At 38.1% G+C, this 72,089-nt stretch overlaps 1 long non-coding RNA gene across 1 annotated transcript; it reads right to left on the reverse strand.

Moving 5' to 3' along the window:
* Positions 1-6,348: 6,348 nt before the first annotated feature.
* Positions 6,349-59,779, reverse strand: LOC132772711 (uncharacterized). The gene is made up of 3 exons (XR_009631254.2): positions 59,711-59,779; positions 55,930-55,985; positions 6,349-6,610 (listed from the first exon to the last, which is right to left on the reverse strand). It is a non-coding gene; the product is annotated as an uncharacterized lncRNA (long non-coding RNA).
* Between the last annotated feature and the right edge of the window lie 12,310 nt (positions 59,780-72,089).

A 72,089-nucleotide genomic window follows, 5' to 3' on the forward strand; every position in this document is an offset into this window, starting at 1 on the left:
AGGGTTACTGCTTTTCTGTCTTATTTCCTTTCAAATTTACTCCCTGGTTCACCTGAGCAAGAAGTGTCTGTAGCTGATAAGTAGCCACTAGTGAGACAAAACAAAAGACATGGTATGCAAAGACCACAGGCTCAAACCAAATGCCTATCATTCCAGCTATCAAATCTATTGCTAAAGGTGGGTCACTGTAACATACCCTGTCCAGTGCTGCTCCGGGGTTGTTGAAGAGATCGTTATACATATAGAATGTGAAAAAAAACCACCTTCATGCTGACTCCATTATTTCCTTATTATTCTTTTCTGATACCTTGTCCACCCAAGAGCTGATTTTTCAGATACTTGGTCTACCCAAAATAGTTTGTTGACTGGAACAGAGCAGCAAATTGTGCCCCCCACCTCAGCGAAACTGAATAATGCACAATATTTTGAACTATGAGGCAGAAATATTTCTTCTTCTCCCTTATAGTGTGTGCGCACATACATGCATGGGCACCTTTTTCCAAACACTTGAAATCAGTGGCTTGACATGGGTATCTTGTTCTATCTGTCCATAAGGATATATAGCTTTAAAGTTCATCAGTAACATCTTGAATTCAAATGAGAGGTATATATGTAGACCATGTCATTATTTTAAAACTGGTTTTATTTGGTTTACACATTATGTTCCTGTCAGTTGCTGTAGCATTTTTCTTGTCTTCAAGGATGGTTCAATGTGTACAGGAAATTATGATTTAATGTGGCAGCATCCCTATCCAGAAAGGCTGCTAATGGACTAGTAGAAGCTAGCAAAAGGCACTCTGATGCATGGAATCCATATCCAGTGAAAGAAATGGATCTAAGGACCTCTCACATGGCCCTTTCGAGTCATGTCATTTCACCAGCAGGCATGGGGCAGATTGTGGCACCCTGCACCTTCCCCATCAGATGGGGAAAAGGGTGTCTATGCGCCCTTTTCCCAATCCGAGTCACAAATAAAAGCAGCAAAATGGGGCTAACATGTCCCATATGAAGAGGTCCTAAGAATACTCCCAGTTTATGCATTGATTCCCTCAAGGTGGGTGCAAGTCCATGCAGGACAAGTAACATAATCAGTTATCTAGAGCCATCAACGCACAAGTCAGAGTCCAGATAGTATTCATATAACTCTACTATCTCTGTTTATAAGATCTACCATATTTATCCACACCCACACTCTCAAACTTTTTCTAATCAAATCAAAATATAAAAAAATAAATAGAAATAGAATTCTCATTTCTTTCCAACCAAATGTATTCCTACTGTGAAATGCAGAAAATTATTATCACCCTTTTTAAAACTATTTTTTCTTATTCAGCTTCTTTTATTCTTTCCTCTGGTAACTGTCTGCTTTGCAAATTAAAAAAAAACCCTTGATTCTTTTAAGAAAGTCATTTCCAACCAAAGGCCTGTAACTATCTTAGCTTGTGATGGCTGGGTATAATGGAAATGGTAGTCCAACGTAAGAATCAGGTTGCAAAAGACTTCTCTTCAGAAACAACACTGTTCAAATTATCAGTTTGCTATTGAAATATTACAGATCTCCTAATATTTTTATCTTGCTTCCCATAAAAGCAGAACTAAATGACACCCATCCCAGCATGTGTTTCAGATGTATTCCCTTTAAAAGACCAGTAGACACAGTAATGGCAAAGTGGAGAGTTAGTATAGACATATTGCAACATATAAAAATGAAAAATAAATCACTTCTTACAGACAGATGTACTTTGCAACTAATTGTAAACCGCAGCATGCCCTTGAAAGGCAATTCAGTGCACTTTCTCCAGTTCAAACATATGTCTTTTATGCATTATCCAGATAAGAGTTGTATTTAGGTCAGCGGCAAAAGCCAGAATTTTTCAAAAGTAACTAGCTTTGGATTGGATATTGAGTGCAGAGTGTGAGAACTGTTAAAAGCAACTGATTTTTCAGAAAGTGCTAACAGCTGTCTTTTAAACAGGCTGTGATTTTTTCACAAGAAAAGTGCCAGAAAACAAGTCAACCCTTCCCACTCCCACCCAAAAAACCAACAACCACAAGTTGTAGATGGAAAAATGTCTTAGATGTGAAATATCACAGTCCATATCATTAACATTCCAGGGCACATTGCAGAAATTGCTTGATATTCAAGCACAAACTGAATTTTGGCCACAGTGATATTGGAGGAAGAGGATAGGAAGGAAATTTCCATTATTTCTTCTTCCCCCACATTGTCATCTTGACAAAAAATGCTTCCAAGGAGCAGCTTGGAAGGCAATACAAGAGACAACAAAGGAAGGGAGTATGACCGCTCTGCACCTTTTTTTCCAGCAATAAATCTACTAACCACAGACTGGCCAATCTGCATCCAACCCATTTTATTAGGACTTGGTGGTTCCAGTTCTGTGGAGAACCTCAGAAGCAGAACTCAATCTCTTTAATCTACATTCTCTTTTCTACAAAACTGAAATAGTGTCTTAATTTATACAATAAAAACAAAGACAGGTAAATGGCCAATTCGCAGAATTAAAAAATTAAAAAAATCCCTGTTAATAATAGCTACAGAAGGCATTGCATCAATCTTCTCTACAAATCAAAGCTAGATACTTCCAGTGTGTTTACAATATTATACCTGTCAACTCTGATAGAATCTTAGAATTATTGCTCCCACTTCCTTCCTAAGCACAATTATTAATACACACAATGCTACATGCCCCTAAATTTCAATCTGTCTTTTTAAAAATGTAATTAAATATTCAGAGGATAAGGACAAAACAAAAAGGTTGAAGTACGTTTTGGAACACCTCTATTTGTAAGACTACTCTATCTATATTATTTACAATATGTATTATAAAAGAGAAGTACCTCTTATACCTGGAGGCATATACTACAGGAAACATGTTCTCCATCTGGTTTTACCACTTAGCATCAAATACAATTTTGCCAGTCGTTTTGTGGTTATACTTAGCATAATGAAATATGTAAAAGAAGATCAATTGTTTTATGTATTAGCAGATTAGACTAGTGTTGGGGAGACACTCAATGATATAGTTGAGTGGTTGACCTTGGGGCAACTGCTATCTCTCAGTCTGATTAAACAGATTGTGCTGAATATAGGAAATTGCCAACACTTCTGTCCTTATGTTAGATTTGGTGGGAAAACATTCAGAACAAGTAATGCACATCTTTTCTTACTCCATTCTCACATGAAAGAATAAGAAATTGGAATGCTTTCTCTCTGTTGGCTGAGAACTTACATGAACACTGAACTTTAAAAATAAATTTCACACTTTCAGATTTGTGAACATAAATATTGTATTTTTCATAAATATATATATTTTCCACAAAAAATGCTTTCCAAAAAAAGCAACAGCCAAAAGAAAAATGTAGTAATAAAAAGAGTAGCAGTCTTTTTGTTCTTGCTCAAAGCTCAAAAAATCTTACATCAGACAGATTTTTAAAATTAAAAAACATAAAAGATAGTATCTCAATGTGCTGAGATTCACTTTCTTGCCAAGGATGAGAAAATGTCTGAATAATATTTACACCTCTGTTCTGAATATATCTTGGAATTTAAGAATCATTCCAGATCAGTGACAAAAGGTTGGAAGAACTCCTAGTCATTCAGAGCCATTGCTTCAAAGGATGAACTATAATATACAGTGTCAAGTGTTTTATATGGCACTAAGTGAACCACATTCAACACCTTGTATTACAGAAGAGACCCTTCTTCTGAGATTCTCTCTTTAGCTGTTACCATACACCTTTAATAACCATTTTAAAAAACAGATGGACAATGCCATGTACCTAAGTAAACCTTGGGTAGAAATCCAGAGCCTTAAAGGAAATGAAAATAAGGCCTTGGTCACCTCTAGATTGGACTACTGTGATGCACTCTACGTGGGGCTGCCCTTGAAAACGGCTCGGAAATTTCAACTGGTCCAACGGGCAGCGGCCAGGATGTTAATGGGTGCTCCTTACAGAGAGGTCAACCCTCCTGTTCAAGGAGCTCCATTGGCTGTCGTTTATTTTCCGAGCCCAATTCAAGATGCAGGTGCCCTAAACGGTTTGGGACCATCCTACCTGCGTGACCACATCTCCGTTTATGAACCCATGCGTTCTCTTTGTTCATCCGGAGAGGCCCTGCTCGCGATTCCACCAGCATCGCAGGCGCGTCTGGTGGGACGCGAGACAGGGCCTTTTCTGTGGTGGCCCCCGACTCTGGAACACCCTCCTCAAAGACATTAGACAGGCCCCTAGGTTGGCAGTCTTTAGGAAGAACTTGAAGACCTGGCTGTTCCGATGTGCCTTTCCAGAAAAGGAAAACTCCAACATGTCCCAGAAGCACTTTATTAGAGTTTAAGATTGCTCACACACTGCACTTTCCCTAAAATCCGACATACCACCTGTCACATCAGCACTTTTAATCTGTACCCATTATATTTGGCCCGACCAAGTTTTATTGTGGTTTTAGTGTATTGCTTTTATTGCTTTTGTGTTTTGATATTGCTTTAATTGTTTTTGATTTGCTTTGAGTTGTGTATTTGTTATGCTATGTTTTGAGGCCTTGGCCTTTGTAAGCGGCATCAAGTCCTTCGGGAGATGCTAGGGGGGTACAAATAAAGTTAATTAATAACAACAATAATAATAGCCCTTTCCTGATGATCATTGAGCTCTAGTGGCCTCATAAAAGAAAATCAAGTTCTTAAAATAAACTGGACCCAAGCTGTGTAGAATTTTTAAGAGTTAAAATTAGCACTTTGAATTGCTCCCTGAAATGAGCCTGTGTCATGGCTGAAGACTGGCACTGCAGAAAGGGTGGTGAGGGAAGGAGACCGCCACCCATATAATGACAGTGAGGACAATTGCATCCAATTTCATTTGGGAGCTGGCCCAGCTGTTCTTATTGACTCTAAATCAGGGGAAAGCTCAAATCTTTGGTCAGAATTCAGACTTTATCTTGACTTTCAGTAATGAGGGGTAAGTCTGAGTGAAGGTGATCTTGTCCCACATTGCCACTGATCCCAATCTACACAAGTCTACATGGTTAGAGTATACGGGGTCCAAAGCTAAATTCTATTTAAAAATATGCAAAAGAGTGGAAATGGCAAAAGTAGAATTACAAGAGTATATAAAGCTGTGATAGTGGTGAATTAGCACAATTGTGCTAATGAGGCCAGATACAATACAAACTGGAATGTATCAACTATCAATGATGGTGAAATCGCAGTTGAATAACAGCTTGAGGCAATAAAGTCCTAAGATGGACATGTTTGAGATGACTATACACTTGTTAAGAGATTCATTTCATACCGGTTATCAGGCTGTTCTACCCTAAATGATGTCATTTCTCTAAAGGAGGTTTAATGCACTCAATGCTCATCATAAACACATCACAAATAAATTGAATTGCCATTATATCTTTGTTGAAATGCATCTGGATTGTATTACCGTAGTGCATTGTTCTCAGTGCTGTACAAAACAGTGGCATCATTAACATTTATAGTTCTTACTGGTAAAGAGGCTGATGACATACAGACTACTCAACGATCTTGTAATTCAATTGCTCACACATTAGGAATTTTAACATATTAAGGCTTGTGATATAACTTTCAATCCTGTAGTCTGTCAGTAACTAACAAATGCTGAATTATCTCCTTCCTTAGGCATACACCATTGGAATCCATTTAAAGTGCTTAATGATGTATTAATAAACCATGCTTTTCCAGCAGAATTTTCTGAACTTCATTCAGTGGCGCCAGCACCAGGGCTGCCAATCAAATTAGAATGTCATCATTCCCTCAGTAAATAAAGGTTAATTGGATGTACAGCCAAAAGGATCATGAACATAAGAAAAACCTATGATAGGCCTGGCCTGATTTAAGGGACTATGAATTATACTTACAGCTTGTTTTACATGCTTTATGCACAATTTTCTTTCATCATTAGTCTAAGGATAAATTATTTTTTTGCAAATCTTTTATTTAAAACATGTATTTACTAAGTAGTTTCTGTGTCATATTACAACCATTTGTATAACTACTGTCTGATAGAATTACGCTACCTCTTCATAGATTTTATTTTAGAAGAAAGCTTGGGTTTATTTATGTAGGGGAGTGGATCACACTATAACAAACACCTCATGATATAGTATATAAGGGTCTTCTTGACTATATTTTTCTGACAGTTTTATGTTTGTCTACTTTTGAAAATTGCTTAACTTATTTATTTTATCATTCCTCACTAAAGACCAATGTCTATATACAAGGGTTATCCAGAAAGTAAGATTACAAGATTTTTTTAAAAAAACAAAAAACAAAGAGTGAATATATTTTAATAAAACTTACATGGATTATAGCATAGGCGTTACATTATTTTTCCATATAATCACCATTCAGTTCAGTTTATTTTGTCATCTGTGAGACAAGTTTTTGATGCCTGTGTCATAGAAGTTTCCCTCTGCCTTTTTCAGCCAGTTCCAATTTTCACCTCATCAACATCATCAGAAAAGTGTTTTCCACCAAGATGTTCTTTCAATTTAGTGAAAAGATGATAGTCACTGAGTGCGAGATCAGGGTTGTGAGAGGGGTGTAATAGTGAAACTGTTCTGGACTATCTGGAAAGGAAGACAAACATAGATTTGAAAGTAGCCACAAAGGGAATGTATTAAGATATGAAATAAGGTAGATGCTTGTTAGATATGAGATCCATACTGAGTGGTGTCAGAGGACTTGGGTGATGGGTTCACGGGTATGGGGTAAAAGGGTAGAGGTTTGATAAAATGTGATAAGTGTACAGCAATTAATATTGTGTATATGTTTTGCATTAGATGGTTTAACATATTGCTAATATTTTCTCTAATTTTTTGTATGTTATTCTTTTCTATCTGTTTTCCTTTTTTCGTCTCTTTTTGTTTTTGCATTATATATATAAGAAATATCCATGAAACCCATGTTGCACTTGATGGGGGAGTGTCTCACAACTTAATAGTGAAATGGAAGTGGATTAGAAAGAAGTGCAACAGTGTACTGAGAAATGCAACAAAAGGAGACAGCTTTTTATATCTCTATTTTTGCTACATATTCCTATTTTCAGGTTTTTTTCCCCTCATACCATCTATCAAAATTTGGAGAGTATGCCACTGCAGGCTCAAGGGTTGGAGACATAATTTATTATGTTAAATGAGTAAATAATATCCTAATAAAACATTTTGCATTTGCAAATTTGGAAACTCAGCCTGCCATTTAAAAACATTTGGAACCAGAATTTTCTGTTTCCTATTCTTTTGGTTTATCTAGAATATCAATGTTTCAGTTTTTCTCATCTCTGTACAAGTCACAATTGGCTTTGGGGAAAGCTGAACTTCTGTCTCTGACTGAGGAGTTATAGCTGATCAAATTGATTTTCTGTCTCTGCCTTACACAGTTTCACTTCTACACTTATTCTGTTTTAATACTTTTAATACCCTCTGGAGTGTATTGCTTTTGATAGTCATTTTTTTCTGTTTCTGCTTTCCATTTTTGTCTCTTTAGTTTATTATTCTGTGCCTCACCTTCTTGCTTCCTAATGTCACTTTGACCTTTACTACCTCTCAGTCTCTACCACTTTCTATCAACTATTTGTTCATCATTATCCAAAATTCACAAGCAAGTGATACCTCTATTAGACCTCTCCAAAGCATAAAATACACGATGAAAGCTTTTGAAGAACCAGGGACTAAAATTTTAACTCCATTAGCATTGGACTTGGCCCAATGAAGGTTGCTAATGGAGTTGAAATTGTATTACCTGCCTTTTATTGCTCATTGTCTGTAGTCCTCACATGGACAAAAAGTAGCTTCTATTTACATTGAGAATCGACCCCTTTAGACCTGGGGTCTTCAAACTTTCTAAGTAGAGGTTCCAAAAAGCCTAAATACACTGCAGATATCTTATTTGTAGTGCCAAAAATATAAAAAAAAATACTATATTTAAAAATGAAGAAATTTTTTTAGTTAACTTACCAGCATTTCAATGGGAAGTGTGGGCTTGTTTTGACTGATAATCAAGTTAATTCGGATTGTTGTTGTCGTGTGCCTTCAAGTAATTTCAGACAGAATAATAATAATAATAATAATAATAATAATAATAATAATAATCCTTATTTATATTCTGCCCTTCTAGGGGACTCAGAGTGGATTACACCTTTTACATACATGGCAGACATTCAGTGCATTTACAATTATATACAATGAGACAGACGAACACAAAGGCAGAGAAATCTCCTTTCATTTCTGGCTTCTAGAGGCGGTGCTCATCCCTGGCTCTGGGGAGGTGCTTTTTCTCCATTTTCAAGCTGAGGAGCCTGCATTGTTACCTCCTGGTTGTGTGGCCGGCAAGATTGCTTGGAGAGTCTTTTTACCCTTTCCCATCAAAATGGTACCTATTTATCTACTCACATTTGCATGTTTTCAAACTGCTAGGTTGGCAGGACCTGGAGCTTATAGATGGGAGCTCACCCCATCTCATGGATTCAAACTACCAACTTTCAGCAGCAGTTCAGCAGCACAAGGGTTAAACCCATTGCACCCTACATTTTATGCCAGGGGCTGTGTAAATTACCTTGGAGGCCTGCATCCGGCCTATGGAACTTCATTTGGGGGCACCTGCTTTAGATAATCAGGATTCACAAACATTTCAAATAGAATGTAGATCCATAGCTTTAACCTTATCACCATTTTTGCCCTGGCCTGATGAAGAATCCTGCAAAGTTTCAAAAATGTGCATTACATATTTTGTATTTTTAAATTGGCCCAATCATGCTTTGTAGTACGGCCAACATGGTCACCCCTGAATATATTTTCCCCTGTTAATTATTTTTCTGTTATTGGATATTACAGCTTTGTGTCAAGGCTGTAATATCTAAGGCACTTTTCTCACAGAAAGCACAATCAGCAGGGAGAAATAAACAGCTGCATTATACATCTTCTAATCCCTTTAATTTCTGTTATAAAATTTCAGCTTTTTGGTATGTAACTCAGCCTAGTCACCCATTCAGTCATTTTAAAAAGTGACAGAGGATTTATTAGTAAGGTGAGTTATTTGCTAGATTCCAGTAGAAAACATTTGGGACAATATATGAGAGCATGCTGTCCCCATGGGATGAGCCATAACCATGCAAGATAATATTTCTTGCAAACTTTTGACATAGTTTAAGATTACTTCTAATAATTATGAATTCTTACATTTGGTAATGAAGGCTCACTGTTATTGTTACTGTTTTGTGTATTGTAAGATAGATTCTGTACACTTTAAAGGCGATAATCTAATATAGGTTAAACACATCTACACTTTTATATATTTGTATGGATAAGTGTTTCCTTGCTCAATTCTTTAAGTGTTCATTCAGTTTACTTTGACTTGCATTTGCTATCTTCTGAATTCTGGTTTAAATGCAAGAAATGGAGCATGTATGCTGCACTTTTCAGTATTTTTCATAGATGTGTTTCTTTTTCTCCTTTTAATACCAAGTAGCTTATGCACATGTATGCATTGAAAAGGGTTTTCAGAAATCTAGCTTTGACACAATAATTTATCAGTTAAACACTCCACAGATCATATATCAGATAAACACTTCACAAAAATAATCATAACATTTTCATGTGTTACAAATATTTTTCTAAGGGTGTTTAACTGACATTGGATCTTGTATATTTGGGGGCAGGATGGGACAAAATGAACTTGAGAGAATCACAACTATGACAGAATCCCACTTATGCATCAATACAGCTTTTTTCAGCAGGGTTTTCATCAATGTGCACATAAACTGATGGCACAAGTGTGGATAAACATCAATGGATTTCAAGTAGTTAATCTTATACCTCATTCCAATATTCAGACACTGGAAAAATCGAGAGTATTTGTTATTTTAGAAGTGAAATCTCCTAATTTGGAAATCAAAGAGGACAAATAAAAACCCTCACAAAAGTGAAAAATAGTATTTGGATTTTAAGAAAAAGAATCATTTTAAGATACTCAGAAGTTCTACAAGAATTCTCCAACTTAAGCAGTTCTCCATAATGCATAGCTCTGCTCTTCTGTCTCTAATTTGGATGTAGGATTTCTAAGTGCATTTAACTAGACAATATAAGGTTCAACACCACTGAAATTTAGATCTGGTCAAAAGTTTTAAAAGGGAAATGCAGAATATGTGATATATGTTGCTTGCTTCTTATTCTTTTGCTCTTCCCACTCTATATTTTCAACTTTATTTGGCTTTCCTATCTCTATTGGAGATGAGGCCCTAAAGGCATGAACTGCTCTCCCTAGCGCTTTGCTAGAATTCCCTTAACTCGCTGTAATTGTTTCAAGCATCTATCAAGGCACATTCACTCCTGCCAGGAGAACAAAAATGCATAGGGTCACCTTGAAGCTTGACCTCAATACTAGGCAAACAAAAAAGACAATTGTGGCACACAGCAAGGACAAGACTTGGTTCCTCTGTTTATCTCATTCACCTTCTACATTTATTATCTTTCTTTCTTTCATCTTCAACAGAGTTGTTCTTTCTTTCCGTAGCTATAAAAACAAATAAAAATTGCCAGTGGTAGGTGCATACGTAGCTGTGAACAGTCACACTATGCCTGCTTTGTAGCGAGGGTTTAAGTGAGGGTTTTGCAATTTGACCTAAAACTTAAAAGTAACTACACACACACACAACACATATTACTTGTAATTAACTCCTTGTTGGTCTAACTCAAGTATATTACAATTATAACTCAGCAAGAGGGAAGTTCTTACATGCTACAGTGTGTTGGTGACTTTTAGGTTACTTTTATGGGTGAGTGGCTATACAAAATGTGAAGGAAGCATGTGACACAATTTAAGTGATGCACCAGGCCAAGCCTTATGTGTGTGTGTGGTTGTTTGTTTTGTTGTGTTTTATTTTTTGCTGTGGAGATAATGTCAAAGTGAACAGGAGGACCACTGACATCTGGTGGCTACTATTTTATTTCTTTTTGAAATGAAAAAGTAACATAGAATTTTAGTTTTATGTTGTTTCATACTTTTGTATATTTTGATCATTTATTTACATTCTTTATTTTTATCCCATCTTTCTTCCCACAAAGACAGCCCCCGAGTTATAAACATCCAACTTACATATGACTCATAGTTAAGAATGGGGCTGGAAGTGAAATCTACTCATCGGAAGGGAAATTCACTCCTGAAAGAGTTATCATGGGGTAAAGGTGTCTCAACCAAAGCTGTGTCACCAATCCTTGTTTCCACAGCAAGCCAATTTTTTCAAAATCCAATTATCACAGAGACAGAAAGTGAAGTGAAATTTTCTGAACAGGGATACAGACAGTAAAACAAACACCTCAGAGCTGTTAATCCTGTCCTATCCTTACCAAAGCTAAGAAATATATGTATATATATATATATTGGCTGGAGTTACACTTAAAAATGTACCTGTTCTGACTTACATACAAATTCACATTTAAGAACAAACCTACAGAATCTATCTTGTTCATAACTTGGGGACTGCCTGTATATGGACTCAAGATGGCCAATACATGCATTCATCAGTTGGTTTATATTATATTGTGGGGTTTTTTTTAGCTGGATATTTTTTTATTTGCATTGTATAGTTTTATGTTTTATTACTTTTTCCTTCCCTCTGTACATGAATGTGTACAGATGCACATATAATATATATTGTATGGCTTTGGCAGGACATGCTGGTTTTGGCGTCTTACTTGTGGAAATAATGTATATTGATGGTATTTACTATATAGATAAATGATGGTTAATGATAACATAGAGAGTATTTTTATTAGAACATTAAATAACTAAGATGTTGACTTGGAAATATAGTAGTAAAGTTTTCTATTATTATTTTGTTTTTTTTCTGAGTCTCAGTTTTACCCATTCATGACCAGGCTCCTGTTTCTATTTGGAAACTAAAAGTTTTTCCCGACACAACTGTTTTCACCGCACAGTTTGAAACTTCACATTTAAAGAACTTGCATCTGGGCCATTCATATTTAACATCTGCAACTTTCACATTTCAAAATTGATGTATCTCTCTTTTTTGTTTAGCTTCATTAAAAGTGGAGCTGAAAGTCCTTCAGTGCTAAATACTAAGCACTTAGCAGCAGGAACTGGAGGAAGTGGGCAGAAAATTGGGATGAGTCTTGGATGAGAGCCGAGCTCAGTTGAATGAGTGGTTGGATTTATGCTTGTTCAGAAGGAGGATTTTTGACTTTAAGAAGCAGTGTCTGTATAGTCTTGAGACAGTGTCCCCTTCATGCATTGGATTCACCCAGAAATTTTAGTGATTACAATTTGTGAGACATGAGAATATCTTACCCCTTATTCTTTAGATTTTTCAAAGATTGCATTTTTGCCAAATGTAATTTTCAAGGGTATAGCATGTCATAGTCTGATGCCCAAGGTTCATGCTACTCTCCCCACTCTACATTCTTCTGATGACTTTGTTCCTCCACGGAGATCTAAAATCAAAATTGGGAGGCTTTTTTAAATCTCTTAATATGCTGAAGAACTCAAGATATTGTCTATTCAGAATCATACTTTGAGCAATTAGGAAAGCATATGCTACAGTTTTACATGAAGCAGTAAAGAAATCTTCATGCTACACTTGTGATTTCTCCTATTTTTTTTTAGATTCAACTTTTCAACCAACATCAGATCTAAAAAGGCTTACAATATCAGTGAAAACAAAACAAAGCAATATCTAGTACAAATGTTTTAAAGAATTGAGAGTTCAATCCAACCAAAACAAATAAAAACACATTGCTTTAATACAACCAGTATCTGTAACATCCTGTTCTATGTTATATTTAATAATCCAGGGATATCCCTGATTAGCTCCAGAACTTGTTCAGATATCTCTTTGGATATTTTTTAAATGATAGATCTGGAACAGTCACCACCTTCAATATACTTTTGCACTACTACTCCCATCAACTTTATCCATTGACTCAATTGGCTGGGAATGATGAGAGAATCAATCTAGTGACTCTGGAGGGTCACAAATTCCCCATTTCTAATGTACTTAAAACAAGCATCTGATCTGTCCTGACCACAGTTCTCATCACCCACACATTTATCTCCCGAACTATAATATTGTTTGCAGGAAACCATTGTACTCATATCTAAGATGAATTTGAACAAAAAAACAACAACATCTGAACATTGGTAAGATTAAAGAGGGATTTCCATCTTGCTTTGGAACACTGAATTCAAACTCACATAATGATTGGCTTTTTCTTAAATAAAACATGATAAACATGTCGAGGTTCCTTCCAAATGTTCTGTTAATGCTGAAGGACATTCTTTTACACCTATTCAATATGTTGGATTTGAGTATTTTTAGCTCCACTTTCATTCATCTAAACTGTGTTCATATTCACCTAACCTTAGGAAGAGAAAAAAAGGTAAGTTTTGTCAATGTGCTCTCTTTGGCAGCACATATACTAAAATTGTCAATGTGTTGATGCAGTAGTAGAGTTTTTGTGAAAGTGTATTGAAATATCTTCTGAACAAAGATACTTGATATTTGTAAAAGGAAGACTTCTACCATTTTCTCCTTGCTTTGCCTCTTTTCATCATTAATATTTCCTTTTGCATGTGTTTGCGCACTTATTTATCTAGTAGAGCAACATTATTAGATTGTTTCATCAAGCATGTGACTCTGCTAAGAAGTTTTTTAAAAATTACTACCCATCCCATTTATAAGGATAATTTGTTTCTACATTCAATAAATTAGCACTGCATACTACCAAACAAATTATACTGTCATCAAACTTCAGTATTTAATTGGCACTCACCTGCTTCGCTTGTGATCAGGGACAAAAGTCCATGCTTCAAGATAGTTTTACTACTGTTACAGAAGATATGCACGCAGTTTTTCAATGAACTCACATGTTAAGATGATAGGATGATGTACATCAATGTTTCTCAAACTGTGCGCCTCCAGGTGTTTCGGACTTCAACTCCAGAAATCCCAGGCAGTTTACCAGTTGTTAGGAATAGTGGGAGCTAAAGTCCAAAACATCTGGAGGAGCATAGTTTGAGAAACTTTGATAAAGATAGTTGTTTTAGATCAGTTACAGTTAGGAGTGGAGAGAATATTTTAAAATATTTGAAAAATTGTCAGAAATATCAATGGATGGGAAGAATCGTGGACTGGTGAGAATCTGCACCACAGATGATAGTGAACTCTATATTTTGACTGCTTGGATGGGACAAAGACCATAGAATAGCAATGGAGGCCCTAGGATACATCTAAACTGACCATTTAATGCAGTGATTCCCAAAGTGGGCATTACCATCTCCTGGTGGGCACTGCAGCGATCCAGGGGGGTGGTGGTAATGGGCACAGGTGCATTTGGGGATGATGAATAACTGTAAGGGGGCAGTGAAAGCATAAAAGAAAGAAAATTTAGAAAAAATTGACTTCCAGGGGGTAGGCCAAATAAGTTTGGGAACCACTGATTTAATGCAAAAGGGCCCCAGATCAGGTCTGTGGTAGCCAAAGTCCCTTGATCTGCTCTCAACAGGACAATTTTAACTGACTTTAATTTACATTTAGTAAAGTTGTGCATGACAGAAGGAGGGGGGGGGGTTTGCTCTGAATTTTGGCCCACAATTTGGAGTATCCATGGATCTGGACTCATGTAAACAGATGGAATGGTTCAAAGATTGAATTGGCTACAACTGTTTTCATTGATATCCCTGTGTTTCCTAGACTCAGATTCTCAGGCACTATTTTAAGATAGCCTTGCCCTATATTGCCCTGTATCAGCTTATGTACTGTTTGGCTATCATGGAGCTGATTCAGAGCTAGAATGACAAGTTTCCTGCATTTCCTGTGAACCTCCATATTTCAGCTACCTTGTTATTCTAATATTTTTCCTATATATTTGGAAGGATAGTTCAGTGTATGTATGTGTGTAGTGAGATATGTGTGGAGGCACTTTGGGAAGATGGATAAGAGATGGAGAAAGCCCAATAGCCATTCCCCTGCCTCATGCCTTACTTATTGGCTTGGCCTAAGCCCTGTCCTGCAGTGAGGTAAGGACATAGAACTTCTAAGGTCTTTTCCTCCTCTCATGCTTTTAGGATAGTGAAGTAAGAGGAGGAAGAAAAACAAGAAGCTAAGAAAGAAAGATGAATAGGATGATGGAGAGGAAGAGAGGAGGAAAAAGGATAGGAGAAGAAATAGGAGGAAGTTGGAGAGGAGAAGAAAGAGGAAGGAGGAGAGAAAGAGGAGAGGAGAAAAAGAAAGGAAGAGGAGGAAGAAAAAGACAACAAGAAGGGAAAGAGGAATAGGATGGTGAAGAAAAGAGGAAGAAGATGAGGAGAAAGGTGAGAAGGAGGAGGGAAAAGTGGAGTGGGCTGCCGAAGAGACTATAAAATGTTTTTTGCTGACAGATAATAAATAATAGTTTTGTTCAATATCCATTCCATAAACTTTTACTAGAGTGATATTGCATTGCTAAAAATGCACAAAATTTGTAATTTTTAGCATTTCAGCCCTTACATTCAGGGCTGAAAGTTGGTCACTCTATCTGGGGCCCATAAGTGGTCAGTGTAGATGTGTCCTTAGCCCAAACTGCAAAGATTCTCAACAGGAATCTCTTTCTCAGTTTTTTTAAATGGGGGGGGGGTGATTTTATCTGCAATTAGTATTTATGAATATTCTTTGCATATGTGCTCAGATCTTTTATACAATGCTGTAGTGACAGAATTCACTTTCAGCTGCTTTCACCCCCATGGGTCTTGGATTTATTTATTTATTTATTAAAATATATCATTTCAAGTAATGGGATTTGATATTGTAAGACATCTCTAAAAAGATCTTCTTTGAAATACACATGCAAATGACTTGAACACCTCCCCTTTCACCACAGAAACCTTTGCAGTGACTGGGTAGTGACTTTTGAGTGAGATCGAAAATCAAAACGCCTTTTCTACATTAACAGCATCATCAGAATAATCAAATTAACACCCACCCCTACACAGAAGATAGAGCAATTCGATGCCATTCCTACATACTCTAAAATCTGGAATCATCAGAAAAGAGTTTTATTAAGTATTAAATCATGGTATCTAGGGTATATAATTCAGAAGAAAGAGACTTAGAGCTATATAACATAGTGCTGTAGATGCCTCACCAAACATCAAATCCCAGGATTTCAGAGGATGGAGCTTTGACTATTAAAGTAGCATCGAAGTGCTATGGTTGTGCAAAAATGAATCACCTAGAGGATGATTTGGACTTTACCATACAACCCTGTGATGTGTCTCTGAGATTTCTGCTGTAATGTAAAAAAAGAAGAAAAAGAAGAAGAAAACTGAAAAAATGAGGAGATTTGTTAAAAGGAAGTTGCAAAGGAGAGTCAAGAGTAAATATGTCACTGGCTCTTGGATGTTATTTTCAACCACTGCAACAGAAGTTGTGATAAAATGTGCACTTCAGATTAGGAAAGGTGCAAACAAATGCAAGATAACACCAGCATGGTTAACAAGCAAAGTCAGGGAAATTATCAAAGACATGAATATGCCTTTTAAAAATCTAAAAGAAAATGTCCAAATAAGGGAAAATAAGAAAAAAAGATAATCTCTGGCTATTTGTAATATGATAAAGTAAAAAAAATGAAGCACATGTTGCAGGAAAATAAAATGAGATGAAATATAGAAGTAGAAAAGCAACCATGGAAAAAGTTGGCTTGACATGATTACCGAAAGATGAGTGGAAGATTGCAGAGATGCTGAATGAATCATTTGCATTAATTTCCACTGTAGGGGATTTTGGCTAGATATCCATTTCTGAAGCAGATTTTTTAAGGAACCTGATAAATTAAGTCAAACAGAGATAGTAAGAAATGAATTTATGTGGCCAATATACCAATTAAAACATTATGGTGCCCAGTGGATATGCAGCAAAGATTTCTTAAAGAGCTAACATCTGAAAGTATTGGATCTTTTAACAATAATATGAAATAAAAATCCTCACTGTATGGATTGTTTTAAAAAATCTGAACATTAGCCAGTATAACAACCATTAAAAGAATCCAGAGGCTAACATGGAAATAAGAGATGCATTAGCCTAGCACGTGTTCTGGGAAAATGAGTAGAAGTCATAATTATGCAATATGGTGAACAATTCTTACTGAGAAGCTAGAAGCAATGATTATTCCAAAGGAAATCTTTCACCATTAAGGGAGCATCTCTATTGTAGAATTATTGCAGTTTGACACCACTTTAACTGCCATGACTCAATAGTATGGAATTGTAGGAGTCGTAGATTTAGAAGAAGAAGAAGAAGAAGAAGAAGAAGAAGAAGAAGAGGAAGAAGAAGAAGAAGAACTTTCTTTTTCTACCCCGCCTCCATCTCCCCAAGGGGACTCGGGGCGGCTTACATGGGGCCAAGCCCAGTAACATACAATTAAAATCAAAACAATAGCAAGTTACAAATTAAAAAGACACAAAACAACATAACAGTAATAGATAAACATCAAGCAACAGCAACCCAAAATTTTGGAGGGGGGAAGGAGGCCAACATACGAAGTGATTTAAAAGGTAAGTAGTTTGATAAGGTGTATAGGAATATAACTGGTCTTTACAAAGTCTTTAGCCTTCTCTGCCAAATGACAACTCTGATTCCATAGCATTGAACCATAGCAGTTAAAAATGATGTCAAACTGCATTGATTCTACAGTGTAGATACACCACAGATTCCTTTGATGTATAAACAATAGTAATCTGTAAAGAGTATATATATTTCCAGAGGAAATACTTTGTGGTTTTCCTCTTCCACAGCTATATTATATTTCTCAGTGTATATCGCAAGAATTCAGGAGGCCACACAATCCAAACCTTGTTGAAGCTCTGATGCAAATGGTTTGACCCTAGTCTGCCTAGCACCTGGTCTACTTCTGGGTGGGCTGACAAGATTTAGTTGTTTGCTCAGTTAACTTTTGTATACAACTTGGATAGGTATCCTTTGCCAGAGGCAGCTGCAATAAGTTCCCATATCAAAGGGATAAATCTAGGAGGCCTATGATGAGACAAATCCTCTTATACACCAGTAACTCCTTAAAGAACAGAAACAAAAAAAAAATAAGGACTGAGTGAATAGTTTTCACAAAAAAAGAAACATAACTGACACACAGTTCTGAACTGAAATTTGGGATCACTATCATCCATATATCAGCAGGCTGGACAGGATAGATATACTTGTATAATTATCCTTGTATAATTACACTAAAAAGGCCAAAAAAAGAAGAAGGCAGCAATATGACAATGGACCTGCCAACAATGGGAAGTAGAAAGTAGATGGATTTGACCTACCTATTCCATGCTTTGTGGCAGAGGTGGCTGAAGCCAAGGCTCTATGGAAAAGTTGGCTTAAACTGCCTATGCCCTAGTATGGCTAATCTTCCATAATGCCATGGCTTCATGGATCCAGTCTTCCAAGACAGATATTGATGGAATGGGTGACCAGAAACTAGCAACAGCTATAGCACTAATGTACCCCACAAAATATCCAATTTTGCCCCTAAGTGGCCCTGAATGTCCTCAGTGTGACAAAGGTAGAATTTTGCGATATTTTGGCCGTGGAATGTTTCATTCTTTTTTTTTTTTTTTACAACAGGAAGTGATCCAGAAATGGCAAAAGAAGTGGGAAATTCTACACACACTATAGAAGGTATTTATAATAGAGGGTATACTTGTTGACTTCTAAAGGGCCCTGAGGGGTTCACAAAGTGATTGTGAGGGCTGCATGCACTTTATACTCCTGTTAAATACAGGAATCAAGGAAATTATTCCTTAGCTCCCTAGCTTTTTCTATATGAATCAAGCTTATTTAGAAGTCTCAGTTCCTTGTGCCTGTGGAAAGAGTTATGGATGAGAACTTGGCTTTCATCCCATAACTTCTTCCCACTTTGTTTAGGGCATTTAGAGCTTAAACAGGATTTCTGCTCTTTCTATATTTATAGCACATTTAGTATTTCATTTCATTTGCTCCAAAATAACTGTTGTTAAACAAAGTGGAAGCTACTTTATTGTCAATTGTGTCCTCTTGACACTAGTTACTAAATGCATTATCATAATGTGGGCATTAGGATCACATTCTGGTAGCAATAACACTGACATATGCTTTATTTTTCCTTCTGCTTTAGTCATAACCAGTTCCTGTCAGGGGCTTGGGTAAATACAAAAAACAAAACAAAATCCCATGAATTCTTCACTCACATTAGATCACTGAAATATAAAGTTGCATGATCCCTAAGGTGCATTAGGTTCGAGTAAGAAAAGATTAGCCAGAATAAATAGTCATTGCATTGATACTGACTCACATTAACTGCAAATCATGTCTCAGGCATTGTAATAATTCATGCAGAAAGTGGGAATGAAATACAATAAAAGTAGAAGAGGGAAATCGTGTAAATAAGATCTTGTACATTTTTGAAACTTACTCTCAAAGTCAAATATGCATATTTATCTGCCTTACTCATTTGGAGCTCTGCTACCCAATGATTTCCTGTGAAATAATATCTGAACCTTTATGAATACTCTACAACAGGAAAGGAATGTCAATGAGGAAGCAATAACCCAGAACCTGGCCAGTGAAATACCCTTTCCAAAAGGTGGAATCACATAAGGTCAAACACTAATGTAGTTAATGTAGTTTTAAAAAAGTATGGAAAGGCAGGAGTATTTGAACAGAATACAAAATCAGTATTTAACACCTAGTTTAACAAAACCGTAGTTGCTGGAAGCTGTGTTCAAGACACCATGGTAAACTATCAGCCTGAATTTGCATGTTTTTTCTTCTTTTTACAGCATTGAAAAAAGATCTATAGCCACTACCATTTTAATTTTAGTGATGCACAAATTAAAATGAAAACTAATAATTTCCATAGCAGAGGAAACATCTTCCCATTTATATTTCTTCTTATCTTTGTTTCATCTTGCACAGCTAGAAATGTTATTTAGCAATTCCATGGAATTTTTTGCCTCTTTAATGATGCATTTTGACAAATGAACTCTAATTTTCACACATTTTTCACAATTTTTCCATTTTCTGTTAATCTTCCCCATTCATTAAAATATTCAGGACAACTTTTTCAAAAGATATGCATCCAAAAACCTACATTTATTTCACATAAAGAAAAGGAAAGAAGAGGACTTGTCCTGTAAATGAAAGAGAAAGGTTTGTGTGTCCGTTCATTAATAATCCCACAAACCATGAACTGGATGAATTTCTTTAAAACATATCATTTTCCACCCCTACTTTTGACTGTAACCCAGCAAGGAAATTAACCCTTATTTTCTGTCACTATAACTGGAATCCTGCTATAGCTCTGAAGTAGCACCATAAAATAATAAGACCAGACAACAAAATACAGAACAAAGAGACATTTATTGACCTATTTAAATTGCACTCCTGGGCTAACTTGCAGGGAGCAACAAAGAAATAGGTTGTTGTGCCCCATGAAGATCCTCACTGTTTACCCCTAGTTAAGCCCTTTTTGATTGGAGAGATTAATATTTTATGTATAGTTTATGTGGAGTCAGATTAGACAGCCTCTTTGCATTTGAAGCCTCTATCACCCTGCCACTTTAAGAATTCCCTCAGGGGCAGAGCCACAGGCAAGACACTTCTGGTTCTTGGAAGAGTCAGCCTTTTTGTGACTGGAAGGTGAAAAGAGAGGAGGGCCAGAGGGTATACAAAATAGCACATCCAGTCAGAGCTGTATTCATGTTCAGTCAGAGCAGGCCCGTAGCCAAGATTTTGATTCAGGGGGAGCTGAGTTTGATTCGGGGGGGGGGGGGCGAGTCTGAGTGAAAGAGGATCTACCCTAGCAAACCTTTTGTATCGTTACCCCAATGACCCCATGCATATGGGATATATTGAGCATGGTGATCCGATCATGATATGAATAAACGTAAAAGTTTAAATAATGAATAGTTAGGCCTTCTTGTGGACCACCATGAGAATTTCCGGGGGGGGGGGGCTGAAACCCCTCAACCCCCCCCCCCCCCCCCGGCTACATGCCTGTGTCAGAGTTGTATTTAATACTGAGACCATCTTGGAAGCAGCTGAACACCATACAAGAAAGAGACAATAATAACAGGAAATAGCCAGAACTGTATCTATCTCTCAAAGACTTTACCTCTCCTCGTAAAGATTTTGTAGTAAGACTCAGGAAGAGAGAAAGTCAAAAATTCTTGTCAGTTAATAAATTATTGTTTGATTCAACTATATAGTCTCCAATCTGTTTCCTGAGCAGCCAGTTCACCTTCCAAGTAGTTAAGATAGCATGGGGGCAGAACATGGGTCTTGGCAGAGGGACAGGTATCACCCCATGATCACCTCCACACCTTCCTCTGGGGTAACACCTGACCCCAGTGTCAGTCCACCCAATGGCTTCCTGGTCCAGACGTTCATTACTGGAGGGCTATTCCCAAGGCACTCCCTGCCAAGCCTCAAAACTTTACAAGAAAAAGTGGGAGTAAATCCCAAGCAGCCCCCAAAGCCCCAGAACCTAGAAAGGCCACCAAAGATGTGCCTCTTCACTCCAAATTGGGGATGCCAAGGTGAATGCTGAAAATGTTCTTGCCCCATTTCCTGCCACAGGAAGGGATAGGCATCCACCTAGTGTCTTTCCCCCAACAAAGACAAGACATCCTCAATCCCCTGCTTTAAATCCCATAGGAAGATCTTGTTGCCTGCATTTGATAGGTGTACGCCATCAGGCCTATAAATCTTCGGTCTCCAAAACCCATTCTCTAGGTGTTGCTTTATGCAACTCCCTCTTCACTTACATCTCACTAGGTCTAATGAATAGCTCTGGCTGTTCTGCCTCTCTGTGACTGCAGCTCAGGTCTTGCCATCTTTCAGAGCCAAATTTAAGAATTTGACAACAGAAATGTTGTTATCCCCCCTTTCCCAGGAGTGGCTGGATATAATCTGTAAAGGTTTGAGAGCACCATCTACCAATCCATTTAATCTCCCAGTCCTAAACCCATGGCATGAGCTGTGGAAGCTGCTCTGATTCTAAATGAGTGCATTCCAAACTTGGCTCCAGATATGCTAAGAACTTCCAGAGCCCTAGTGGTTACACTCTAGAATTGAAACTTAGTAAGCGGCAGCCCATTATCATGGCAAAACAAATGGTCCAGTGACACTAGTCTCACAAGACTTGCTAGTCTCTTCATAGGGACTCCTGTTACTTGCCACCAACCAATCTTTTGGTTGTTAGCAAGGCTAATGGGAGTTTATACTTTTATAATCACCTTTTCTGTTGTTGTGCAAGAAAATATCCAATTGCCTCTTTCTGTTGTTTTTTCTCCAGGCTACGCATTGTTGCTGCTTTATGTTGACCCAAATGGTTATAATTTGGCTGAGGTATATGTGCAGGAATTAATCTTTCATGTCATCACCCGGCTAGCAGCCACTTTATTCTCAAACCTCCTGCATAAATTTGCAAATGGAACATTATGCTCTCGTAGGGTCAAATCAGATCTTGGTTTCTATTTGAAGAGGATACATCTTTACTTAAGAAGTCAAAAGACAGGAATCTGTGGATTTTCTCTATGAGATACCAGTAATCCACAGTCCTGCATGCACCAGGTGCCTTCTATTTGGGTTTGGTTTCTTATGCTTGACTTCACAAGCTATTGATCATTCTACCCTGGATCCACATGGCATTTTATATTGTGTGCCTCTAAGATAAGCATCTCCTTGCATGCACACAACTCCATTCTTGCATTCAAGACTGGAGGGTAATATAGTCAATGCAACTACTTCTGAGAGGTAATTGAAAAAGCAGCAACCTTATGGGAATACTGAAACCTAAGTGGAAGTGATTCATGATGTAAGTTCTCCAACAGAAGTAACAGTGAGAGAACATGCAAAAAAAAATTCAGAAGCTATTAGCAGTGTTGATTACAATGGGAACATTCACTTCTAATGTAACAAGAGGATCACTAACTTCAGAACATGCAAATGCCAGGCCGAAGTTCACAAAACATTTTAAAATGTAGAATATAGTGGTGGGGGTGGGGGAGGATACAGTGAATCATCTGCCTGAGTGGTGGATAGATCATATTAGGAGTGATATTAGGGAGTTTAAAATCCCGTTCGGAAAGGAGATTACAAGCTATTTTTCAATGGGCAGTAAGCAAAACAAAAGGGGATGATTCCAGCAATAGTTTTTACCCTTTTGATATTTCCTTATCAAGTGTACAAAGCACAGCTCCATTCTATTTCTGTCTACTTATGAGTAAATTCCACTATAACAGGAATACAAAACACAGTGCTATAGCTTTCCAAGTTGCTAACCACAGTAAACCAGAGCTCGGCTTATCACACAGCACCTCTAATGTTGAATTACTAATCAGAGATAAAATGAAAAAAGCTAGCTGATAAATGTGGCAATCACATTGTCCAAAAATCTCTTTCCTGATGTAAAGGATTTCAAGCTCTGGGACCACCTTTAGTCCAAACTGGCATTTGAGAAATTACTTCTCAACTTTTAGCCATATATCATATATTTGCATCCATGGATGCTGTTGACTGTGATGTCAATGGGATGGTGAATCCACTCTTTTATTTAGTCAAAACTTTAGAGAAGATACCTATTTTAGGCACAGAATTCACAAATCTCTTTAAATTTGAACTAAACTCATAGTGGATTTTATGCTGACAACAGATACACCAGATCTGTATAGGACATGCACTATTATTCTCACTTATTTCAGATCAGACTTCTAGAGCAGAACCATGTCTTATTGGATGCATCAATTATACCTGAATTTTCCCAAGTGCTATAAAAAGTTAGGGTACAGCTTTACCAAGAGTATATTTTAAGGCAAACTTAAAGTGCCTGACTAAAGAAAAAATATGAGAAATTTAGAAGAAGGCAAAAAGATTTACATACCTCGGTTTTATAGATCATATGGAAACAACCAGAAGACTATAAATAGCTTTTGATTTATTATTGCATTCATAACTCAGCTTTCCTCAAACTTAGTGTGGTGCTTTCCTTACTATAGCTGTGAATTAATGTAAAAACACACACACATTAAGAAAAGTGTGCCAATTTCCATGTGATCAGAAAGAAATTCACTCTTGTGACCTTGTGTACACTGCAGTTATAGTGCTGTGATTTAACAATAACAGCCATGGCAATTCCCTATGGAATCCTGGGACTTGAAGTTTAGGGAAGAGTATACAATTATTCACTAGAGAGGCCAAGAGTCTCACCAAACTACAAACCCCAGGATCCTACAGAAATCAGCTATGACAGTTAAAATTATATGAGCGTGCCCTATAATAATGTGAAGGGCCATTGACATCAACAAATTGAGATGGATACTTTTTTACATTTCCAGCTGATTCCCTCCAAGCTTCATCCCAAAAAACTGGGCTATTTGAGTCTCCTCTTTACTACTAAGGAATTGTAGGAGAGGTAAGGTGAAAGAAACTTCATCCTGAATATGTCTGTATATTGGGTGTGTATATATCCATGCTGAATAATAATAATAATAATAATAATAATAATAATAATAATAATAATAATCTTTATTTATACCCCACCACCATCTCCCCAAAGGGGACTCGGGGTGGCTTACATGAGGCCATGCCCATCAGTACAGAAAACACAATATAACACAAAAACACAATAAAAAATCAGAAAATAAAATAACATAGAATGCTGAAGGAGATTATATATATACACAGACACACACACACATATATATACCTTGAAGGAGCTGGGGGAGGTGATGGCTGTCAGGGAGCTCTGGTGTGAACTGGTCCATGAGGTCACGAAGAGTCGGAAATGGCTGAATGAATGAACAACAACAACAACAATATATATATATATATATTCACATTTATCTTGTTATGTTATGTCCCAATGAAAAATTATGACTGAAATAACATCAATCGATGAAATTTATGGATGAATAGTGACTTATATTCAAAGGTACCAATTTAATCATCTTCTATACCACAAGATATCTAGAATGAAAGGAATGTGAATAATATCTATTACTCATTCTTCTTTAGCAGATCAATTTCACACTAGCAGTCTTCTTACAATTGCAGCCAACATTTGCTTGTATCTAGTTGGTTCTTTACTTAGAACCAGTGGCATTTTTTTAAAATGCTAGGTTTGGTGTTCAGGTCTTTCATGTCTTACTTAACAACTTAAAGTGCTAAATCCCTCCTGACTCCTCCGCGGTTGGTGGGAGTACCTCTCTGACACATATTGGGGCCAATTCTGTGTATGTCTTGCCAATTGGTATAGTAGGTCAGTATAGATGGACCCTTTGTCATAAAAACAAACATAGTTTTATACACAGAAATTTTACGTACATGCGGATTTTTTGCAGAACAAGCCCCTATGAATATTCCTTGTAAACTCTACAACTTTGAGGACTCTTTATTTTTATTTTTTTTGCAGTGGAGAGAAAGACCTGAAACATATTCATTCTTATTTTTATGAAGTTTCAACACATGATTCAAGCATGGAATCAGAAAGATGAACCTGCCCTAAAACTGTGATGTCATGCTCTCTTCCATAGGAATAAGCCCTATTTCAATTCAATAAAACTTACCTTTGTGCAGACATGCTATATTTTACCTTTACCTACAACTTTTTCTTTCTTGGTACAGATTTGGTTTGTTCACATGGGTTTAACATGATTCTTCAAACCAAAATCCAATATTATTATTATTATTATTATTATTATTATTATTATTATTGTGCAGTTTTCTGGTATTGTATATTTCTGCCGCTTCTGTGATGGTTCATTTGTATTTTGATTCTTTCGCCCACTTGTCAATGTATGTCCAGAATCAGCATCATCCACTGCGGTCCTTTTTATTCTGGGTATCGACCTAGCCAGTATAGACTTCGTATTGGTTTGCTTCACCATAGTGCTAATGAGTTAGGTGCTCTTGGTTCCACTCCTCAGCTGAGACCTCTCTGGCTTGGTTGGACCTGCTGGTAGTTACACTACCGCCAGCACAACTCTCAGCATCCTTGGAGCAGTTAAGCCCCCCACCACAACAAGGTGGCACCCATCGGGGGCTCAGAAAAATTCTCAAAAGCAAGCTCAATGGAGGCAATACCATCAAGGCCATAAATACCTGGGCCATACCTGTCATAAGATATACTGCTGGCATCATAAACTGGACACAGGCAGATCTGGACAATTTGGACAGAAAAACAAGAAAACTCATGACCATTCATAATTCATTACATCCTTGCAATGATGTTGACCGGCTCTATCTGCCTAGAAAGTCTGGGGGCAGAGGACTTTTACAAGTCAAACAAGCAGTTGAAGAAGAAAAACATTCCCTGGCAGAATATGTCAAGGAAAGCCAAGAACTTACTTTAATTGAAGTCAATAATCAATTAAACCCCAGGTCTCGGCGGTGGTCAGGGGAGCTTTTGCACAATTAAAACTTGTGCGCCAGCTGCACCCGTACCTTGGGAAGTCTGACTTGGCCACGGTGGTCCACGCTCTGGTTACATCCCATATAGACTACTGCAACGCTCTCTACATGGGGTTGCCTCTGAAGACTGCCCAGAACCTTCAACTAGTCCAACGAGTGGCAGCCAGATTACTAACAGGAGCGGGGTACAGGGAGCATAGCTGCGTCGGTCCCACCACCCTCGCAATTGCATTTAGTGGGGATGAGGGACAGGGCCTTCTCGGTGGTGGCCCCTTGGCTCTGGAACTCTTTCCCGCTGGAGATTAGATCTGCCCCTTCCCTCCTGACTTACAGAAAGCTGGTAAAATCTTGGCTTTGAAATATAGCATTTGCAGAATGATGATCGAGTCAATAACTGCCGATGAATTTGTGATTTTACTTTGACAACCTGGCTTTTTGTAATTGTATGATCTGCATTTTAATGTATTTAATGTATAAATGTATTACGATGGTATTATGTTTTATCCTACTTGTGTATGAATTTCCTGCTGTTAGCCGGCCTGAGTCCCTCTTCGGAGGTCGAGAAGACAGGGTTATAAAAGCTCTAAATAAATAAATAAATAAATAAAATAATCGGAAACTTCTCAAAGCACAGCAGACAAAGAGTCAGTACAAGAAAACTGCACTCCAAACCAGAGCTGACAGCTGGCACAACAAAGCCTTACATGGGCAGTTCCTTGTAAAGATTGAAGGAAAAGTTGACAAGGAGAAGACCTGGTTATGACTCATGAATGGAACTCTGAAGAAGGAGACAGAGGGCCTGATTCTTGCAGCCCAGGAGCAAGTCATCAGAACCAATGCAATTAAGGCCAGGATTGAAAAATCAGCGGATGACCCAAAATGCAGACTGTGCAAGGAAGTGGATGAAACCATGGATTATATCCTCAGCTGTTGCAATAAAATCGCACAGATGGACTACAAACAAAGACACCACTCTGTGGCCCAGATGATTCACTGGAACTTATGTCACAAGTACCACCTGCCAGCAGTAAATAATTGGTGGGATCATAAACCCGCAAAGGTCGTGGAAAATGAACATCCAAAAATACTGTGGGACTTTCGAATCCAGACTGACAAAGTTTTGGAACACAATACACCAGACATCACGATTGTGGAAAAGAAAAAAGTCTGGATTATTGATGTTGCCATACTGGGTGACAGTTGCATTGAGGAAAAACAACAGGAAAAACTCAGCCGCAATCAAGACCTCAAAATCAAACTGCAAAGGCTCTGGCATAAACCAGTACAGGTGGTCCTAGTTGTCATTGGCGCACTGGGTGCCATGCCAAAAGATCTCAGCCAGCATTTGGAAACAATAAACATCAACAAAATCATGATCTGTCAGCTGCAAAGAGCCACCTTACTTGGATCTACGTGCATCATTCGAAAATGCATCACACAGTCCTAGACACTTGGGAAACGAAATCCAGCATATAGATCTCGTTTTCTGTGACATACTGTGCTTTTATGTCAATAATAATAATAATAATAATAATACTTTATTTATATTTAGACCTTTCTCCCCGAAGAGACAGGGTAGATGCCAACAAACAAAAAAGCAAACATTCAATGTCTCAGTATAACAAATATAGACATAATATCCCAGAATAACCTCTCATGTGAAAATAACATATAACATGACATGTATAGATTAAATAAAATGTAACATATCTAAAAATTATATCTAAGATAAAACCTAAATATGAAACATCAAACATCCACATTCATTTGCAGGAGTCAGCGAAGGTTCACTCAGATATGTGGGTTGGTTTTGTGGCCAGTGATGTAATCTGGGTTAACATGATCTAACAAAACCCAAATACAATTATAGTTTTCAAACTGAGGTCTGATACAGGCTCTTATCATCTAATTCTCCTCCTCCTCTCCATATACTAATGCACAAAGATAAGTTTACAGTTGTTTTTTGAAGAAGAGAAGGGAGGGGACCACACATCAACAATTCTATTTTTCCTTCCAAAAGTAAATTTGTGTGCATTTTCCAAAATAATAATATTTCAATTTATATTTTAGTATTGAGGTGTGTGTGTGTGTGCTATGTGTTTTAGTTTTTCACATTTAAAAATGTGTTCACAATTTTGTATATAATTATTAGGGCTGTGCGATTAATGGAAAAATGTTTCAATATTCATTACAAAATTGGGGAAGGGGAAAATCATGTTTTTGAAATTATGAACTTTTTTGTAACTATAACAAAGTAACAATTTTTGTTACATTTTTCATTACGTATTGAGCAATTGGGGAAACTTCAGGGGCACATTTCTTCCTCATTTTTAGAGCTATCATGATAAAACTTGCTATAATTGTACCACACATTTTCCACTGTTAGCCCATCAAGTTTTGGAACTTTACACTCATCCACTAATTGTTGAGGAATTGTTTTTTTTTTTTTACAAACTATAGTTTTTTTAAAAAAAACCTACAAGAGCTCTCTACTTGAATTTTATATACACTGCACAAGATAACCAGGGTGAACTTTCCCCCCAAGTTGATTTGTAAAAGGTTAGACGAAAACCTTTATCCCCCCGCCAAAAAAGCTACAACAGCAATCTTCTTGATTGTCTGTCTTACAGTGTGTCTATATGACACACAATTAACCATAGAACTTCAACTTAGCACAGAGTTACACTATTACTTATTTACTTTAGTCCTCTTTGCAGATTCAATAATTTTACTTATTTATTTTTATTAGACTGACTCTGAATGGCTGGCTGCAGTAGCCCTCATTGGGGCTTTCTGATGCTGAGCAATGCATTCTGGGAGTTTAGGGCAGGGCCTTAAGAATCCTCTGCTACAGGAGGACTCACCTTCCCAAACTACATTTCCCAGAATGCTATGTTCTCAATCTCCCACCCAGCTTAGCTAGTCCTGACCCAGCTGCCCTTCTTTATGGTGACCAGCAAACAACCTGAGTCTTAATTTAACAACTAGCAATAGCTTCTTTGGCTTTGCCAAAGTTACTTAATGATTATACCAAAATTAAACTAACTGTGGGAGTGTTACAGAATCTTAACAAAATTATTAAGTGTCTTGATTCTTAATTTTTTCTTCCCCTTTCCTACATTTTAATAGTGATTCGTTTCAACAAATCTAATGAATTACAAATTATTTACGAGGACTAATGATAGTTTCGCACAGACCTAATGATTATTTCCTTTAAAATGTTTTCGGAATGTCATCAAAATGTGAATTTTCTAAGGATAATAAATTTTTACTCTCTTTCTTTGGCATTTCCAGGACATGTGTTACAGATATTTTCAAATAAAAAAGTAAGCCTAAACAAATTTATTTTGCATCTTTAAATTCAAAGGCTAAGATGAAATATAGATTAGATATTAGATTAATTTCTGTGAAATACTTTGCCTTCCTGGCAATACTTTAGTCTCTGATTATTACTTCACCCTTGTCTCATTGGAACTTGAACATGCAGTGTACAAATGTGACAAAGGAACTGAAGGACAGAATTATTTATGCCTGAGGTGTAATTTTCCATACATAAAATTGCTTTTTTCCCCCTTTCCCACTCCTTACATCTTTGTCATCAAACATGCCTCCAAGAAATGACTTTGTTTTCAAATATAATTTAAACAAAGGCAGTTCTCTGAAGTTGAAGAACTCAGAGCAGATGGCACAACAATAGGAAAACCTGGGGCACCTACTGTTCTTATATATGGTGAAGGGACAAACAGAAGGTAGGCATCCTGACTATAGAGTCTTCTTGTAGGAATTCTAGGGAGCTAATAAATTAGAGAGACATATTGGATCAAGGCCATCTAAGAGAATTTGAAAACAGGCATGTGGTAATTTATTGCAGGTCATGAAGTCCATGTCCTTGGTGACTTCAGGTGTGTCATTAAGACTTTTAATTAAGTTGGCATATACTATCTTTAACCATGTAATCATAGACATGTCCCATTTAACATAATTTTAAAGGAATTCAAACAGATTTGCTAAGAGAGTAAAGGACCTCAACCTATAAGTCAAATTCAATTAGCCCCAACTAGAGCAGTGCCACTGAATAATTGAGACTTAACCTAAGTCCCAGTGATACAATGGCATACTCCCATTTTACTTTCTCCTAGATCTGGGGTTATTCATTCTCACATTCTTTGCATCAGATATTGGAAGAAATCTGTAAATGTTTGTGAGTTCTTACCAAAAAACAAACTGACTGAAATTCTGAACCATCTGAACCATCAAATTTCATTACTGAAAGCATGGAGAAAACCATAGTCCCATTTCCTTTAATATAGTTCAAAGCTAGTGTTGTATCCCAGAGCTGGAACAACTCTGTACTTAATCACAACACCAGTTCAGTAAAATCAGCAAGCAGTTTATTGAAGGATATATAAACACAGCAGTAAAAACAGTAAAAATATTATAATCCAAAACAGTATAATCAAAAGATAATAGATAGTCCATGAACTTCAAGTTACAAAGGTAAAAACACAAGATCCAAGGATGCAAAATCCAGAAAAAGAAGACAACATGGAGACAGTATACAGAACATGAAACTAGAAATCCACTTGGATACAAGATGTTTATAAAACTCCTGTTACCCAGATTGATCTAAAATCCTTTCCCTTTTCCCTATAATGCTTTTCCTGTCTCATCAAACGAAAAGAAAATATTCTGATTACCTTTAGAACCAGATAAGGACCTTTTTGCTCTCTTTTCTAATAAACAGGCTGACCTTCGGCAATCTTGGGAACTCTCTCTTAGTTTACAAAAGTCTTGCCTTCTATCTTCTATCTCATTAACTTCTGCACCTGACAATTCATCCTCAGAAGACAGTTCCCCAGAGAAAGTCTGTCGTGGGCCACTTTCAGGAATTTGATCTTCAGAATCTACAGGAGAAACACTCTGTTTCATTTTCAAGCCATGAAACCTCAGGCCTTTCAGCAAGGCCAGAACTTCAAAGCTCAGGCTCAGGAAAACCATCATCCTCATTGGGATCAGACTCAATCACAGGCTGAACTATAACAGTTGGCTTCAAATTGCAGTGGCTAGACAACAAATAACCACAAAAGAACACAAAAGAAAGCCCTTAATGTGCATCAGTGCTCTATGGTTTGCATAATCACCACCCAGGCCTCAAACTGGTTCCAGGATTTCCTATCTAATCATCTACTCAGTAAAACCACTTTCTTAATACTGGTTAGATGTGCCTCATGTTATTCTTGCCTAACAGATAACTGTCAAAAGTGAATAGAATATCAAAAGTAAGAAATAATGCTTAATTCATTACCATAAACATGATTGATACATAGGGGTGTAATCCTGGCTTTCTAAGTTTTAAACATTAAAAACCTCTGGCTTCTCCTTTACCTCATACCAAAGGGGGGAAGCATCTGCCATCTGGTTTCCCTCCATTGATCTTAATGCAACATGGGAAGCCTCCCATGTTGCTGCTGCAGTGGTATATGCTGGTTCCTCTTCCCTTTTGCCACAGAGCCCTGCCAGAAGTAGATGTACATCATGGGATGGGAGCCAGTGGTCTCCATGGCAAAAGAGAAGATGAACCGGTATACACTGTTGCAGCAGCAACATGAGAAGCGACCCATGTTGCATTATAGGATCGATGGAGGGAAACCGGGTGATGGACACTTAGCCCCTTGGAATGAGGTAAAGGAGAAGCCAGACGATGTGGGTTGTACGATGGGCAAGTTTGCTCATATAATGAAGTTGCAAGTCTCCAGGTAAACAGAAAACAATTTTTCCTTATGGAATACTTTCAAATATTAAAACATGACTATCATCTCTCCTCTGCCTTTTACAAGTAAGTTATATTCTGAATAACCCTCTTGCCCTTTCTGTATTTTTTTAATCTATTTTAAAACACAAACCTCTTGAAGCACCCATAGCCAGCATAGCTAATGGGGAAATTTGGGCATTGCAATTCAGCAGCATCTGAAGGGTTGCATGATTCCAACTCCTATTCTAAAACATGAAGTACTTAGACGTTTTCATTGTAGATTTTATTTTAAAAACCCACCAACAACACAGATTGTTATAGCATCTTACAGAAATGTGTTATGACGTAAGCTTTTGTGGACAGTAGCCACTTTATCAGATGGATTCTTTAGTGTTTGCAGAGGTATGAAGCTGAGATGGTTGGGAGAAGAAATTGCCAACATCAATGTCTAAGTAAAATTAAACACAGGTGGTAAGGGACTAGTTTTGACTAGTGGCCATTTATAAAGTGAAACCTCCTTGATAGACTTGCACCATGTCATGGTGAGGGGTCTTGCATGTTCCAATGAACCTGTGGGTGTAACCACTGGAGTCATGTACTTTCAGGAGGGGCTGCAGTGGAGAATCCAGTCCAAGAACAAGCTGAAGACCTCTACAACAGAACAGGCAGGTGACAACATGGTACATGTCAAAATGGCTGTGAAGGCGGAAAAAGGCTTCATAGATGAGATCATTATGTTAGCCATGTCACTGGATGAGGCCCTCATTTTGTGAAGATTAACATCCCTATTAGTTAAATAAAAGAAATTGTGAATGAAAACATAATATGGGATAATATGGGGTAAGAGATTTCTAAAGCTTTAAAATTGTGTTTATTTATATCTTACTTTTTCTCTCCATAAGGAGACTCCTTGGCTGGCTTTCAATGTTAAGCTTAAACTCAAACCTAGGAAAGAGTCACTGCTGCACTGATATCAGAGCTACCAGCTACTACTATCTTTTCTATCCATAAAACATTTAAAAATTAAAGGCTGAAATCCTGTTCAGGATTTCTGGAATTGTAAGATTACATACCTTTTTTAAACTTTTGAAATTCAGATTTATGGTAATCTATATGAGCCTTCAAAAGCTATTTTGTAAGGCAGGTTGCACCACAAGTTTCTAAAGTACTCCAAATTGGGGAACTAGAAAATGACAATATCAGTAGAAAATGACAATAGCAGCCGAGGGGTCCAATGAGGGAAGCAATTGCAGTGACACTCCAAGGAGTCTCTCTAGTCTTACACCTAATGTGCTCTGAGACATGGACAATATTGTAGTCATTCCCCCACACCCCAATCTGCAGTATTTCAGGAACCTTTCTATAGGAAGATGAACTCTGGCTTATAAGGTAGATTTGTAGGATGTGGCATCAGCAGAAGTAGCTACAACAAGGCACTCCATCATCTTAGACATGCTTGATGATGCACAGCCTTGGTTATATTTTCTTTCCATTCATAATGGGCCTCACAACAAATGCCAGGCGAAGCTTCATTTGGCTTCGTGCAAAGCTCCCTCTAGGCGATGCTTTCACCATCACATGGGGGAAGAGTTGCCCTCCTAGTGAAACCCTGTGCTGACTCAATTGGAGCCAAAACAACATGAGAAACCTCCCATGTTGTAGGGAAAGAATCCGGTGACAATTTTACTCTGCCTGGGGGCATGGACTCCACTAGAAGTCACACAATATCATGTGATGGCCAGCATGGGGCACCATCCATTATATGGGGTATTTATTTATCGTGTCATCAGCAACCATTGTATTACAATTCCAACAGAGCAAAACAAACACAGAGATTAAAAAGAAAAAGAAGAAAAAAAAGAAAGAAAAAAAAAACCACACAGATTTTGTAAATTTGGTATTTGGTTAAATGTCCTTTGACCAGTATCTGGCCACTTGGAGTGCCTCTGGGGTTGCCGCAAGAAGGTCCTCCATCGTGCATGTGGCAGGGCTCAGGGTGCATTGCAGCAGGTGGTCAGTGGTTTGTTCTTCTCCGCACTCGCATGCCGAGGATTCCACCCTGTAGCCCCATTTCTTAAGATTGGCTCTGCATCTCGTGGTGCCAGAGCGCAATCTGTTCAGCGCCTTCCAAGTCGCCCAGTCTTCTGAGTGCCCAGGGGGGAGTCTCTCATCTGGTATCACCCATGAATTGAGGTGCTGGGTTTGGGCCTGCCACTTTTGGACTCTCTCTTGCTGGGGTGTTCCAGCGAGTGTCTCTGTAGTTCTAAGAAAACTATGTCTTGATTTAAGTCGTTGACGTGCTGGCTGATACCCAAACAGGGGATGAGCTGGAGATGTCTCTGCCTTGGTCCTTTCACTATTGGCTGCTACTTCCCGGCGGATGTCAGGTGGTGCAATACCGGCTAAGCAGTGTAATTTCTCCAGTGGTGTGGGTCGCAGACACCCCGTGATAATGCGGCATGTCTCATTAAGAGCCACATCCACTGTTTTAGTGTGATGAGATGTGTTCCACACTGGGCATGCGTACTCAGCAGCAGAGTAGCATAGCGCAAGGGCAGATGTCTTCACTGTGTCTGGTTGTGATCCCCAGGTTGTGCCAGTCAGCTTTCGTATGATGTTGTTTCTAGCGCCCACTTTTTGTTTGATGTTCAGGCAGTGCTTCTTGTAGGTCAGAGCACGGTCCAAAGTGACTCCCAGGTATTTGGGTGCGCTGCAATGCTCCAGTGGGATTCCTTCCCAGGTAATCCTCAGAGCTCGGGATGCTTGTCTGTTCTTAAGGTGAAAGGCGCATGTCTGTGTTTTAGATGGATTAGGGATCAGGTGGTTTTCCCTGTAATAGGCAGTAAGAGCACCTAGAGCTTCGGAGAGCTTCTGTTCTACCATCTCAAAGCTCCCTGCTTGAGCAGTAATGGCACGATCGTCAGCATAGATGAAACTCTCTGTCCCTTCTGGCAGTGGCTGGTCATTTGTGTAGATGTTGAACATGGATGGAGCAAGCACGCTCCCCTGAGGCAGGCCGTTCTTCTGTTTCCGCCATCTGCTTCTCTGGCCCTGGAACTCAACAAAAAAGCTCCTGTTTTGTAGCAGGTTTCCTATGAGGCGGGTGAGGTGGTAGTCCTTTGTGATATTATACATTTTTCTCAGGAGGAGGCGGTGGTTCACAGTATCATAGGCTGCTGACAAGTCTATGAAGGCAGCTCCTGTGATCTGCTGCCTTTCAAAGCCATCTTCTATGTGCTGGGTCAGGTTCAGCTCTTGCGATGTGCAGCTTTTGCCTTTTCTGAAGCCAGCTTGCTGTGGGATCAGACAGGGGTCTATATTTTCCATAATTCTATGCAGAATAAGTCTCTCCAGAACTTTGTAGAGGTGGCACAACAGGGAGATTGGTCTGTAGCTTTTTGGGTCATTACGGTCTTTGCCTGGCTTCAAGATGGCGATGACTCTTGCTTTCCTCCAGATTTTGGGGATCTGACAGGATGCAGTGCAGTTGTTCATCAGCTCCAGCAGCCAGCGCCTTGCTTTTGGGCCAAAGTTCTTGATTTGTTCCATCCGTAGATCATCCAAGCCAGCTGCTTTGCCATTCTTGCATTTGTTGAGAGCCATGTCCAATTCAGTAGATGTAAAGGGTTCATGGAGGTTGTTGTTCTCAATCTCTGGTTGTCTGGCTATTGGTTTCTTTCCTACTTTGGTGGCAAGGTTGGGTTTCCCATTCTTCAAGAGTTGGTGTGCTATCTGATCTGCCTTTATGTTGGCATGGGTATTAGTTTGTGAGGGATCGTTGCTCAGCCGTCTCAGCAGCCTCCACGCCTTCTGGCTGCTCCTGCCCATGTCGACCTCTGTGATCAACTTGATCCACTGTTCTTTCTTGGCTTCAGAGATGGAGGACACAATGCTCTGCGCTGCCTGAAGAGTCTGCTCACTGAATGGGTCTTCGTTGTGGAGCCTGTAATAGTTTTCCAACAAGGCAGCTGTTTCAGGAGTAATGCCCTGGAGGTAGTGGGTTCATGCAGGGGGACATGAGAGAAGCCTCCTCGCAGGATTGCAAGACATCCGGGCGTCCCCTGGGCAACGTCTTCGTAGACGGCCGATTCTCTCAACCCAGAAGCAACCGGAGACGACTTGAAGCATGCAAACAAGGAAGCAAAACAACCAACAGTCCTTTTCAGGACCAACCATGACAATAATCGCAATCAACATCGAAGGAATGTCAGCTGCCAAAGAACAACTGCTCTATGAACTGTGCCGAGATAAGAAATGTGACGTGCTGTGTGTCCAAGAAACACACAGGGATGAACGACAGAAACGACCCAAAGTTCCAGGAATGATCCTAGTAGCGGAAAGACCACATGCGCAGTATGGAAGTGCTGTCTTTGTCAAACCAGGCCTCCAAGTCAGCAGTGCCCACAACACTGAAGAAAACAATATCGAGGTTATAACAGTAGAGCTTAATAACATCACCATCACCTCTGTGTACAAGCCCCCAAATGAAGATTTCTGCTTCTCCTCCCCCGAGAACTTTGACAGGCACCAAAGGGCGGTAGTAATTGGTGACTTCAACAGCCATAGCCATGTATGGGGCTATGCCCAAGAGGACAGAAATGGAGAGGCTGTCCTGTCCTGGTCTGAACTGCACAAACTATCACTCATCCATGATAGCAAGCTCCCACCATCCTACAACAGCGGGAGATGGCACCGAGGTTATAACCCAGACCTCTTATTTGTGAGCGACAGCATCGTACAGCAATGCACCAAATCAGTGGGACCACCCATCCCCAACACACAGCACCGACCAATAATATGCCAACTGTTCCCAACAATAAGGCCTCAGGAAGTTCGATTTAAACGAAGATACAACTTCAGAAAGGCAGATTGGACTAAATTCTCAGACATGTTAGACGACATGATCACATCGGTTGCGCCAGTCCCTGAGGAATTATATGGGGTGAAAGGATCCTAGGACAATAAATTCCCCCATCTGATGAAGGTCATATTGCTTATAATACAAAATGGGGGAGTCCCTCAGTTGGAAAAAGTGACATTAATTCTGACTTATGTGTTCTTATGTGTTTACATGTTTTTGAAACTGCAAATACCATTCATCTGGGAACTGTGTGTGTACTTGTGCTGGAGTGTTCATTAACAAGATCAACACAAATATAGGGAGGACATTTAACCTTTTCCTGCCCTTCTGTAATCCTGAGAAAGACACATTTTTCAAAGTAGTTGTTTGCTCTGGAGGGAAATCCCTCCTTGGCATCATTTCTCACCTCTTGCTCTAGCTGGTGCAATTTGCATCTTAAGAACCTTGTTTGCTACATTGAGAGATGCAATTAATGTTATCTCTGTTTGGCCTTATTTATGTTTTCTGCCAGTACTATATAGATACAGTTCTATAGTCTCAGTTTTTTTTGCTTCCACATGCTTGCTGCACACATTTTTGATCTTAATCTTTAATTGGACATTTAATCCACAATTCAACTCAAGTCCATCCTTTCTCATGTGTGAGTCAGCCCAGCCTTAAAATAGGATTGTCAAAGCAGATTCTCCTCAGAAACATACTAAATTTACAAGGATTTTTTTAAAAAGTCTCTTTGTTGAGGAGAATGAAAAGGTTTTTTTCAGCAGCAAAAACAACAGCAACAAAAGCTGTAGCCATCACATTTTTGGCCAGGATTGGGATGGACAATTTAGTGTGATTTTACACAAAATATTACTATGTAATAAGAGCTATACATTTTAGCACCACACAACAGTATTTTAAAAAGAGATAAAATAGATTTCTGTAGAAAACTATTTTTGACAAAAGTACAGATAAGAGCCCCCAAAAGCACATTAATGTTAGCTAACTAAATATTATCGTGGTCCTTTGAAAAAGTAGCTTGCCATAACTGAAGCTGATTTTCTCTCTTTATAGGATTTACATAGGCATAGCAGAATTTTACAAATAATTAAATAGACTGGACATTTGTGAATATTCATTTATTATTTATTTACTGTATTTGTACCCCACCCTTCTCACCATGAAGGGGACTCAGAGTGCCTCACAAAAAAGGCACAATTTGATGCAGCATGTATATTCATATTATGAATATACATACATAAATAGGATATGAATGGGAAGAATGCATGTACATACATAGATAGGATATGAATGGGAAGAATCATTCTAGAAGTAATATATGCATGCAGATTAATGTGTGTTGCTATCTGGTCAGTCATATGCTATTGAACTATGAAGTGCAACACCCATTTTGTCAGTCCCTATCACAATAATAATAATAATAATAATAATAATAATAATAATAATAATAATCTTTATTTATACCCTGCCACCATCTCCCCGAAGGGGACTTGGGGCGGCTAACATGAGGCCATACAATACAACTGAATAAAATACAACAGACAACAAAATTATATCAGAATAAAATACATACAATGACAATAAATAAATAAAGCAAATAAACGTCATATAAAATCGAAAACAATGGGCAGGCAAAATGGAGATATCACTATATCTCCAAGATGAATTCAAGACTACAACCATCTTAATCCATACCAACAAATCAGTTCTAATATCCATCACAAGCAGATCTTTGACAAAACTGATGGGTTTTAATTTCCCTTTCAAAATCAAACCATCCTGAGGAAACACTGATTTACCATGAGAGTAATATAGTATGGCCCTCTTATCCACAGTTTGATACTACACTTGATCTTAGCCCATGTAATGTGGGCATGGAACCTTACCTCTCTTTTATACTTCCATTATATATTAGAAAACATTTTACCCGGGCTAGATTTGAGCAGCTCGACATTAAGTCCAAGTTGGGACGACATCAGAATATTCCCTACACGAGGAGAACCTGTGGGTGCTGTGAGGTAGATGCAGAAGTGGAGGACTCAGAACATTTTTTCTTAAAATGTCCCTACTACAATAGGATCTGGTCTTACTACCTAGAGCCTCTGCTGGAAAATCATGACCTTGCTGCCATCAACAAAATTCAAACTTAAAAACTTAATATGGACATGCCACTAGTTTTACCTACCCGCGCCCTTGCCCAAACCCTACTTTAAGGAATTAATCAATTTTTAATCTTTTAATTTTTTTTATCTTGTAGTTGCACAATCATTTAGGAGTGGGTTGATAGGCTAGTAGGCCGGGATGCCTTGTATTAATATATGGTTTTACTGTTTGTATGGGCAAGTGTGTATGTTTTGTATATTTTGCATGTTTTGATATGGTCAAAATTGATTAATCAATAAAGAGTTGTTGTTGTTGTTGTTGTATCCACAGTTTGATCATTCATGGTCTCACTTTTCCAAGCATCAGAAAATATTCCCTCCTATTTCTCCAGGAGTGTTTTTAGGGGACTTTACAGGTTCTCAAGTGTAATTCTATGGCGTGTTTCCAGTCCAAGTACAGTCAAAAGATATTTTGCTATTATCCATGGTTTCAAGTATCTGTGGTGGACCTTGCAACATATTCCCTGTGAATACAGGGGCCACACTGCATACCATTATATACGATTGATCAGAAAATTATTTCTACCGCACTCACACATGAGAAAGGACATACTTGACGATTGTTGCTACACAACCGTGGAACAGGGAAGCCTGAGGGACTGGCAGCTAACTAACTACCTCAGCTCTTTAAACATGTTAGCAGCTGAGCATTATCAGAAATAGTTCCAGTCCATAACACTGTTTTCAGTCATGTTTTGAAACATTTCTCAAAAGGAAAGTGGGGTGGGGAGGTAGTATTAAGAATTGTGAGAATTAGTTGTGGATCTCCCAAGCAGAGTACTGAGATTGACAAGCCAGAAAGAAAGCAATAACCATCCTCATGCCCTGTCCATTCTGTTTAGGAGAGAAAGAAGTACTTCTTTGTAAAACATGTAAAAGTATCCAATATCAACACAAATGACCATTAAACTTGTTTTAAATTGCAAACTTCCCTGAATAAAAGTTGTTATTATTATTTGAAACACAACAAGATTAGTACACAGCAAACAAGATCACTCTGCAGGCTGTTGTATTGGATCACATGGCAAACACTTCCCAAGTGTCTATGGCTGTGTGATATATTGGTGAATAATGTGTGCACATCCTAGTAGGGTGGCCTTTTGCAGCTGACAGATTGTAATTTTGTCAATGCCTATTGTGTTTAAGTGCAGGCCAAGATTTTTAGGCACTGCACCCAGTGTGCCGATCACCACCGGGACCACCTTTACTGACTTGTGCCAGTCTTTGCAGTTTGATCTTTAAATCCTCATATTGTTTCAGCTTTTCCAGTTGTTTCTCTTCAATTTTGCTGTTGCCTGGGATTGCAACATTAACGACCCATACTTTGTTTTTTAAGGTAAATGGTATTTGAGGCACAAGTTCCAATGAATCATCTGAGCAATGGTGTTATGCCTCTGTTTGTAGTCTGTCTGCATGATCTTCTTGCAGCAGCTGAGGATGTGATGTATCATTTTGTCTGCTTCCTTGCAGAGTCTACACTTGGGATCTGTTGTCGACTTTTCAATTTTGACTTCGATGGCATTGGTTCTTATGGCATGTTCTTGGGCTGCAAGAATCAGGCTCTCCATCTCCTTTTTCAAAGTTTCATTTGTAAGCCACAGTCATGTTTTTTTTCTTTGTCAGTTTTGCTCTCCATTTTTCCTAGGAACTGTCTATGAAGAGCCTTCTTTTGCCAGTTTTCTCTTGTGTTCTTCATTGTATTTTTGTGGTATTCACTCTTTGTCTTTTGCACTTGAAGCAGTTTTCTACTATTGACTTCCACGAATGTTGGTTCTTGACTGTCTTACTACTACTACTCCTATTTTGATGGAGGGGGGAAAGAGAGAGAGAGAAATAGCTACCAGTTAGAGTAATTCAAGAAGCAAGAGAGTGTGGTAAAACAAGGAAACAGATAGACCATAATGTAGATGAGCAATTAGTGAGCATGAACATGCAAAGGTTGCTAACTGTAACAGATTGGATCCATCAAGTGGCCAATTTGGAGTAGAGGGTATGGAAGTAATTATTGTGCCACAGCTCTTTATTATTTATTGATATCCACTGATTTTATGTCTTTTCCCCTCAAAATTAAAATTCAAGAAGGCTCGCAACAAGATTAAAAACAGGAATGCAAGATTTTTAAAATAAAAAAAGAAACCCCATAATCCATAATGTTGAAACACAATTGAGTATATCATAATATTAAAACACAATATAAAAACACAATTGAATTAAATCTGGGGACACAAGCTTCTGCTGTGTTCAGGAGTGCTTTTGCATATTTACAGCTTGTGCACTAACTACTCCCATTTGTTGGGATGCTAGATCTGGCCACAGTGTTACATGCCTTAGTTACTTCCCATTTGGACTGCTGTAATGTGCTGTTCTTGGGACTACATTTGAAGAGGGTTCGGTAACTTCATTTAGTCCAAAAAACTGTTAAGTGGGACATACTATGCTTGCTGGTTTCCAGGAACAATTCAAAGTGCTGGTTATACTTATAAAGAGAGGCCAAAAAAGCTCCCTCCTTATTCTTCTTCTCTTGGAAAGCTAAACCCCTTTTCCTCTGACAGATGTTTAATAACGTTTTTTTTAAAGACTAGATTAAGTATTGCTATCCAAACCCACCTCCTTACCCTTAAATTAAATTCCCACAATTTCACATATTTTGTGACTTGGGAAGGAAGCTGACAGGAAGGAAAGGCATGCCCACTCACTCTTTCCATCCTCCTTCAAGGGTCACAAACTTGAAGGAGGTAGGGGGACCTCCAAACACCAGGTAGATCACATTGCTGCAGTAGCTAGCAGTGACATGTGAGGATGAAGGCAGTAGTTGTTACCCTGTCCATTGACCCTGTACTAGGTTGTGAGCATGACTGGGCAATCTGGATGTCCTGCCACCACCACAACAGCTCAATGTGTCCCTATGAGATGTCCATCAGTGTTTGGAACTTGCATTCTGGGTGCTAGTTCCATCCCATTTTATGCAGCAGTCTAGAACTAGGTCCTCCATTGTTATTCTATGGTATACTTCTGATCCAAATATATTCAAATTATACATGGTTTCAGATATCCACAGGGGATGGGAGCTTGGAGGGTATCCTAAAACACTTCAGATTGAGGGTAGTTCATTCATTTAGCACTCCATTTACTACTTTTCTTGAATTTAAAGACTTGATTCTTTCAGCCCAGGTACAGTGTGGTTTACTTATCTGAGCTGTGAATTTCTCACAAAAAGACAGTAGCAGTCCCTTTTGCTACACAGAGATGCTAAATCGGTAAAAAGATAGCATCAGTCCACTGGAACAAAATGTTGTGATAGTCTTGATGAGAGCAACCTATAGAAGCAATGGGATTTACATGAGGGGTAGTTTGCTGTTCAGCAATTGATCCATAAGTTTGCTCAAAGTACCAGTAGGATTTTGAGTTTTGTGTTGTGCCTGTGACCCTTACTATTCCCCCCTCAATCTTTTTCAATAGTTCTGGAACTGTCAAGAACTCTCCTGCAGGCTGTGATATGCATCAAATGACATTAGGTCAGTTTTCTACAGCAGGCTATGCTCCACATCTAATGATATTCACTTAGTCTTCTGCAGGCTGACTGGGGGGAATTAAAGTTGGAGTTTTAACACATTTGGAAGGCATTGAGAGGTTAGAATGCTGCTTTAGGGATTCTTCATCAGACTTTCTAAGAGTTATGTTGCTCTCGGTACAATCTTTCCACACCAACAAAATTGTGTCTTAATTCCAAGTCTAGGAAAGAAAATCTGTCAAGCAATTGCCAGTAAGTATTCCAAAAATGTACTTTCAGAAGTAGTGCCAATTTGGTGAAAATATGGTTTGACTCGCTGGTGAGGTTTTGGGATCTGGGGGGTTTTTTGGGGGTTTTTTTGGTTTTTTTGTCAGTGATTGTTCACATCCAACTAGCACCTATCAAGGGCTTTTCTTTATAGTGTACTATGGTATGAACTGAATTATGAACTATATGCAGCAATAGCATTGGGGTCAGCCAGGGGCTAATATTGGCCATGTGTGAGTGCTGAAAGAGTGAAATATGACAAATTGCTCTGTTCCAAGCCATCCTTACTTGGCTTTCCTATTTTCCTCATTGCCTGCAGCAAAGTGTCACCTCCTCCATACAAATGATTAAGATAGATAACAGGACTTCACAATACAGGCTGTCTGACAAGCCTGTCCCACTGACACATGCTACTGAACAACCAGACAAGCTGTCTTTATTGACATCTGCTCTTGTTTCAGCACATGAATTATCCTCTTGGGTTATCCTCATTGCAGCTGCTACAGAGCCGATGCCATCTCTTCTTTCAGCTATTCCTAACTTCAGTCACTACAAGCTACCAGATATGCACAATTGGGGGCAAAGTTTCTAGAACTCCCCAGGAGTGCTATTGTTTCATTTTTAAGACATCCATATGAAATCCTGTTTTCTAAAAATGGTTTAATCACATGTGAGCTAATCAGAATAACACCAAGGTGAAGGAATGTACATAGATATTGCATAGAAAAATTCTCTCTGATACTTTTTTTTTGTTGTGTCAGAAGTCGCTTCTGGTGTGAGAGAATTGGCCATCTGCAAGGACGTTGCCCAGGGGACACCCGGATGATTTTGATGTTTTTATCATCTTTGTGGGAGGCTTCTCTCATGTCCCCACATGAGGAGCTGGAGCTGATAGAGGGAGCTCATCCGCCTCTCTCTGGATTCGAAGCTGCGACCCGTCAGTCTTCAGTCCTGCCGGCACAGGGGTTTAACCCACTGTGCCACTGGGGACTCCCTCTCCGATACTGCTAGCATTGTTAACCTGTTTGTGTATTTTTAAAAAATAAATAAATAAAGGTACAGAAATTGAATCAGAGCACTTTAGAACTGTGTCACTGTGGTTTTCTCTGCTGTTTTTGCACAATACTATTATTAGGTGTTATTTTTTCCTGTTACATTTTTTAAAAATTCATTATCTTTGTATTGTCGAAGGCTTTCATGGCTGGAATCACTAGGTTCTTGTGGGTTTTTTCGGGCTATAAGGCCATGCTCTAGAGGCATTTCTCCTGACGTTTCGCCTGCATCTATAGCAAGCATCCTCAGAGGTAGTGAGGTCTGTTGGAAATAGGACAATGGGTTTATATATCTGTGGAATGGCTGGGGTGGGGCAAAGAGCTCTTCTCTGCTGTGTCCAGGCTGGTTCATCAGCAGAGCATAGCAGAGCACCTGATGAACCAGCCTGGACACAGCATATTATTTGAGAACACAGAAATGCTGGACCACTCTCACAACCACCATGTCAGACTACACAGAGAAGCCATTGAAATCCACAAGCATGTGGACAATTTCAACAGAAAGGAAGAAACCATGAAAATGAACAAAATCTGGCTACCAGTATTAAAAAACTCTAAAATTACAACAGCAAAACAGCAGAGAGGAAACAACCAGGCACATCTTAACATCTCTCAACAAAAGATTTTCCCAGGCTCAGACAGGCCTTCAAATGCTAATGAAGGTTGTCAGTTGAAACATTCACACCTAGCTCTAGCAGAGAAGAGCTCTTTGCCCCACCCCAGCCATTCCACAGATATATAAATCCATTGTCCTATTTTCAACAGACCTCACTACCTCTGAGGATTCTTGCCATAGATGCAGGCGAAACTTCAGTAGAAATGCCTCTAGAACATGGCCCTATAGCCTGAAAAAAACCACAAGAACCTATTCATTATCTTATTTCTAAATGTTTTGATCTAAGATGTAATTATATATGTTAGTCCTTAAAGTTCTTCTTCATGCTTATCAGGTGAAGTGATGGAATTGCAATAAGCACACATTTAAATTTGGTGTCAAGGTGGAAATTGGCAAATGTATGTATGTCTACATATGTGTGTGTGCCCCCTTGCATGTGAAAAACACCTTATTCACAAGATCCAAGGATCTGAGTTTGATACTCTACTGTATGAACAGTCATTTTTCTGGACACTTTAAATACTTCTGTTCAAATTTTCTACTTGAAGTTGACAAACAGAAGGTCTTTTGGCTATTTCCATTTTAATGTAAGGTTCCCTGTAATCTAGAACTGCTTATTTTGAAGTAACTAATGTTGAAAGTAGTGGGATTACCTTGCTATATGGCTATAATGTTCTCAGTTAATCCGTATTAGCTGCGCTTAACTAAAACAGATTGACCTAAAATATGAAGGCTGTATAATAGTGCTCACTAATAACACAAAAATACATGGGTTTAGACCAGAAAATCATAGAAGCAAAAAATCCAAATAGCGGCCCTGTGGTGGTAAAAACAGAATGATAAATAAGTGGCCACAGCCAGTTGCTGTAATATATTTTTAATTTATTTCATTATTTATTTATTTATTTCATACATTTCTACCCCGCCTTTTTTTTTGCACTTTCAAATCTTTATGTGTGTGTGTGTGTGTGTGTAGGGAGTCCCCAAGTTACAAACATCCAACTTACAAATGACTCATAGTTAAGAACAAGGCTGACACAACAGGAAGTGAGAGAAGTGAATGAATTTCCCTGAGAAGAGAAATTCACTCCTGAAAGAGTTTTCATGGGGAAAAGATGTCTCCACTGAAGCTTTATCACCAACCTTTGTTTCCACAAGTCAATTTTTTCAAAATCTAATTATTACAGGGACAGAAAGGGAGATGAAATCTTCTGAACAGGGGCTCAGAGAGCAAAACAAACACTGCTGGGCTGTTAACCCTTCCTAATGCTATTGAAAGCTAATATGGCTGGAGTTACACTTTAAAAATGTACCTGTTCCAACTTACATACAAATTCAACAAGAACAAAGCTACAGAACCTCTCTTGTCCGTAACTTAGGGACTGCCTGTATAGAGACAACAAACTGACCCTGTCACAAGGTTTTTTTGGCAAGATTTGTTCGGAGGGTGATTGCCTTTACCATTCTTTGAGAATGAGACAGTGACAAGGTTCAAATCCAAAGGCTTTGAACCTTGGTCTCCAGATTCTGAGTCCAACACTCATCAAAATTTGTCACCTGGGATAAAGCCTCCCCACAGTCCTCAATGGTGAGGACAGCCCTGTGTAGGAAAAGCAACTATAGGACTATCTACACATACCATAAATGGTGATGCTGATCTGGAGTGGGATAGTCCAGATCAGCATGACCAAAATCTGCATAGCCAGTCATTGAGCTGGTTCAGGGGCTGATGGATATCTGCACTGCATGACCCCAAGCCGTCCCAGCATCTGGATGGCATTAATATGGTCCAGTGGCACTGAACCTGGTTTGTCATTGCTGGGCCACCATCTTTACCTTGACTTGGCCTTAACAGCACAAATATTATGCTGGTGGTAGTTCTGCATTTGTAATTATGATAGTGGGAGCAGCAGAGCAATGAAGAACTTTTCCCTCCTCCCCTCTCTGTTTCTCCAATCAACACATCACTCCAGTTATTGTTTTTACTGGTGACAAGCAAACACCACCATATTTTTTATACTTGGTAGTCATGAATAATGCCAGATCAATGTGGCTGGGAATGTGAACAGAGCATCCCATTGCTATTTTAATGTGGGTCAAAGCCATATCAAAGTGATTTGGTCCTATGCATTGTGTGGATACCACAGAGTCAATTCATCCCCGAACCAACTCGTATGGCTAGTGCAGAAGGGGGACAAAGTCTTTCATAGCATTTGATGCTATCTATTTAGAGAAGTTTACTCCCTTTTTTGAGGGCTGCAAGTCTTTAATTTTGTTCCATGTGGGACCTTACAGGGATGATAAGAAAAGTAGCTTTCACTATGTGTTTTTAATATAACTTGTCTCTCATTGTTTAATCTCTTTCAGTTTCCATGGTCATAAAAGTATTTTCTTCACAGTTATTAAACATCCTTAAAATATAATTTTGAAAATGTAATAACCTTTGCCGTTGGTTCTACAGCTTGCCTTTAGCCAGTGTGCGGCTTCTGAAGAGAGAATTTGAAATTAAATTTGCTAATCTCGCAGAGAAGAAGCACTTAACAGAAATATTGCCTTTATATTTATGGTGCTATGCTAACCTAATAACTATTAATTCTATCATTTCAAACAAAATGCTTCTGTTAAAAATATTTTACAAATATTATTGGGGAGAAATCACAGGGAAACACAAGTTCACCACAGATTACCCAAGGTTGCTATGAATCAGACATAAATGTAAAAAAGTAACAGCTTTAAAAATATTCTTGTTGTTTAAATAGTTAAAGTTGCAGTCCACTCTAGAATAAATCCAATTGTGACCAATGAGGCCCACTCCCATATAAATGAGATGCAGAATGTCAGCCTAAAGTAAGTAGGAATAAGAACTGAGTTGCCTGATTTAATATAAAGTTTTGTTTTTCAGATAATTTGGAGTCCATTAAAGACCATGATATTTAAAACTAGGTTGGAAAACAACAACATACAGTGTAGTATGATTGACAGTTTGTCACCCAGAGCTAGCATTAATTGGGCTATAATGTGAGAATTCTCAGGTTATTTCCATTCTGTGCCCAGGTGTTCCTCATTTCTCATAATTTTCTTTTCAACATTTCCATTGTGTTCTCCCCATTATATTGCAAACAAAGAAAACAAGATTTTTTAGAAACAGAAAGAAAGAAAAACATATAAATAAGATGAAGTCTACATAACAATAACTTATGACAGGTAGGTACTTTTCTAATTGTGCTAGCAAAGCTGGTTAGAAGAAAACCCAGCTTTCTAAAAACAAGACATTTGAGCCACCCTACATTAATTAAAAGATGGCAAATATTGTTTTCTTCCTCTGAAATGAAGGCAGTCTTTTGGAGCAGGCCACTCTGAGCTCTATGCACAGAATGTACGTTTGTCAAAGAGCCATCATATTCCCATACCATGTCATTTCATTGACTGTTTGAGGCCAATTGACCTAAAGCAATAGTGGACCTGCCAATCAAAGCAAAGCATTTGAGTTCCAAAAGATCCTCTTGATGGGCTTCTGATTTTAACTTATTTGATATACTGAATTTTCTTAACATGGAGGTCCAAAGATTTCCTTTGTATAATTGTAAATCTCATAACACAAATGAACTGCTGGGCTTCAAAACAATAGGATTATTTTATATGACTACAGTACAATAATTAGTTTTCAACCACATGAAGTACATTCTTACCCAGTTCATGTTCTATCCCAAATTAGATGGCTTTTTAACAAGATCTGTGAGGATTATGCAAAAGTTTGTTGTGTGAGTTCAAGTCATTTCCAACTTACTTATGGCTACCTTAAGGCAAATTTATCATAGGGATTTTTGGCAAGATTTATTCAGAGAAGATTTGCCATTGCATTCTCCTGAGGATGAGAGAGACTTGCCCAAGGTCACCGTGTTGATTTCTATTGCCAATTGGGGATTCAAACTCCTGTTTTCCTACTATACTACACTGGCTAACTAGACAAAAGCACACCTATACATTCTGAACTATTTTGTTGTTACATCTTAAGATAGATAATTACAAGAAGAAAACAGAAGAAAATAAATATCCCTGAATAATACTCTGTGTTAAAATGTTTATGGGTGGACTATTTTTTACAGAAACATGTGTGTGTGTGTGGGTTGCACACGCAAAAATGAACTTCCCTGCAGAAAAAAAAAATGTTTCCTGGAGAAAGATTTTTTTTTCTCCAGGAAATTGCAACTTGTAATGGAAATATATTTGAATTTATTTTTGCACAAAAAACTATGCATTTTCTATTAAGAATAATTCTTTTGTAACATGTTGAACCCTGAGATAGATTGTACAGTACAATAAAACAAAATCCAAGATCCACAAAAGAGTGATTCCTTTATAGTCCAGCCAAAAGGTACGAAATACATTGGACCTAAAAAAAACCCCATTTAGCCATGCAGCAAAATACAACAAAATCTATGAAAGAATGACACACCTGGATATGTTTCCTGGATTTGAAGATGAGGGAAACTTAACAAAAAGGAGATAACGGGCTGGGACCTAAATCTTTGAGAGTTTTGCTTCCAAGAAAGTCTCCACATGGCTATGAAAGAAAATGGCCTCTGCCTGCATTGAGATCCATTCACAACATCTTATCTAATATCAAAAGTAACATATGTCCAGACATGACTAAATCTTAAGAGAAACTGGGATACTGTATCCCAATTCCTCCTGGAATTCAGTCTCCAAACCCATCCCAAACCCCAGGGAGGGCATGGAGCCAGGATCCGGGCCCCCATTTATCCACTAAAATTACCTGAGGAGTCTGGCTGCATGCTCAAATCTTTCTGTCAAAGGTCCTGGCATGTCAAAATGATGTGTTGGGAGGTTAAGAGGTGGGAGGAAGGATCTCTGCCCTCCTAACCTCCCGATGTGTCATTTCGATGAGCCAGGAGCTTTCAACAGAAGGGCCTGAGAATGTAACCAGGCCACTCATGTGAGTCTGGGGGGGGGGGGGGGGTTAATGAGGGGCTGAAAGGCTCCAGGAGCCTGAAGAACTGGGATGGCTATGGAGATTGACCCTCAGTATTGTAAAAACAGTCCCAGGAAACAATTCCTATAGAGCCCACACCTGGAAAGATCCAGACTTTACATTAAAATCTGGATTGTTCCAGGTCTTTAATCTGGAGTGACCTGGGAAATTCTGGTTTACTACAGATTAATTTGGGTTTACCTATGGTGTCATTTTGACACCTCAGGTAAATCCATGATAGGTTGCGGGTTAAGGCCTGTCGAGAAAGGTCCTGTGTTGACATTACTAAAGTTGGGGGCAGTGTTTCGTATTGTACTCTGCAGTGAACATGATGGTAGCTGGACACACTTAGCCAAACCTGCTCCGGTGTCACTTTGGCATCCAGATGGTCCAACTAGGTAAAGACAGCATTTGCCCCACTGGGTATCACTTTGTTATCCATATTGCCACTGCCACTCTCTGCCAGCCACAGAATTCCATGCAAGTACTTGGCCATTGCCTGTTTTTTCTGTTGACCTCAGAACTGAGCCCCTACGCAACCACCATACTCTCTTTCCAGAATCTTTGGTTATGCATCTGGTAAACAAACAAAATAATATATAGAACTGAGGAGATCAGCTTGTTTTCCTTCAAAAACAAATACTATCAGTCTTAGATAAAGTAGCCAACAGTGAGGAATGATGCATTTGCAATCAAACATTTCAGTCCTAATTTAGATAGTTGTCCTCAAAATAGAAGCATTGGAGCAGGAAACACAATTAAGACAGAAGAAAACAACATGAGAAATCAGGCATAATTTAGTAACTTAAAATGTATTTATTTTTTTATAAAAGTACCCATACAATTGTTGATGCTCTAATAGTACAGCAAAGAATGGAAAATGAACAAAAATATAAAAATATAAAATAAAGAGACAAAAAATGCTTGAGATCCAGTTACTAAGTAAGGTTTACAGGTGCTAAGGTATTAAGGAGGGAGAACAATTTATATTGCCAACAAGTACTAGGTGCCAAAGGCTATATTTTAGATGAAGGACTTGCAAAACCACCTCCCAATATTCCTTGTCTATGAAATTCATGGGGTCACTGTAAGTCAACAGGCAACATGAAGGCACACACAGTCACTATCTCATAACCTGCATCCTTTTTTTCATCATGTATCATATGAAGTAGGTGGCTCACTTTGCTACCTGATAGAAACAAACCCCCTCCCAAATTCCCAGAGAGATAAAATATTCCTTGAAATTGCTAAAAATCCAGCTCTTTCCTCCAATGAGTAAGGATTTTCAAAGGATAGGTGAGGATATTTTTTCAAAATTCAAAAACTTGATTGATTCAGTGGGAAGAACGTGGCTTTAAATATGAATAAGGGAAAAGAGAAAGAAATGAAACTGCTAGATTGCCCATATAGGCACAGCTCTTAACATTTTGGTTTTGAATCCCTGTGCATTCAATCATGTTTATGATACTGGAATTGGTTCGGCACATCTTTTGTATGCCAGACTGCTGGTCCTTTACAACTACTGGGTAGAATGCAGGTAAAACATAACATTCTCCATCTTACAAAAAGTGGTACCTTTTGATTTAGGCAAATGCATATGGCTGACTTTGAAAGTGCACTTTGAAACCAGCCATCTTGTAATGTTAACATTACTCCCTTTTTTAAAAAAAGAAAGAAGTGTCAAATTTGAGCAACCATTTGCTTTACTTAGGTAGAAGTGTACTTAAATACACAGAACTGGAAAAAATGTGAGGGAAATTTTGTACCTATTAGGTCTTTATCATTTTAATATTAGACAGCTCTAGCTCTGTAAAATTCTTTTATCAGTAGAACTATGGAAATACCCAGAGTTCCCCTTTGCAAGACAAAGGTTAACCAACTACTATACATTTTAGAAGTTATTTGAGATTAAAGCTTTGTTTAATTACGGCATTCATTATTGTTCCCCTACATTCTTTACAAAGACAAGAAAAACAACAGCTTTTTGGGGAAAGGAAGAAAGGCTTATCGGGTCCCACTCACTTTTCTTGAAGTGAAAAAAAATATCAGTGGTTGTCAGGTTCAAGTGATTTTCTCTCTAAATCTGCTCTTTATTTGCAAAAAGGAGTCATTGTTTCCTAATACCACACATTTTTTTTTGTTCCGGTTTGCAGTATATAAAATGTAATGAGAACAGGCATAGAACACATCAAGAGCAGAGTATGTGTCAGTTAGAAAATGTGTGTGTTTGAAAACCTTTCCCTATAATTATCTGCATTTCTAGATACATACTCGGGGGAAGAAGGAGAAGTACAAAAGGGATAGGTTGCTTTTACATAAGAAAAAGATATCTGTCATGCCAGAATGAAAATTAACTAAATGAAAAGTAGGGATGGGGCTGGCACCAACAATATTTGTGAAGAGGCAACACACAAGTTATTGTTCATTGCATATTTATTTGCATTCCTGAAAAAAGAGAAACCCCTTTCTTTATTGTATAATATACACAGCATATTAAATTATATGGTGAAGGAAATTTCCACTCAGGACTTTTGACTTTGAACCCTCTTCTTTTCTTTTTCTTTGTGCTCTTTTTTTCTTTCTTCTCTCTACAGTAGGCCCTTTTGTGCGGGTCAGGGGTACAGAACCCCCCCCCCCCCCAAATTGGAAAATCAGAAATAAAAAATCTACTTTTTATCTGGGAAAACACAATGTCTAAGGCAGGGGTTCTCAAACTTTTTAGCTGCAGAGCTCTTTTTGAAGCAAAAGTTTCTCATGGAGCCCCAAGAAATACTATATTATACTAGCTGTCACCTGCCACGCATTGCTGTGGCCCAGTCTAGTGATCTGGAAAATAATGAGAAAGTGTTGGTTTCTGATATATGTAATTTCTTTATGCTTGTGGGTAAACAGTATTTCTTGTTGTTTCTTTGCAGTGTTGATGTAGAGATTGTCTGGTCTGCTGACTCTGGAGCATGCAACATATAATTGTCCTGCTTTAGGGGTCCCTTTCAAATCTGTGATACTATATCTATCATATACATGTGTGTGTGTGTGTGTGTGTGTGTGAATGATATATATCTATCTATATCAATGGCTGGATGGCTCTTTATCTAGAGGGCTTTGATTCTGTTTTCTTGTCCTGGTGAAGGGAATTGGACTGGGTGGCCTTAAGGCAGCATATCTCAACCTAGGGGTCGAGACTCCTGGGGGGGTTGTGAGGGGGTGTCAGAAGGGTCACCAAAGACCACCAGAAAGCACAGTATTTTCTGTTGGTCATGGGGGTTCTGTGTGGGAAGTTTGGCTCAATTCTATTGTTGTTGGGGTTCAAAATGCTCATTGATTGTAGGTGAACTATAAATCCCAGCAACTACAACTCCTAAATGACAAAATCCATTTTTGAGTAAAAAAAATTAGTAAACCATGGAGCTCCTCAGTATGCTTTGTGGAGCTCAAAGTGTGTCCATGGAGCACACTTTGAGAACCCCTGGTCTAAGTTACACCATGACTCTACATATCATTAGAAAAATTTTCTACAGCAATCTTCCACTCTTCCAGCATTACTCTATAATCAACTTCTAGACATTTTCAAAAATAACATATTAATGAAATCCACAAAATAATCTAATCTACAAATGTAAAGAGTTGTCTATATTTCCCTGAAGAAGAGTGCCTGGGTAAGTAGATAGCATGAGTCCTTTAACATCTGAAAGTAACAGAATCCAAGGGGATAATTCACATTCTTAAACAAAACAGAAGACAAAAGAATACAGAAAGGATGTATAACATAATACCGTAACACTGTTCTTGCATAGGGATTCTATTACTGACATTTATTTCCATCTACACAAGGCAAAAATAGTTTGAAATGAGAAAAAAACTTGGGGAACATCTACATTGACTATTTAAATCAATGTTGAACTGGTTCAGCCCTACAGTGACTGGAATATACCACCTGGTTTCTGAGAACATATCAATAGTAGCCTAAAGCAATGTAGGGAATTTGTGTTTGTTTGTTTTTTCATGCCAGGAGCACCTTGAGACAACAGAGGCTAAAGTTAGCCTTAAAGAAAAGGCACAGAAGTGCTTGTCAGCTGCAATGAAGCAGCAGGGAGGAACCAATCCATAGCTTGCAGTCAGGATCCAATCCATAGCTTGCTGGGTGACAATAAAGCAGCAGTGAAACCTATGGACCAGTTGTGGGAGCAACTTTTATTTGTGCTGTAACCAAATAGAAGTTTCAGACAATTTCCAGACTGTGATCTCTGCTTTGGATTATCGTTGACTTGTTTGCTCCAGCCTTGACTTGTGCATTTGAATTTTGGACTACTCTCTCTGGATTATTCTTTATCTTGGCATAGTGACTTTGGTGAATAATATTCCAAGTTGGGTTCCTGTATGTTGATGTGGCTGTTAATTGATGGTTGGTCTTTCAGGCACTTGATATCTGTGGATAGGTAGCATAGGACAGGACTGCCTGAAGGAAAACGAAGACTATATGGAGTTGTCTGTGCTATCAGAAATGACCTGGTGAAGCATCTGTCTGAAGCACTCATCGGCATTAACAAATGACTCTCAACCCTCTGAATTAACCTTGCAAAAAACTCAGCAGACAACCATCATAAGTACCTATGCACCAACACTAGATGCTGATGAAGATAACAAGGGAAAGTTTTACTGTCAGCTGGATACCATCCTAACAGAGATATCTAAAGAAGCCAAAATCATCCTCCTGAGGGATTTTAATGCAAGAGTCAGATGAGACTTCAACCTGTCACCAGGGATCACAGGAAAAGATGGGGTTGGAAACAGCAGCCCAAATGGCATCCTGCCAAGACCCTACTCTTGAAAGGCCATTCTACAAGGACACAAGCAATCACTGATGATAATAATAATAAATCCCACCTTTTCCAGATTTGATCAGCCAAGATGGGCAAGGACCAAATAAACAGATAGTTGTCGTCACGACTCTGGTGTCTGAGCCATATTCACAACATCTGCAAGCCAAAGGCACGTCAGTCTGATCTCCTCTTAAGTCAAAGTGCATTCAAGATTTAATTGTTTGGCCACATTTCTTAGCTAATGGGAGAAGGGTTGGAAATCACATGACCTTTCAGATATTTTGTAGGGAATCTTTCCTTGGCCTATGACAAAAGTATGGGGTATTTGTGATGCTGAATAATGGCAGGTCAAAATTAAAGAGAAAAGAGTCATATAAGATTCTTGATCCGTTTAAGAATCTATGAGCAAATAATTATTGTCCATTTAACTGACATGCTCTTTTTAGGCTTTGAGCCTTTCCAAATTTGCCTCTGTGGAACATTTTTCCTTTAGAATGCTGGCTGAAGGAGGACCTTTCCCATTTTCAGAAGGGGTCAAAGACCTTTTCTTTTATTCACCAGATAAAGTTGCTAATTTGTGCCTCATGTTGCTGAGATCGGCAATGGCTGCTTGGATGATAGGGATTTTCTGTATATTTATAGTGCTTTGTTATATTGACTTTCTATTTGATTGTATGTTTGACATTAGGTGGAAATGGTGTTATAAATAAATAGATCTTGTTGCTGTTAACAATCTAAACATTTCCCCATCAAGTATTTGAGGCACCACTTAATTCTTCTCAGGAGTCAGCGATAGTGCAACCGTATACTGGGCAGCAAACCAGAACTCAGTTCCATATCACACTTACATGAGCTTAAAAAAATGTATTATCTGTTATCTCGTATCAAAGATAAAGTGAAAGAATCTCAAGGGTGGATGGAAACCCTGTACTATGTGAACCTGTAAGTCACAGATATCCCTTCAAATGCGTATAGAACTGTAATCCTAGTTGGTCAATTCTTTGTATTACATTTTAGATTGAAACCACTGCAGCAGAGCTTCCTGAGTAGTCATTACATTATACTTTTGCTGACAAAGAACATAAAAGGCTCCCTAACAAAGAAAAAAATGTTCCAGCTTTTATTTCAGAATATTATTTTAAACGCGTCAAGGTTGTTTTCTCTTTTGGAATGCAGTACCAGTGTAGAAAGGTGATTTTTAAAAGAAAGAAACATTGTCATTGTTCAGCCACATTTCAAGAAATTAGGAGCTGTGTCCGGATTCTCATTCTTTTCTTTTAGCATTGCTTCAAGTGCAGAGTGACAGCAATAACTAAAAAATATGCATTGCTCTGAATAGTGAGTGTTTTTACTGCTGTATTTGGATGGCTGTAAATCTGCAAATCAAAATGTGTATTTGACTTCAGGGACTTACTTATTTCTGCACAACAGCACTGCTTCCTTGGGCACATACTAAGTTTACTCCTCCATCTGAAATACAAGTGAATTGTTTTTAACCTTTGTAAATGTATTTTTGTATTTGAAGTAGATGAGTTATTTCAGGTTATTTGCCTTTTAGGCGTAATAACTGTGTGCTGGTATGAAAATACATTGAAAAACATAAAAAATTCCAATATACATTTCTGGATGCCATCTAGTACAAAGACTTTTCTGATCTTTGGGGGGGGGGGGGTTGCTCGCTTGCTTGTGCACTTTGTTTCACAGGCAATATGACATATTCCTTTTCTTATTTCCCCTGTATAGTTCACACTGTAGAGCTATATTCATTAGTCTGTTTGAAAGAAAATAATGGAAATCACTTTTTTTTTTTACCAGAAGAGGACACACTGATTCTAGTGGGTTGCAAGATCTTCCATGACTCTCTGCAAAGATTTGGGGTTCCATACCAGTTCAGAATTACCAACCCTCATCTTCTTCAAAAGCATATATTCAATCATTAAAGATCTCATCCATTTAGGAAAGTGTGGGTGTGATAGGTAGCTCTACTCATTTCATCATTTGTCCCTGCAACTTTTCATTATTTGAAAGCTGCCTTGGATCCAGCTCTTAGAGAAATATGGCATATACTCTCTCATACACACATACATACATATACATACAAATAAATAAAATAATTCACTTTCATGGTGTCTGTGCATGAAACAAAGCTTGTGTAAATTGAACCATGAGAAAGCAAACGCGTCACTATCTCAGCCATCCATGTGGAGATTGGTGGACTTAGGAGTATTTTGGATTTTGGAATTCTAGATAAGGGATTCTGTAAAAGGACCTTGGGCAAGCTGCAGCTAGAAAACAATGTAGAATCCCTTTATCACTGTGTCCCATAACAGAACATTCTCTCTGTGTGAAAAGAACCTGCACCAGCAGATTTCAAATTGCATATCAAAACAGAATAAACTCCGTTACAGATGTTTAGCCTTCAACCGATATGGGATGTTGGAGACAGGGATATGATGGGTTTTCCCATCATCCATCTGTTCTGTGTAGGCTGAAATGTTACTTTGTAAAGCAAGAGGTATTCTTGGAAAATGACAAATTTGATTGACAATCTGTTCCACCAAAAGAGCTACAGATATGTCTCATGAAGGTATAGGTGATGCTCTTCTCTGTGAATACAGGAAGTTTAGGCTAATCACCTCCTTGGTCCAAGTACTATTTTAATCAGGCATGGCTTTTGGCAGGGAAGGTCCTTAAAATTCAGACCATTATTGACATGGGCAAAATTCAAGACCATTGGCCATTTACCAAGATTTCCTGGTCTGCCATCATTTCTAGACAACATTGGCTAAGGGGCACTTGTAAGTTGTATATAGCCCAAAAAAGGATAAATATGAAAATTAGACGTGACATAGTTAAGGGTTTGGGTTTTCACATTAATCCCCCTGAAATTACTTATAAACAACCTGTGTACGTTCAGGTGGTGTTCATCTTTCTGAGTGAGGATTAGAGTTGTTTCATGGGGATTTTCAAAATGCCATTAAATTCATGATTTGTGGTCTGGTGGGGAATAGGGAACTCAGTGGACACTGGCCCCTAATTTGTGACAGGTATTGCGAGGAGCTATGATTTGGTGTTCACCTACTGGTACAATTTGGTATTGGATGAGAATTTTGAACCCTTCTTGCAGGTCAAACAATCTGCGGGATGGGGGATTAGTACTTAATCCCCCAACCCCACCCCCTTGGGGCTAGTCTCTGGGGTCTTAGCTCTAGTTAGAAATCAAAGCAATTTTAAGGGCTTACATGTCTTCATTAGCCTTCCAGGATAAGAACTGGCCTGCAAGCAACCATGCAAATTATGGGTTGCTCTAAGGGGTTATGGTGTAATGCCCAAGGGGAGGTTGGGGGCTCAAGTCAGGGATAACAGACTGCCTTACCTGCTCCCATATCAGATCGCTCCCCCAAATAGTTTGATTATCCTCAAGAAACAGCATAAATAGGTAACTATTCAATAAAGGTTGTCCTTAGTTCAATTCATTCCTGTTGTGTGGCCTCTTTATTTATCTGATTTATCAGCAAATAAAAGTTTGATTTCTTTGCATATGTTCTCGCTTCTAACAGTAGTATGTTTGTAACAGCTAGTTACCTAAACAGCAGTATTAATTCACATACACACAAAAAAAAATAGCTTGGAGAGATTTTATCAATTGGTCAAGGCTGTACAAGTCAGAAGACCAAACATTATCATTTCTGCATCATTGGATGGCTGCACTTGAGGTATAAGAGCTTACATCAAAAGTGAGATAATTTTCTGATAGGGCAAGTTGTATAATGTTTGCAGAGGAAAGTGACAACCAAAGTAATAAGGTCTCTCTCTGATTTTTTCATTGTACACCATTTTATTGTCTATAAGTTTTGACTCCTGTCAGAGTAATGTGGTCTCCAAATTGAATACAAATACATTCAGGAAATAGGTTTCAGGGTGATTATTGGGGCATTATAATGGTAACCGTTTGTTTTAACTTTAAATTCTACAGGAAGAGGAGAAATATTGCAAAGGATTGTTGCTTCCAAAGAAGACAAAGCATAATGGTAAATGATACATATTGGCTGGATTACTGAATATCATGAATCCAAAAGAGATTGTAAAATATAATTGAAAATAGTGTGGAAGAGAGAAACAGGGAGGATTTGCATTTTTTTTTTATATAAAAAAATAAATTTTAAAAAAAGTACTTTAGCTTAAAATGTGCAACCTGTTAAGGAATTAACTGTGCTAGAGGAAACGTAATATAAAACATATTCCTTGCACCTTTTTATGCATGTGGTATTCTCATAGAATAAACCATCTAGACTTGTTACTGGGGATGTGCAACCCATTTAAAAATGGTTCAAAAGTCATTACAAAACTGTGGGGGAGTGCACTGTCATTATGTTTCTAAAATGTTTTAAAAGTATAGTTAGTAAAAAAAATGCATTACTATAACAAGATTAGTGAAATCTAATTACTATTTTGTTACAGTAATTGTGCATAAATTACTACAATTGGGGAAAATTCAAGGACTCCCCCCCCCCCCAATTTTAAAGTTTCTTCCAGGCAGAAGGGACCATCAAAACCCTACTGACAGATGGTCATCTAGCCTCTAAACTAATTAATATCCTTCCCCTATTCGGCTTTGGTTAGAGCACACCTGGAATATTGTGTCCAATTCTGGGCACCACAATTCAAGAGAGATATTGACAAGCTGGAATGCGACTAAAATGATAAAGGGTCTGGAGAACAAGCCCTATGAGGAGCGGCTTAAGGAGCTGGGCATGTTTAGCCTGAAGAAGAGAAGGCTGAGAGGGGATATGATAGCCATGTATAAATAAGTGAGAGGAAGCCACAGGGAGGAGGGAGCAAGCTTGTTTTCTGCTTCCTTGGAGACTAGGACTCGGAACAATGGCTTCAAACAAGAGAGGAGATTCCATCTGAACATGAGGAAGAACTTCCTGACTGTGAGAGCTGTTCAGCAGTGGAACTCTCTGCCCCCGAGTGTGGTGGAGGCTCCTTCTTTGGAAGCTTTTAAACAGAGGCTGGATAGCCATCTGTCAGGGGTGATTTGAAATGCAATATTCCTGCTTCTTGGCAGGGGGTTGGACTGGATGGCCCATGAGGTCTCTTCCAACTCTTTGATTCTTTGATTCTATGATTCTATAGTATAGGGACCAACCATTTAGGGATTTTTTCCCAGCCCAGCTCAGAGTTTTACTTACTAGAAGTATCCAGCAGTCCTTCTCTTTGCAGATTCAACCATTCATTGGAACTCTCGCTGGCTGCTGTTAAAGGTAAAGGTAAAGGTAGTCCCCTGACATTAAGTCCAGTCATGTCTGACTCTGGGGTGTGGTGCTCATCTCCATTTCTAAGCCGAAGAGCCAGCGTTGTCCGTAGACACCTCCAAGGTCATGTGGCCGGCATGACTGCATGGAGCGCCGTTACCTTCCCGCCGGAGCGGTACCTATTGATCTACTCACATTTGCATGTTTTCGAACTGCTAGGTTGTCAGAAGCTAGGGCTGACAGCGGAAGCTCACGCCGCTCCCCGGAATCGAACCTGCGACCTTTCGATCAACAAGCTCAGCAGCTCAGTGCTTTAAACCACTGCACCACCGGGGGCTGCTGTTAGGGAAGGAAAAACTCTCTCTCTCTCTCTGCCACCCTGATTGGTGCTTTTTTATGCTTATGCATTCTGGGAAATGTAGTTTAGGGGAAGACCTTTTGAATTCTCTGGCATAGAGCTCCTCCCTTCCAAAGCTACATTTCCCTGAGTTCTGTGCTGTTCCCTACAAACATTGCTCCCTCTTTTTTCTGCTCCTAATGCTGAGACTCCATTAATTTAGAGAAAAGGCAGGGCACTAAGGCAGCCTTTTTGGCTTGACTTTGCTTCCTTGCACTAAAAAGGAGACTGACTTTGAGAAACTTCTGAGATTTACAAAGCTAAAATTAAAAAAAAAGTATGGGGTAAGTTTCAATTCTTAAAGTTTTAGCATGAGCCATGCTCATGTCTTGGATATTGCCTCATATGTACAAAATTTAACAAAATTGATCCAAATTACAAGGCAAACGAAAAACATGCACACCTCTACTAAAATATTTCTGTTTTACTGTCATTAATTTCCTTGGGAGGAAAGATGAGAGATTCTGTTGAGAAATATGTCCTCTGGTGAAAATTGATGTGTACCTTCAAGTCGTTTCTGATCTATGGTGACCCTAAGAATAAACCTATCATGGGGTTTTCCTGGAAATATTAATTCAAAAGAGGCTTTCCATTGCCTTCTTCCCAGGCTGATACAGTGTGATGTGCCAAATGTTATCCAGTAGGTTTCATGGTCAAATAGCCATTCAGACATTTGCCTCCAGAGTCATGTATTTGACAACTTCATATATATTGTAAAAGAATTCAGCATAGTTCGTGGGAAAGTGTCCTATAAATAAACTAACTATAGTAACAATATAATATGTTTATGATATAATAGTAATAATAGGGTAACAAAGCTGGAAATGAGTGCTCGAAATCTCAGATAAGCATTCCACTTGAAATGGACTATCCTGAGCTTTACAAATTCATTGCTCATTCATCTGTGCTCAAAATGCAATACTTCAGATTACTGTAAGTATTTAAATGGGAAAAGAAGCATTAAGGTGCCAGAAGATCTGTTTTCTATCATCCTATTATGGGGGGGGGGGGGGGGGGCTCCCAGGATCCTCTTCCTGTCATTTTAGGCATTTAAGTTGTTCTAGAGGAGAGGTGTTCGGGTGGAGGCAGGCCCCCGGGCTTTTTCTCTGGAACCTGCACACCAAATGCACTTTCTATTCAAGACATTTAAAAGAGACAAGTGAGTTCTTAAAGCTGTTTCTTAGTCTAGAGGAGATGCACACATGCCAGCAGCCACATACTCTTTCCATTCTGAGGCATTTAAAGGAGGCAAGCAAGTTCTAATCTTAAAGCTGTTTCTTACTTGAATGAATGAATGAATTGTTTATTGTACTAACCATAGGCCATGACATCAGTGATACACTAACTTTATAAACACTGTTTCTTACTTAGAGGAGACATGAGCATGCCAGCATCCATGCACTCTTTCCAGTCCAAGGCATCTTCGTAGGGGGAGGGGCCCTCCTGTTACATGCTCCTGAAGGTAAAAAAAAAGAATGAATGAAACTGAGGGAAATAGTTTCATACACAACTCTATTGTCAATGTGTCAATTAGTAAAATGAAAAATCTCACATTCACTATAGAAAGATAATAGGTCAGGCTCCATGCCAAAGGGAAGCAGCACATGCTGCCACTGTAGCAACATGGATCCATGGGCCTTTTTAATGAGGTTCAAAGAATGATGGAGTAGTGATGGGACTTTTCAACTGTCCTGGTTCTTGTTGGAAGTTGAAGTTTGCCACGGATATAAAATTCCTCACTTGCATTGACAGTAATTCAGAAGGTGGAAGAGGTAGTAAGAACTTCCACTGATCCTAACCAAAAGTGATGACATGGTTAATGGGGTGGAACTGGCAGGATCCTTTGTTGGAAGTTCTCCTGGAAAAAGGAAACCAATCATATTCAGACATGCTTTCTATACTTTCTATACTTTAAAAACACTGAGTTAACTTAAATACTGGATGGATTCCCTAGTCAAGAATACTGTAAGAGAAGGGAGAGTCTTAAAAGTGAGATATTGAGGGTACAATTTCAAAAGATTCTAGTGGGTAAGGAACTGCCTACATTATTGTCTTTCTGTGTTAGTTTATGATCTTTTTATTTTCTCAGAAATTTTAAGAACTATTTTTGTGTTTTAGATGTTTGAACTCTTTGCTGCTGGTTTTAATTTTTTTATGTTGTGATGTTTCGGTTCTTTTTTTTAACCATTTTTATATTTTATATTTTGATGCCTATGGCCATTGCATTACTATTGCATTTTATATTTTTCCAATATCATACATCACTCAGAGCATTCTTAGTAGAGAATTGTTCAAAAATTCAGTTACTTCATCCATCCATCCATCTTGAACAGCTATGTTAGTCATGGTGGCAACAAAATTAGTAATTACCTGCAATATTGTCTAGGGTCTATATCACAGCTAAAATTTTTACTGAACATCATTTTCATCAAAAAATTATTCATGAGCAGGGCTATTGTTAAACACAAAAGATGCTCAAAGACTTTTTCTTAGAGGCTGATCAGAAGTTATTTTCAATTGCATACTTTTAGGGTGCTATAAAAAGTACCCTAATAAAAGTGGACTGGTAGTGTATTTACTATCAGCAATACCAGTCCATATGGACCATCATTATAAGCTGATAGATTCTTAATGGAGCTGAGTAAAAGTTCCCCATCTGATAAGTGAGAGACCTACACTCACTTGTTCCATTTTTTTAAAATGTTCAGGATCATATTGTTAGTTCAGGAGTTTCTTCCACATTCAGAAAGCTTTCAAATCAACTTGTGATTCAAAGTAAACAAGATTTCCTCATCTACATTTCCATTCCAATAAATCCATCCGATGCCCTCAGTATGCTAAATGAAAGTTTAAATTTGATGCTTGTGGCAATGAATGCCAGATGTCCATTGAAAATGCTGATGCAAACAGTTACATCAAGATTACCTTAGGTGACTCATTTCCAAGGCTGCTGCTGAATAAATATATATATATATATATATATATATATATATATATATATATAATCTCATACATAGGAATGTAAACCCCTTTTTGATGTATTTTATCTAGCCAGATACATTTCAGGATTATAATTTTTTTTAAATCTGCATAATGATCTATAATTATATTATCAATCAACTTAGGTTAAAATTTTGTAACCAGTTACCTCATAGTACATCCAACTGAACTCCATAAGGATTTCCAATCCAGCATATGTAAGGTATTGCTATGATCAAATTAATCCTTTCACTTGTAGAATGCAAATAACTGAGAATTGTTTTGAAACCGTAACACAGCCAAGGCATACTATAAACATCCATGTGTCTGGAACTGCAGTTACTCTGTTAGTACACTAATATCAAATCCATTTTTAATCTGGCTGCCAATACAGCCATTATGACAAGAGGAAGGCATCCAGATTCTGATGTCTAATAAATGCTGTACCACACTACTTTGACCTTTTCAAAATTATACATTCCAACTAGTTGGTCAGTACAATCTTTTGCAACAGATTAGCTTTCTTATTCTTGTTTCAGTGAAAAGAGGAGAAGTGGAATGGTCAGCTATTCAAAATACTGAATATTAAAAAGGTCAAGAAAGTACAGTACAGCCATGTGGAAATGAGACAATGCACTTCTGGATACTCTGTTTTGGTGACAAGATTGTAGCAAGAAGAGAAAATGTCAGAACACAAATCCATTTCCTAGAAAGGATTGTGGTATGGTTCACAATGAATCAAAGTATGTTAATATCATAAAGTTTCAATATAACAGTTTGAATTAAAATCTTAGAAAAGTTGGCCATGCAGCAATTGAAGAATCTTTTTAAAGTTAAGACATATCTTTTTTAAAAAGAAAGAAAAATGTTAGATTTAGCAAATAATAAATAATATATATAAATATATATATATAAAGGCAGAGGAATGAGAGACCAAATTGCCAATATCCGCTGGATAATGGAGAATGGCAGGGAGTTTCAGAAAAAAAAATCTATTTCTGTTTTATTGACTATTCTAGAGCCTTTGACTGTGTGGATCATAATAAATTGTGGCAAGTTGTTGATGATATGGGCATACCAAATCACCTTGTCTCTCTCCTGAGGAATCTGTATAAGGACCAAGTAGCAACAGTAAGAACTGACCAAGGAACAACAGACTAGTTCAAGATTGGGAAAGGTGTACGGCAGGGTTGTATACTCTCACCCAACCTATTCAACTTGTATGCAGAACACATCATGTGATGTGCAGGGCTTGATGAATGCAAGGCTGGGGTAAAAATTGCTTGAACAAACATTGACAACCTTAGATATGCAGATGACACAATTTTGATGGCTGAAAGTGAGGAGGAGCTGAGAAGCCTTCTAATCATGGTGAAAGAAGAAAGTCCAAAAGCTGGGTTGCAGCTAAACATAAAAAAAAAAATCAAGATTATAGCAACAAGAATGATTGACAACTGGGAACTAAAGGGAGAAAATGTGGAGGCTGTGACAGACTTTGTATTTCTAGGTGCAAAGATTACTGCAGATGCAGACTGCAGCCAGGAAATCAGGAGATGCTTACTTCTTGGGAGGAGAGCAATGTCCAATCTTGATAAAATAATAAAGAGTAGAGACATCACACTGGCAACGAAGACCCACATAGTAAAAGCAAAGGTATTCCCCATAGTCACCTATGAATGTGAGAGCTGGACCATAGGGAAGGCTGAACAAAGGAAGATAGATGCTTTTGAACTGTGGTGCTGGAGAAAAGTTCTGAGAGTGCCTTGGACTACGAGAAGATCCAACCAGTCCATACTTCAGGAAATAAAGCCTGACTGTTAATTGGAGCAAAGGATAGTAGAGGCAAAGATGAAGTAATTTGGCCACATCATGAGAAGAAAGGAAAGCTTAGAGAAGACAATGATGCTGGAGAAAATGGAAGGGAAAAGGAAGAGGGGCTGACCAAGGACAAGATGGATGGATGGCATCCTTGAAGTGACTGGCTTGACCTTGAAGGAGCTGGGGGTGGTGACAGCCGACAGGGAGCTCTGGCATTGGCTGGTCCATGAGGTCACAAAGAGTCACAAATAATAAATAATCACTATTCTTAGTTGTAGAATTTTGCTTACAGGAAGGGGATAGAACTGAAGAAACATTTCAAAAGATAGTAGTTTCTCATCTATGGGGTTACATTTAACCCAGACATCCTATTCTATGTAGAGAAAATTCTGCTGCTGGACATGCTGCATTGCTAGACCCTCACAATGCTGAAAAGCAACATTGAGCTATAAGGTTGACAAGGCACCAGAAGCATTGCATCTTCTTGATCTCAACACCAAATGGATCTTAATGTATGGGTGCTCAGCGAGGCAAAAAATAGTGATACTTATTTTCTGTCCTGTACAAAACAGAGTTGGTTTACTAGTAAATAATCCTACAAAAAGCACAAAGTTTAAGACAAGTTTAAATATAACTTTAAAGGCAGACATCATTAAAAGACTGTCACAAAAATTAAGATTCCAACTCCTTTGCTTGTTAGCAGAAAGAGAGTAGACAGAAGGTTACAAAACCTCCCATTGGTAAGAGTTTTTAAATTCCAAAGTACTTGGGAGATTCTCTGACTTTCAAAAAAACTATGGTATTTATTGGTGCCAAGACCATAAAATACAATTTCAATACAATAAAAAGTATATAGGACATAATGTCAGATTCAGATTAGGAATGTGAAGGAGTCTCAAAAATGTTTATTTTTATTTATTTATTTTAAAAAAAGCTCTTTTGACCTACCATGGTAGAGGGCTCAGTCTTTACAAGAGTTTGTGCTTCTGTCAGAAGAACAAGATGGGGAGCATTTCTTTTCCCATTTTGTGAAAAACAGCCACTGTGAAAGATTGTCTTTTTCACCCACTAAGCAAAAAGCATGTATGTCTGCACGTCCATACATACATACCAGATACAAGACAGGAAAACTGATGAAAAAGTCATAGACAACCCTAAGTATTTTCCTAGTTTTTAAGGAGCAGCTGTTCCTTGCAATTGTGTTCTGTGAAATTGTACCATTTGCATGGAAATCATCCTGTTAAGAAAAAGATTCACTTGAAAATGAGACAAGTCAATATTTCCATCTGTAGTTCAGTTTCCAGTCAACTTTAATGCAGTGAACTTTGAGTTAGGGGTTATTTAAACATTTTTTTTTGTTATTCAGAAGTAGTAAGTTATGCACTTCAGCCAATAAGGGTTAAAAAAGTTGAACAAATAATACTTTGCCAATGTTCTCAACCCTGAACTATATAAAATACACAGTAAAAGGGATTTGGAGGGAAATTTTTAAAAAGGAAACACAACTACTGATTTTTCATTAGAAATTTGTTATATCAACTGCAGCAGAAATAAGAGAAACCAAAAGTTCATCCCCCTTACTTCTTGTACTAAAAGCCGATGCAATGGTTGCTGGCAGACAGAGCTGGCTTCTCACAATGTGTTTTTCATGCTTTCCTTCACTCGCAGTCACAGGATAATGTCTTTGATTCAGGACCTTATCACACCAGGCAGGCAAATTAGCATTGAAACGTGTGGCACAATGCCTCATACATCCTGCTATCAATGTACCTCCTCCCTGTAATTATCCTATCCATTGCTATTGACAAGGAAAACCCATCAATGGCTCATAATTCCATAACAATCCCACTATTTACCTTGATGCAATGGGTTCATTACATTTTTGTGCCACCATGTTTAGAGTAATGTGATGTCAGGATGAGGGAATCTCCTCCTCTCTCCCCTCCTACTCCCAAGCTCTCTGCTTTTAGTTTATTTTTATTATTTTATATTATATTTGCATTTTTCCAAAGCTTGAATTGGGAAAGTGATCTAAAAAAGTGGGATGGTGGCAATGCAGGAAGTGTGATTGCAGAACCATGAATGGTGAAATCAATGCAAATACATGATTGAAATGAAATATCAAAAGCAATGAACCTGGTATGCATATACTTTCAATGATAGCATGACTGCAATGGAGTATCAGGTTCACGAGAACAGTCAATAGAAAAAACAAGCTGTTTTTATTGTAAAGTATAAGGGAAGGGATTTTAATATAGTAGCCTAAAAGAATAGTAGCAAACTTGCTCATTCTCCCATGTAAAAAACCTTGAGATTCTAAGATGTAAGTGGAATGTTGATGTTCTATCTGCCTATTTGGACTATACATTTATGGGATGAATGTCCAGGCAACCAGAACATGAAGAGAGGAGCCTCCGGATGGGTACAAATTAGCTGTCAAACAGCACAGAGCATTCAATCATTCAGTCTAAAAAGATGAGATGGGGAACCCCATTGGTTTCATAACCCCCTTCCACACTCCATCGTTGGCAGGAGGTGGGATTAGAATGCTCTGGGCAACAGCAACCATTCATAAACTGGGAGGCAAAAATCTGCAAATCAGCGAGTCCGTGAAAAGTGAACTGCGAAGTAGCGAGGGAACACTGTACACTATTCTAATAGTACTACAAATGTGAATTCTAAAAAGAACCAGAGGGCTCTTCTACACAGACATACAATCCAGAATATCAAGGCAGAAAATCCCAGAATATCTGCTTTGAACCGAATTATCTGAGTCTACACTGCTATATATTCAATTTCAAGGCAGATAATGTGGGATTTCATTCAGCTGTGTGGAAGGGGCCTGACATTGCTGAGTCTGCTTGAGGTTGCTTTTTGTGGTGGCAAAAGGGCATCCACAGAACAACGTGTAAGTAAAGACACTTCTTAACTGACAAAGCGGGTTTAATTGCTTTGTTAAAAACAATTCAGTATTAAAAACATACTTCCATTTTACCTTCAAAGGGAAGATAGATCTCTCTAAACGAATTAAGACATGCTCTCTCCATGGCTCTTGTTTAGTTGCATTCTAATGAAATTATTCTGTCAGGCAATGACAGATTCAACATTGCTTAGAGATCATGTTAAGCCTTCCTTCTTATTTTCTATCTTGGGCAATTCCAGCTCAAAATTTAAACCAAGAGCAATATCTTACATCACCTTTTGCATGAACAATTTGTATTGTCATGAAAATCCTCAAAATCAATCTGAAGTAATTTCCAAAATTTGTAACATTATTAAAGAAGCAGGGAGAACATACTGTTTCATTTGTGTGTAGATAATCAAGCATCTTCTACAGGTATTGTTTAAAAAAGCCAAATAAATGAATACCTGGAAGGAAAAAAAATCCTGTGGGCAATTCTATCTAGTGCTAAAGGTAGAGAACCAAAACTGTGGTGCTCTACCTTAGCATAACAACATCACTTGTCTAATGTGCTGTTTATATATATAGAAATGCTTTGTAAATGATGGGAAATGAAATCACCGACAAAAGAGTTCTTAAGAGCCACACTTATTTAAATCATAATAATGAAGAGCATTAGATTTATGACAGTGAAGCCAAGGGAAGAAAAAGTGTGCAGGCAACGGAGAGCAAGTTTACCCAGATGTCAAAAGAAAGAAAAGAGAAGACATTTCTGAAGCAAAGAGGGAAAAATTGTATTGGGAAATGGGAATAGAGCACTTTTAAAGATATTTGGAACTTTAAATTATTCAGAACTGATACAATCCAAAATAATACACATGCATGTGCACCATCTGTTTCTATCCAAAGAGGAGTCTTCTGAGAATTAATTTCAGCTGCCAGAGAGACACAGTAGGAAACGAGACTCAGTCTTACCACGATCATCGCTGAGGCTTAAGGAGAAAGGGGCATGGCGAGTTCTCCATAGAGAAAAATGCTCCTGGGAGCACAGCAATTCCTGTGAAGTGTCTAGATATGAAGAGACAAATGAAGTTCAGCCACTGAAGCCAAGTCTAAGGATAAGGTTGGTTGCTATTCCTAAAGGAGGGTATTCTAAGTTATTCTTGAAAGCTGACTTTGTGACTGGGAAACTGCTCTTTTTCTTCTGTACAGAAAAGGGTAAATAAACTAGGCCTAAGGCCCCAACAGCAAGAGGGTGATCCTTGCACCAGGTGGAATGAATGTCAACACTTCTGTTAACTGTAAAGGTAGAAGATGGAGGGCAGAGGTGCTTTTGTTTTACATTGTCCTCTCCACCATCAGCTGAATTTGGGATACAGCCCTTTCATGATTTGAGTCAAAGGACAGGACAGAAAGGTGATTTCATTCAGTCTTGTATAACTGAAAGTAAATTACACTTCATTTAATACATCTGCTTTCTTTGAAGTTTTTTAAAAATACTTAAGAGACCTCAAATAGATTAACCCCTATATTCAAGTTGAGTGGAGTGTGTTGAAGAAGCTGGCCAAGCCAAAAAAAATCATATGGTGCTTTTAGCAGAACACATATTTTTTTCAAAGCAGAGTTAAGACATTTTGATCAAACATCTTTCTATATATTGTTAATAGCATCATTAGCACAACTATTGGCAAATGTAGATTAATCTTACTCTAAATGTGCATTTAATAACCTCTCTCTGATTGCTAATACGAACTATTGTAGGTATATTGAATCAGTTGCTGAATTGTAAATCAACACTTAAGAAAAAAAACATTGTTTCAATGGGTCTACTTTATAGGGATTGAGAAAATGGATTTTACGGATATTGAGGGTGATTTATCTCCTTAACATTGTCTGTTTTCCTCCTTGCAACACAAATTAGATACAGCAGTATTTGCTGCTACCTTATTGCAGGATTCTCTTACACAATTAAGATTCCTCAGATTGCAATCCAGTCTTTTAAGGATGATGTCTTGAGGTTTCCCCTTCCAAACATCTGCTAAGTTTCAGAATAAGGTGTATTGTCTTTATACCAATGACATGAGAGAAACTAAACTTAATCGGAAAAAAATAATTGAAAAGAGAAATGTGGGTTAGATGTTGGCAATAATGGGAAGGTGATAACAAAGAAATACATAAACTAGGGGTAATGTTCTTTAGTTACTTAAACCAGGGTGGGAAATGAACAACCCTCCAGGTGTTATTGAACTGCAACTCCAAGTATTCTTCACAATTGGTGTTTAGGGCTAGTACCAATGGGAGTTATAGTTCAACAACATGTGGACAACTTCTCACTTACTCTGTATAGGGAATTAACTCTAGCTCTGGAGAAAGCTTGTAATTGAACTTATTAGGAGAACATATTAAACTGCAGGGCATTTGGATGTAGTGGTTTCCTGAACATTTCAGCGATTCAGAAAAATGTTAATTTCCTACCTTAGCATCCAGTTTCCCCCACATTTTCAAATTGATGGAAAATAGGTTAGCACCAAAGGGATTGTATCTTTTAGGGCCAAATTAATGACTTAAGTCTGTCAAAACTTAGCATGAGAGAATATTTTTTTCGAATATTTTTATTCGAAATATTTTTGCCTTCTGTGCAAAAATATTGTTCTTCACAAAGAAAATACATTTTCTTCAAAACATGTTTTCTGTACATAAAAGCTACATGTATGTTTGCAAAAACTTCTTTCCCAAATCCAGTCTTAAAATGTAAAGAGTTTTCTTGCTTTTCCTTGGTGGACTTTCTCAAGGATGAGGACATTCTTTTTTTCATGGAGGATGCAAATATGAATAAATATTCTTCACATCCCTTTCCCACTTGATAGCAATAGCGAAACATATTATAGGTTTTTTTATTAGATAGGAATGTTTTAATAAATATGGCTATTTCAATAAAACATAAATATAATAATCACAGTATAATAATAATTGTAATCATAATCATCATCACCATCATCATGTTTTGGAAAAATTAAAATCAACTTTAGTTGAAACTGTCAATTAGATTTAAGCTTATACTTGTCCACCTATCCCAAGAGATGCCTAACTTTCTTTAATGTATCTATAAATATCAACTCACTACCAAGAAATAATATCACTCAAAATGGACTGTGGAAATTTTCTTTTCTGCTAGGCTAAATCTCACTTTTCAGGAAATGGTGTAGTTTCACACTTTCTTAAAAGAGAGGAATCTATTTAGCATATTTCATTATTTGGATATTGAGGACACTGAGACCCTAAATCTGGCTTTGGAGATTGACAGTGTAACACATCCATGAGAAAACACCCCTCACATATTTGGATTAAAAAAAATTGCAACTGATGTTCAAGATTATTGCACTTAAAAAACATGACCTAAATTCTACTATTAGTACCACCTAAATGAAACATGTACCTTTTTATTGCATCTATAATCATCCACCTGCTGAGTGACTAAATAGGTTCATTGTACTTAGATTTAGCAACTAGATTTAGATTTTTCATAGTTTTGTATGATGGCATAAGACTTTACCCAACTAAGGAAAAAATGTTTGAAATGTTTTCATACTACTCGGTTCATATTTTCTTTTCTATAACTGTTTATGGCAAGAGACTTCACCTAGAGATAGAGATTTTAGGTTTGATAGTAGAGGATAGGATTGCCGGGGTGGGTTAGGGAAGAGGCCCAGGAGAGCGCATGAGACTGTCTGTGATATAGAAGTGACTACATAGGAAGGTGTGGATGGTAGCTGGTGTGTTTAGTTTAGTGTGGTGATAAAGTGACTCATAGGAAGGTGTGGATGATTGCTGGTATGTTTAGTCTAGAGAGAGTGTGTGTGTTGGTTTAGTTTAATTGGCTCGAGTGAATGTGGGAGAAGGAGGAGAGTGTGTCATAGGAAGTGTGTCATAGGAAGTGTGCATGATTACTGGGCGTGATTAGTTTTAGCGTGTGAGCGTGTGGGTTAGTGTGGCTGGTGGAGTGAATTGTGGGAGAGAGAGGAGTGTGTGGATTCTTGGAGTGCCTGGGAGGGGCTGATTGTGTTGGAAGTAAATGTGAGTGAAGTGGATCTGAGCGTGGTGAGAGTTACTTCTAGACATAGGAATGGCTGAAGCAGAACTTCATGCGAAGAATAATCTTTTGCACTTTTACGACCTCCTGAGGGAATCGTTTAACCATGTGTTATTACAACTCAGGTTTT

The sequence above is a fragment of the Anolis sagrei genome, chromosome 4 (genome assembly GCF_037176765.1).
Source record: "Anolis sagrei isolate rAnoSag1 chromosome 4, rAnoSag1.mat, whole genome shotgun sequence".
Taxonomy (NCBI): domain Eukaryota; kingdom Metazoa; phylum Chordata; class Lepidosauria; order Squamata; family Dactyloidae; genus Anolis; species Anolis sagrei.